This window comes from Neomonachus schauinslandi, chromosome 2 (assembly GCF_002201575.2).
Source record: "Neomonachus schauinslandi chromosome 2, ASM220157v2, whole genome shotgun sequence".
Classification (NCBI taxonomy): Eukaryota; Metazoa; Chordata; class Mammalia; order Carnivora; family Phocidae; genus Neomonachus; species Neomonachus schauinslandi.
The window spans coordinates 38,422,026-38,493,948 of NC_058404.1; the positions used below are offsets into that span (position 1 = coordinate 38,422,026).

The window sequence follows — 71,923 nt, forward strand, 5'->3', positions numbered from 1 at the left end:
TCTCTTTCCTCCTATTTTGTAGCAAGAGGGGGTCCATTCAGAAAACTTCCCTTCCAAGCATTTTTTAAATATGAGGTGGGTTTTAAGCTCAGTCAATTCTGAGTTCCTCCTTCTTCTGGAGGAAATCCAAGTCCTAGAGGACTTTGTATAGCGTTTTGATTTGTGGGAAGGAGAACTGGGTTCCTGTTCTGGCATCCTCCTGGGTCTAGCTTGCACTGCCTAGTCTTTGGGCATCTTGTGCTGCTATTCAGTAAGGCGTGGCAAGACCCACCTGGTCCTTTTGAACATCCTGCTGCCAGCAATGTAGAAGTCTGCATGGCCAGCCATAGGTCCTTCCATTCTGCAACCTCCTCATTCCCATCCCAGGCTTCTTCCATGTCACTGGATCTCTTGGCACTTCCACATAGGGTGCTCTGATTTCCCCAGACTACAGAACAGGATATTTGGAGGCACCATCTCTGGCCCACCAGCCTTGGCTCTCTCATCTGCCACCTGTATGGCACCTGTGTTGCTCTGGTTCCCAGTTCTATGCTGAAAGAGGGACTTTTGGCCTAAAGCTTGAGAAGCATTGAGCAAGGTACCCTGCCCTAGCATTCTGGTTGTGTCCACTATCCTTACTCCCAGGTTCTTCCTGAAAGAATATAGACATATGAATGTATGGGGAGGGGTGTAGACATGACACTAATATGACTTACTGTTTTTCTATTCCTATTTCACCCAGGTTCTTCTTCTCAAGTATCAACAGTTGGATTGTAATTTCCCTCTCATTTCCTGGGGCGAAAATGAGTGAGTGAATGAACTGTTTCACCACCTAGCCTTAGTGGTCAGGGGTCAGGGGCTACAGGGAAAACCCCAAGTTAAAGACAAAGTACACAGAAAAATATTTCAAAAATACTACCTTTTACACAATGTATGAAAGCTGTTTTGTCTACTCCCCTAGACTGATAGTTCAAGAGTTGAGATTGTTCTATCTGTTTGAGGATGTTCCCAACTGCAAATATTGAATATGTAGGAAAAAAACTCCTAGGGGATCTTACTGAATCAGTAAAGAAACATCAACTTTAGAGACAAACACTAGTAGACATGTAATGTAAAACAGGGTCAGACGATAGAATGGAATAGAAAATCCAGAAATAGCCACACACACACACACACACACATACACACACCCATATAAACAACTGATTTTTGACACAGCTACAAAGGCAATGAAGTGAAGAAAGGAGAGTCTTTTCAACAAATGGTGCTAGAATAACTGGACATTCATATCAGGAGAAAAAATGAGCTTAAATCCATACCTGTGGTAGGCAGAATAATGCCCTCCCCAAGATCTGTCCACATCCTAATGCCCCCAGGCCCAAGGATATGTTAAGAGAGTGAAAATGCAAGCCACAGAATAGGAAAAAGAAAGATTGCAAATCATATATCTGATATAGGACTTTTCTCTAGATTACATAAAAAACTCTCAAATTTCAATAATAGGAAAACAAACACAAGCAAATTGCAAAAGACTTGAACAGATACTTCAAAGAAGATATAGGGATGGCAAATAAGTACATGAAAAGATGTTCAAAACCATTAGTCATAGAAAAATGAAATTTATAACCACAAGAAGATACCTCTATACAAGTGCTGGCAAAGAAGTGGAGCAACTCTCATATGCTGCTGGTGGGAATGTAAAATGGTACAACCACTTTGGAAAACAGTTTGGCAGTTTTCTAAAAAGTTAAACACTAGATATTTACCCAAGAGAAATGAAATCATATGTCCATACAAAGACTTGTAGATGAATGTCCAATAGCAGCTTTATCTGTAATAGCCCCAAACAGGAAGCAACTTAAAAGTCCATCAATGGATGGATGAATGAATAAACAAAATCCAGCAACAAAAATGAATGAATTCTTGATAACACAACAACAGATGAATCTCAAAATAATGTCTATGTGAAAGAAGCCAACCCCCCCCAAAATACTGTGTGATTCATTTTATATAACATTCAAGGAAATGTAAACTAATATATAGTAACAGAAAGCAGATGCCTGGGGAAAAGGAGCTGGGTAAGTAAGGTCAGGACAGAGAGATTACAAAGGAGCATAAGGAACATTTTAAGGGCGATGAATGTTCACAATCTTGATTGAGATGATGATTTCATGGTTGTATATATATGTCAGAACTTTCTACATTGTTCACTTCAAATATGTTCCGTTTATTGTATGCTATTTATACTTCCATAAAACTGTTTTTAAAATACAGTAAGAGAAATTTTTAAAAATATATAAAAGGCAGGATGAGACAGTGGTGCAAACAAATTGTATCAGCCAGGCACCAGCAGACAAGGGTAACGTGGGGTTTCTTTGCCTTGCAAAAGTATGCTGAGTTAAGTGAAAGCGCCTGTGGTCAAGGAAAGGAGAACTGCTTGTCCTCTCAGGCCGCCTGAGGGATGTAGACTGGGGTGCTGGATGAAAATCTTTGGGGTAAGAGAAACGGTAACACCTCGGAGAATTGGAGGAGGGATGCTTGATAATAAAGCCCAAGCAGGTTCTTTGTCCTCTCTTTCTCCCGCCCCATTGCCAAAAGGATCCCTAGACGTCTGCTTTCTATTTCCAAATTTGTGTGAGCAGTTTGTTTTGTAGAGTCGGGCAGTGTCCCACGTGTAAGCTAGGACATCCAATCAAGAGTGAAAATAACGCCTTACATCAGTGATCAAAAACTACCTCGACCATCCCTAGGGAAATGACACAACACGGATATGACACAACGGGGAAATCCCGAGTCTTAGACCTCTGCAACCACCGGGAGAGCCCAGCCTCCACAGTTATCCCCCACACCAACCCCCCCTCCCCCAGCCCAGCCTTTTCCTTCCGTGTTGACTCCTCCCGGCGGAGCGAGAGGCGGTATCGGGCCGGGCCCCGCCCCCTAGGCGCGCCTCCACGCAGCAACGCGCAGCCTCACCAGAGTCGCTTTACGGCCGGGGAGAGGGTGGGCCCCGGCCTTGAGGTAGGAGGCCGAGCTGTGGGGCGGGGAAAGAGGCCTTTTTGCGGCAGGACGTAAGTGACGGCGTGGGCGGTGCGACTGCAGCTGGAGGGCAGAGGAGGCGGGTTCGTGTTTCCCGGGCCGAACCGGGCTGTGGGGGGCGCGGGGCCTGGGCCGGGGCTGTAGTTAAAAGCCCGCGGTGACAGTATGGGTGAAGGGGAGTGCGGCGGGGGAGGCCTTGGGCCGCTTTGGCCCGTGGGTGGGGCTGGGGGTCTGGCGGGCTGGAGTCTTGGGTCCAGGCCGGGGCTCTGACCCGTGGTTGGTGTTCCACCCCCCCCCGAACCCGCAGCGCGCGCGTCTTGTCCTCGCCATGAGGCCGCAGCAGGCGCCGGTGTCCGGGAAGGTATTTATTCAGCGAGACTACAGCAGTGGCACACGGTGCCAGTTCCAGACCAAGTTCCCCGCGGAGCTGGAGAACCGGGTACGCAGACTGGCTCCCCGCACCTGCTCTGGGACGAGGGAGGGGGCTCTTCAGGGACGCGAGGGAGTATGGGCCGACACCGGGCTCGCAGAGTGTCTCGTGGCTCTGGGGAGGGGAAGGCAAAGAAGGAGCCTTGGTCAGAAGAGGGCCACTAAGCAAGATACGGTGCTTGGAGGTGGACGAATAAGGCCAAGCCCCCGGTGTGATGACCTTATAGAACTCTGTGGTGCCCAGTGCCGGGAATCTGTACCCAGCCAGCCGTCTTCTTCCTGGCTGTCCCCCCACCCCCACCCCGGGTTATTGCCAGCAGTGATGAGGAACTAATTCCTGAGGTTCCAAGCCACCTAACTCAGCGTGTTGGAAGCTATATCCTCCTACCTCCCCAGGCAGGAGTAATCATTCTCGTGACTGGCGTTTGTGGCCATTGTGCTGGTCGCACTGCTCGGCAGAAAGGGTTTATTAAGTTGCTGTGCCAGGCAGTACAGACAGGCCTTCTTTGAACCTGAAAAATGCAGAGCATTAGATCGGCCTGGACAGGGAAAGATCTCAGAACAAGGCCTTACGCTTGTCATTTCCAGTTACCATCACTGGGAGCCACCTGTGTTTTGTTGGCTTGCATATCAAAATTGGCATCAGGATATAGGTCCCTTAGGCAACCTTGCATACAGAAATGGAAGAATGGGCTGTTTCCTCTTTCTTCAGACTTGGGGGGGGGGTGGGAATCATTGTATTTTATTCTAAAAGTACAATGAAGTGAGCATATGTGTGTGTTTTCTTATACCCGCAAGTGTTTACCCACCCAAAGAAAGATCTTTTGGTCTTGAGCCATGTTACCTTACATTCTGTTTCCTTTTTAGAGATCGGTTTCTGGTTAGATGGAGCAGGTTTTGTGCTCTTTTCACCTTGATGGGGAGGGTGAGGGACTGAGGTGATTAGGTGTGCTGTGGGTGTGGGAGTAAGAAATACTGGTCATGGGATAAGTGGGTGTAGATGAGTCTACTAGAGAAATGTGTAGCAGCCCTTTAAAATCAACTTGTAACAGGTGGGTGGTTCTACCTGATGGCCAAGTTTGAAAAATCAATGTATATCAATTGTAGTGTCCTTCGACTTAATTTATAACTGTGGTCAGGTTAGTGACCTAAGTATGTTTCTTTAAGTGCAAATGAAAGATCAGGTATGCTTTATAAAGATGGTTTGTAGATTAGCTTGTCTGTGAAATGCCACATAAATGCTGCAGTTTATTGTCTCCATGTTGGGTTAACTCAGCTTGACACCGGGTGGACATTTCCACCCTGGTTTGAAGAAGTAGAAATTGAGCAAGTTGCCTGTTGGCTAGAGCTACTGAATGTTATTTTTAAAATAATTTAACATCACAGTTAACATGTTTTACATGTTACGGCTTGTATGAAATGAAGCAAATGTTTTGTTTGTAAGCTTGTTATGGAAACTCTGACTTATACTATTTATGTACTTTCAAATCAGAGTGTAAACTATTCTTTTTACCACACTTACTTGGATGTTACAAGATTCTTTTGTTTAAAGGTTTTAAAGTCAAACTTCCAACTCATAACTGAGCCAAAAATCTGTATGCAGAATCAGACATTAGCCTTCCACTCTGTGTGTGGTAGAGCCTTTATTTTATAGTCTGAATAAAGAGACAGTGTAGTCACAGTACTCCACTGATACTTATAGGAAATTGATGTTTCTAAATTCTGGAGTCCTTTTATTTCTTTGACTTCAGATTATAGCCTAGAACTGCTTGTGACTCTGAGTACTAGATGGAGTGTTATTTGGTGCTGTTCAATTGTGTCTTTGAGGTGTTTTTTTTTTTTTTCCTTTTTTTAAATGTTTGGGTTAAAATACTAGTTTATACTTTAAACTGCTTGGGAGAGCTTTGATTTTTCTTTTAGTGCGTTGAAATCAAATTTCAATTACAGGTTTAAATTTTCCTTGCTTTGTTTGATGGAAAATTGAAAGGTTTCTTTGTTTCTCTACTACTTACCCTAGAAATTGTACTGATTGCTCTGCCACTGGGGCTGATTTTCCTTTTGTGAGAACATCACACTTGGCAATTTAATAGAGGAAGAAACTAATATACAAATGTTTTGTGTTACTTTAAAGCATTAAACACACATTTGTACCCTTTAACCTGGGAGTGAGGACAAATTCTGCCTTTTAACAAGTTTACTTTTTCTATTGCCTCTTAGAATGTAATACTTAGATGCTTAAGTACTTTGTTGCCAGAACAGTTCCTAAAGAAAGCTTTATTCTCACTTTAGCAAAAATAGTCATGTTAGGCACCCTTGGTCTGGGTAGGAGAGAAATGAGTGAACTATAATTGAAGCATTTGTTCCCTTACATACCTTTAAAAATGTGTCTACATCTGGTTGGTAGAAATTACCTTTGACTTGTTACCTTTGACTTATGATCACTTTAAGCTTCAGCTCCATGCTTTCTACCACATAGTTCAGGAAACAAAAATTCTGGGAAAATGAGTCTGATTCCTATTTCCTTCTGATTTTCAATGTTCATTACTCCAAATTTATATTTGGCTCCCACTTCACAAATCTCCCAATTTTGTATAGCTTCAGTATCAGTCTTCAAGTACCCAAGGAAGAACACTGACAGATGTTCTTCCTAGTGAAGTGAGTGAGAGGAAAATGGCCACATTTATTCTGTCGACCCCTTGTATGTTATGTCCTTTGCCTTCACTGCTGGCTAGCATACTTTTTACCCCCTTTCTTAATAGCCTTTCAAAGAAATTATTGACTTTTTAAATTTCATTTTTATTAAACTTTTTAAAAAAAATCTTTCACCTTGGATTTTTTCTTTTTAATGATCTATGATTTACCTCCATCCTATAAAGCATTATAATCTTGGAATAACTTTTTTAAGAATTCATGTTTCTGGTATGACCAGTAATTCTGACCTGAAAGAAACGTTTCTCGGTTGGATCCCATGGTTTTGAATCACACTATGTCTAGAGAAATGTAAATAATTCAAAGAACTTTCCTTATCAGATCATAACATTTTAGGTAGATCAAATGTGCGTGTTTAAAATTATTTAGACTTTTGTGGATTTGCTGATGTGACAAACTGAAGGTGTTAACTTGGGCATAATTAGTAAAGATAACAATTTGTTATAAATATTTGTTCATGGAGTGAACAAAGTCCGTTTTCAGGGAATGAGAACTCTGACATAGATTCCCCAGATGACCATTCTTCAAGTGGTGGCTCAGTGCAGGAATGCTACCCTGGCTCCTAGCACCATCTCCACCCACCCAACCCTTGTCAGAAACTCTGAATATTCTGGGAAATTAAAAGTAGCTCCTTTTGAAAAACAGAAGAGCCGCCACCACTTTAAAGTTCACATTAAAGTTTTTCATGCCATCTGCCCATTGGGTCCTCAATAGTTCTTCCACACAAAGGACAAAAAAATAATTGCAACTGCCTCTAACCTAAAGGATTTTAATAGCTTAAAGGTGATGATCATATCGTTTTACATTTTAAAAAATTATGTTCTTGGAACTGTTTTGTCTCAAACTGTATATTGAAGTTCTTTAACTTTTTTCCAAGTCTGTTTCTATATAAAGACTTCACAAAAGTGGGGTGCCTGGGTGGCTCAGTCAGTTAAGCCTCTGACTCTTGATTTCGGCTCAGGTCATGATTTCAGGGTTGTGAGATCGAGCCCCGTGTCAGGCTCCACGCTGAGCATGGAGCCTGCTTAAGAGTCTCTCTCAAAAGAAAAAAAAGAAAAGCCTTCATAAAAGATAGAATTTATATGTAAGGAATTACTCCTTTCAGGAATAAGGCAGATGTGTGAGAGGAGGCCTAGAGTAAGGACAGATAAATTGTCCTTTTTTGCCAAGAATGGTAGTGTTGCATGAAATACTCTACTAATGGGGTGAAAGTCCTAGGGTAGAGCATTGAGTTTTAAAATCTACAAAGTTAGGGGAAAAAAGTGAAAACAGGAGATTAGAGTGAAAATGGACGACAGTGGTAGTATTAGTGTAAATGTGAGATAATGGTGTCACTGAATAGAAAGGTAATAGGAATGACTTGTGAAGAATTGTGTGATAGTTTGAGATTTTGTCTTGTTTAGTGTGAGCTTTCAGTAGATTCCAGTGTTTAGGGACCCAATTTAAGGTTACTTTCTCTTAAGAGCGAGAGAGGCAAACCGAGAGACAGACTCTTAACTGTAGAGAACAAGCTGATGGTTACCAGAGGGGAGGTGGATTGGGGGGGAAGAGATGGGTGAAATAGGTGATGGGGATTAAGGAGTGCACTTGTGATGAGCATCGGGTGTTGTATGAAAGTGTTGAATTACTCTTTTGTACACCTGAAACTAATATTACATTGTATGTTCGTTAACTGGAATTTAGATAAAAACATTAAAAAAATAATAAGATTACCTGCTCTTTCCAGATAAAGAGAACGTCTCCTTCCTTTTGTGCCCCAACCATATTTTAAATATGCCTCCACTGTAGTACTTTGTCAATTTATTACATTTATATGTTTACATACCTATTCTGCTTTCATGACTGCCAACTCCTGGAGGACTGAAACAGTTATTCATCTTTCTCTAAGGCCTGTCCTAACATCTGTCTGATGGTAGATGCTCAGTAAATGTGAATATAAGTGAATGGAAAGATGGAAGGATTGTATAATTTTTTTAAAAGATTTATTTATTTGAGAGAGAGAGAGCATGAGCTGGGGGGCGGGGAGGGGAGGAAGGGCAGAGGGAGAGAGAATCCAGCAGACTCCTTGCTGAGCACAGAGCCCAACATGGGGCTCCATCCCATGACCCATGAGATCATAACCTGAGCCGAAACCAAGAGTCAGACACTCAACCAACTGAGCCACCCAGGTACCCCAGGATTGTATAATTTTATTAAGTTACTTGATACTCAGTATAGAGAATAAAGAGATACCATATTGAGTCTTGAAGATACCCAGTGTCCATAAGAGGGATGAGAATAAACAAAGACTATGCAGTTGCAGTAACATAGGTCCCGATTTCATCACCTAAAATGTTTGCCACCTAGTGGATAAGAATGTTGACAAAACAATAGAATAATTTAGTGGTAGCAAGCATCAGTGAGTGGTTGATCTTTTTTTCCAAAACTTAATTTTAATTTCTTTTTTCCGTACAGATTGATAGACAGCAGTTTGAAGAAACAGTTCGAACTCTAAATAACCTTTATGCAGAAGCAGAGAAGCTTGGGGGCCAATCCTATCTTGAAGGCTGTTTGGCTTGTTTAACAGCATACACCATCTTCTTATGCATGGAAACTCATTATGAGAAGGTAAGGCTACCTTTGTTTTCGCAAAATCTCAAAATCATAAAAAAAATGAGTTGTTGACATGTTTACATGGTGACAGTTGCCATAAAACTTAAAGGGGCATGTATAATAATAATAATTCAAATTTTGTTGTTGCTCCTATATCTAGAGCACATGGTAAAGAGTCCTGAGTCTTTCAGAAACTGGTCAAAATTGATCTGTCCACATGAAGGTGACATACCAATGTTCAAATTGGCTTACACTTAAGAAGACTGTGGAAAATCTATATTCTCATTCTGTCTAGCTTTCTGAGAATCCTCTTACTTTTTCCCCCCAGGTCTCTATCTTCAATCTTATCCTGCCACTTCTCTTTCCAGCTGCATGCTAGACCTGGAGTTGCCAGCTTCTCAACTTAGATTTCCAAAAGGCAAACCTCACACCTCCCCATTTTTTTAATAGCGCCCTGCCTTTTTCAGTACCATCTTAAGGTGTAGAGGATGAAGAAGGGGAAAATTTATCAGTTGTCAAAGACTGAAATATCTTCCAGTTTCTCATTCATTAACTTTTCATGATTTCCTCTGCCAGTGTTCTAATATGTGCCCTTACTACCTGTCTCTTAGACTATTGAAATAGTCTGACGAGTTTCATCTCTTCCATTCTTTTATTTTTCCAAACCATCTGCTGCTGCCTTCGTAAAATACTGCATTACTGGGGTGCCTGGGTGGCTCAGTCAGTTGAGCCTCCAGCTCTTGATTTCGGCTCAGGTCATGATCTCTCAGGGTCCTGGGATTGAGCCCCGTGTCGGGCTCTGCACTCAGCACAGTCTGCTTGAGATTCTGTCTCTTTCCTGATCTGTCCCTCTCCCCACTCACATGCACTCTTTCTCTCTCTCTTTAAAATAAATAAAATCTTAAAAAAAAAAAAAAAACAATAACACCAACACTGTATTACTTCCTCTAGCACTCTTACAAAGCCAGAGGCTTTCCCTGGCTTCCCGTTTACTGCCAATGAGTAAAGTTCAAGCCCTTTCTCCAGGTGACCTCCAACTTACCTTTCCAGCTTTGTCTCCCACCCCTTCTTCACTCAGTCTTTCAGCCAAACTCATTCCCTCGCTGGCCCCACACACACCCTCCGAGGTTTTCCTCCACCTACAGTGCCATTCTTCCCATGTTCAAATCTCACCAGTCCTTTAGGTCCTACTGTCATCTCACTTTTCCTTACTCTTCTAATCATAATTCTTTCTCGACTTTGTATTCCCACAACATTTTATTTACGTCTCTTTTCCTGGCACTTACCTCTCTTGACTTTGGAATGTAGCAGTTTGCATTATTTGCCCTTCAAGTATGTGTTCTTCTTGAGATCAAGGACAGTGCCTTAACTATTTTGTGTCCCTCTTTGTGCCCAACACCATGCCCTGGGTGTATTAGGCACTCACTGAATGTGTGTTGAATGAATTTAAGTTAATCACAGTAATGTTTAGCAACTGAAATGCTATAAGGATATCTATGTTACAGATTATACCCCACCTAATAGAAGTGTCTCTGTGGTTGTCTTGGACTCTATATAGTGGAAAGCAGATACAGTTGCAACTGAAGTATTTTTGTGAGTTATTGGCTGAAAATGCTGCCATATGCTTCATTAGCATCCTGACATGAATTGTCTTAGTGTTACTAAAAGGGTGTATTTAAATAACTAAATTAGTAGTTTATATTTTTTTCCATATCATACAGAGAAGCAGCTTTCATTCCTGTTTAACATTCAAAATCAGAAGTTTTAAAGGATCAGTATCAGCTTTCAGTCTGTTTTGTTTTAGCAGCTTTAATAGTACATTTGCTGAGTGAAGGGACAAAGGAGTCATTCATTTGGTAAATATTTATTGAAAGCCTACCATGTGCTAAACAGTGTGCAGGGGATATAACAGAATAGGGCAAACATGATTGCTGACCTTGTGTTTATAATTTAGTGGTAACAACTGATGCAAAGGAAACAAAACCAACTAAATTATAAATGATGATAAGTGCCTTGAAGAAAACAAACTTTCCTGTGATAGAAAATAATAGGAGAGACCTAATTTAGATTGTGTGGTCAGAAAAGGCCTCTGAAGTGATAACCTATAAGCGGCTACATGAAGGATGCAAATCCTGGGACCATTCATTCAGGTAGAGAGATAAGTGTGTGCAAAGGCCCAGAGAGCATGATGTGTCCTGGGAACTGTAAGAAGGTCGGTGTGGAAGGAGAGGAGTGGAGAGAGGGTCCAGAGGTGAGTTTGGAGAGGTGAGGAGCTGTATCATGTAGGAGTATGTAGTCCATGGAAAGATGTTCAGAATTTATTTTCAGTGCAGCGGGGAAGGTACTCAAAGATTTTAAGTGGAAGAGTGATATGATCAGATTTTCATTTTAAAGCAATCTCTTTATTCTAGGGGGGGAAAAAGATATAAAAATGGAAGTAGGGAAACCAGGTGGGATGCTCCAAAGAAATCAGGAAGAGATGATGATAGCTTGGACAGGGAATGGAGCAGTAGAGATGGAAGGAGATGAACAAATTCAAGGAATATGGTGATAGTGGAACCAAGATTTCATGAGAAGCTGAATGTAGGAGGGGATAAGGCTGAATTCATATGGATAGAAACTAGGCCATCTGGGGATGGTCATTTAAAGAAGTATAGGATACTACCAGTTTAAGGTAGAATTATATCCTCTAGAGAATTTTGTTCATGCTTAGTGGAGTATTAGAAAATTGAGTTGTCATTTCCTTATAGCTTTTACATTTGTTGATAAGATTTTAATTAACTTTTATTTATCCATGTGCACTTGCTGAAATAGATACCTCCTTCTAATGTCAGTTGTAAAAAGAAATTGATAATTGGTTGCCAGCCAAGTCAATTACATTAATTATGGGATCATGGACAAATTAATCTCTCTGAGTTCTCTCAACTATAAAATACATTAGAATTAATGTGTTTCCTCACATATGGTAGATGCCTGATAAATAGTGTTCTCTTAAGAAATTTAAAAATTAAGTTATATTTGTATATATATTAAAATTAAAAATTAAGTTATATTTGTATATATATGTAAACACATTAGTGTTTACATATATATACACACACGTGTTTTAATTAGATATTTGTGAACAGTTTTTTTCAGGTATAGTCATCTTTTTTAGCAGCTGCTAACTTATTTAGCTGCTTAAAACATTTAGCAGCTTTTAATTAAAATCCCTTTGACTATTGGGGCACCTGGCTGGCTCAGTTGGTAGAGCATGCAACTTGTGATATCAGGGTTGTAAGTTCAAGTCCCAACTTGGGCGTGGAGCCTACAATCAGTCATCATCCCTTTGATTATTAATCTTGAAAGGCAGTTCTCTGTATCAGAAATAGAGTGGAAATTGATCCTAATATATGTTTTAACTTGGATTCATAGGCAATGTAGAAGGTACTACTTTGTAAGTCTTACCAAGGTTTCTTTCTTTTTATGGAGTATTATAAAGCAAGTAAAGACCAAATAAAATTAGGGATGCCTGGGTGGCGCAGTTGGTTAAGCATCTGCCTTCGGCTCAGGTCATGATCTTGGGGTCCTGGGATCAAGCCCACATCAGGCTCCCTGCTCAGTGGGAAGCCTGCTGCTCCCTCTCCCTCCCACCCCACTCATGTGCACTCTCTTGCTCTGCATTCTCTCAAATAAATAAATAAATAAAATCTTTAAAAAAAAAAAAAAAGACCAAATAAAATTAGTCAAGAAACCAAAATTTAAGGTGTGGCCACGTTTTTTAAGTAGGTAATTTTATTTTAGAAACTGGACATGAATAACTAGATTGTGCCAAGTGAATAACTGGAATGGTCATAATTAAGACATGTACTTATACTTTAAACACTAAAATTTTCAGTCTACAAACAGTAAGCCAAATATAATAGTGCTTACACTTTGTCATGTGGGTTAAATTTTTTGAAATTGTAAATAAGCCTTTTAAAACTCATTAGAACAATCATGCTTTTTTTTTTTCCTATAATGTGCTATTTATTGATTTAAAATGAAGATAAAGACTTCAGTGTTATTTCTCTATTGTTGCTGCCCATTATAATTAGGGAACAAATGGGCTTGTAGAAGCTTCTCCGCTCAGTAGCTGTCTGTCTTGTTCAAAACATCCCTTCTGCTTATGTGCTTTAATCTGCAAAAGGAACAAATTAGAAGCAACTTAGATATTTTCTGAAAATACTAAGATCCTGCTGTTCTCGCTTAGCCTCACTTAGGATATTTTTTCTTGAACGTCTGTATTTTTTCTTAAGGGTCTCTCCAGTTTAATATTCTCAAGGAGGATAATAGTCTTTACTGAGGTTTGATTGTGTTTAGCTTTGTAAATATTATACAGATTGAGGCTTTGTTGAGGGTTTGAGGATAACAGATAATTTTGTTCAATATTATAGTTTGTTTTGACACTGATTTCCAAAAATAATAAACTATGACTAAAATGTCAACATAAAGTTTTTTGGGAGTAAGAATGCTGCTTTGTCCTGCCTGGGATGCATTATGAGTTTACTCATGTTAATGCTTTCTTGTTGCTAAAGAGACTAAGAGTTTAAGAGCATCTTATTTAAGACAGTCCTGCCTTCACCAGAGTGGTATAAGAGGATTTGGAGCTTATGCAAAAAGAAAACCTTGTTTTCTTTCTGAACTGATACCTAAGTGCACATGAATGTTATTAAAGCTTAAATAAAAACCTTGCACAACAAAGTTATGCTTAAATCAAATAAAGGCATGCTATTTCTTTGCTGGTAACCTGTACCCAAGGAGAGAGGAAGGAAAGCTGTTCTGAAGGAGTCCTTTCTTTGAAACCAGTCGTGCAAGCACTTTTCTGACTGTCCCCCCTAGTGGAAATGGACTGGAGTGAGGGTAGACCGACTCTCCAATTTCCAGTTCTGGCAGGTGAGCTGAGAAAGAAATTGGAGAGAAGACTGAGGGTCCTGAGTTGGGCACCTTTATGGGCTACTTCCTTCTATTTGTTATTTTAGCATGATTGACAAACTCTGATAGAAAGATAGTACCTAAGATTTCTTTTTTGCTCATAAAGACCAAGAATCACTCGAGTTCTTTGAGAATTGAAAATAGGAGAATGATACTTGTATTATTTCAGGTAATTAGATGAAAAAAATGTTTTCTTTAGAAGTGGTATTCTTAATTAACTACCTAAAGAACCCTGCAGATTGCTCTTTTAATAACATCATGCTCTTTTAGAACTTATAGTATTCCTAAAGTATGCAACTTGAATTTTAGTATTCCCAAATTATAGTATTCCCAAAGATGCAACTTGAATAAACTTATTTAAATTTTATTTTCCTTCAGTAAGAAAATTCAAAAGATACAAATAATGCAATTCACCTTAAGAGTGAAAAAAAAAAAGAAAATTCATTATGCAAACTACCTAGTGTTTTAAATTCTAAATGAGCTTATACTACAGCACCTAAATTGTAGCATCCTAATTTTGTTAGTTTGCCCTGGTACATTATAGACCCCCACTTAATTTGTTTCTTAATCTCTAACCTTATTCTCATACAGTTCTTTTTTTCCCCTTACGTTGTGATCACATTTATCCAAGACTATAGCATATGCTGGTCGTATGAATTTAAGAAAATATATAGTAATTAAAGAACTGGATCAAAGCCTTTTTGAACACTAGAGCCAAAAAAGGGTTATGACTTTGAATCTGAAATAAAACATGTAACTCTCTGATTTTGTATATAGCTATTAAGCTTTATTTTCTTCTAGCTTATCTGTCTCAAAATTGACCTTATTAAAGCTAGAGATTCGGCAATTTCCAGAAGTTCCTTTGTATCCTATCTGGCTTTTGTCTGCATTTGCTTTGACTTTTACAACCTTAGTGCTAAACTTATAAACCAAAGTTCCCATCAAGGACACAAGAGCAAACTACAGAGTAGCATTATATGCAGTGGTGGAAAGGATGTAAGACACTTGTCATCAGAAACTCCTTGGCAGCTGTCACATGCCTTACAAAGGAAATAAACTCAGTTTTAAACTAACTGGGCTATTTCTTGTTAATGGGCCAACTTTGTATCATTACTTAAAGTTGACAGACATTCAAAGGAGAGAAGCAGCAGTTCTTAAGTGTTAAAGGGAATGGCCAAGAGCTACTTTGGTGTCACATTAACATTTGATGAGTGGGAAAGAGAAAAGTACAACCAATTTTTGTGTACAGAATCACCTACTTATTTCTGTATATCCAGGATTGAGACGACAGCAGGTAAGGAGGGGCTGGTGCTCATGCTTTTGTATGCATTGGTACTTAAGTGACTTGCAGAGTCCATCAGGCTGTGCTGTATGTCATACACAACTGGTGTGTGCCAAATACTCACAGCTGTATCCCTTCATATGGATATCCATTTCTTGTTTTAAAAGCTAATTCCACTGCCTGAGTATTTTGAGATCCAGCTGATACTTAATGGGAAATCTGATGATATTTGTTAAAAGCTATGGTGTTTCTTTCTGTCAGGTTCTGAAGAAAGTGTCCAAATACATTCAAGAGCAGAATGAGAAGATATATGCTCCCCAAGGCCTCCTCCTGACAGATCCCATTGAGAGAGGACTTCGAGTTGTATCTTTTTTGTCCAGATCATAAGGTCTAAATATCTATAAAAAGAAAATTTTGATGGTACAACTAGAGAGAATTTAACTCCCTTCTCTTGTATTTGCCCTGGGAATCTTTTTTTTTTTTTTAATTTTATTTATTTATTTGACAGAGACAGCTAAAGCAGGAACACAAGCAGGGGTAGTGGGAGAGGGAGAAGCAGGCCTTCCGCCAAGCAGGGAGCCCGATGTAGGGCTTGATCCCAAGACCTGGGATCATGACCTGAGCCGAAGGCAGACGCTTAACGACTGAGCCACCCAGGCGCCCCTGCCCTGGGAATCTTCTGTGTGAATTGCATACCTACCACAAGCTCCTATCTCCCAACATTTTTCTTAAAGCACATCTCCTTCCTTTGCGTTGTGCAGGTCTCCAGATTGTTTAATATTCTGGTTACTGTCTTTCTTGGTGGTTCTGAGGGCATCTTGTAGTAATAATGAGGGTGGCATGAGTAATGCATTTCAGCTGCAGAAACTCTGAACCTAAAGCCTCTTTGAAATGCATAAACTCATAATGTGTGGTGAGACTTGTCATCCAAATGAATTGCAGTTCCATGGGTTCATCTGACTGGTTGAAATCAGTTACAGCTGCCAGATGTATAATTTCATTACCTTTGACATACTGTGCATATTTTTAGAGGCAGTAAGCTTTGAAACTCACTAAGTGAATTTGGTAAATAGAATTGCAAAAAAAACTAATTTAGCTTGATAACTGGAGTAATGAGTAAAATAAATTTTTTTTAAAAACCTAGGTCAGATAATCCCAGGCCTTCCGGCTGATAATAATTTCAGCAGTTTTATTATACTCTGCAGCAGTGGTTCTTAAACTTTTAGAGGTCATAAACCCTCTCCCAGGAAAAAGTTTGCACATAATTACAGGGCATTTTAAACCCTTGAATTCATTACCTTCTTCAATTCTCAGCTAACAACCCCCTAGTTCTACAATATAGCATCTTTTTCAGAATTTTTTTTTTCCAAAAAATAAATAATGTTTTGGGGGGGGGAGGGGAATTACAGGTAGATTACTACAGGCAATTATATTTCTTAAAGTTTTTTGCAAGGTGGAGAGAGCATCATGTTTAACTTAAGTAGGAGAAATTCTTAATAAAAAAATGAGCAAAAGGAAATTGAAAGCAAAGTGTGTGTGGATCGTACACATCATCTTGCCACAGTCCCCTCTTACGTGTTCCATTCTCCAGTGTGTTTTCTTAACAGCTATGCTGTTTAGATTGAAATCACCATTTATGAAGACAGAGGCATGAGCAGTGGAAGATAAACCATAGAATTAAAGGTAAGAAAAAATTACATGGTTTATATGTAGTTTTTATCATATGTAGCACGGGTGAATTTTCTTCCCTGCATGGTAAATAAATCGTTAGGTAACGGCATATTCTCTGTATTGGCTTGAGATTTAAAATGTGTATTTAACCCAAAGTTCTATTCAGTGATCTAGAATTTTTTTTTTTTTTAAGATTTTTATTTATTTATTCATGAGAGACAGAGAGAGAGGCAGAGGGAGAAGCAGGCCCCCAAGGAGCAGAGAGCCCGATGCAGGACTTGATCCCAGGACCCTGGGATCATGACCTGAGCCGAAGGCAGACGCTTAACCATCTGAGCCACCCAGGTGCCCCGTCAGTGATCTAGAATTTAATCCTGATTTTTCCCCTCTGTATTGTTTTCAGACTGTTTTGTTGTTACTTTGTTTTGGCAGATGTTTTTTCAGGGGAGGAGGTCTTGTTTTAATATTTCAGAGCAATCTTAGGCATTTTGCATATAAAAATCATTTTGGATTTTGCATATAAAAATCATTTCAGCGATTGCCCTGCCTGTATGATGAATGGCTTTAATAACGAAAGAAACATTTCAGAGTGGAGGGGGAGATTTTGAATATTTCATTTATTTAAGTGGCTTCATTGCCCTGTAGAAGAAAACTTACCCTGGTGGTTAAAACCATAAATTTAATTCTTTTGTTTAGAACATTTATGTTCTTCTATATCCACATAATGACCTTGAAGAAGTGAGAAACAAATAGTTAATACTGATAGTGTAGACGCAGAATCATGTGGAAACCATAGTCCATTAGCACAGGCTTCTAAGTAACAGAAAATCGTACTGCACTGTTTCTGCCGATTCCAGTCATTTACACTTTCTACCGAGAGTGTTCTGCTGCTGTACTTTCCTACGTGACTGTTTGCAGGTATTTGTCACTGACAGGCAGCACAGACACAGATTCTGCCAAAGCAGACCTCCTCCTCCTTCCCGGGGCAACAGTAATAATAACTGCCATTTTGAGGACACCTGCTCTGTGCCAGGTGTTCTACAAATGGTATGTCTCATTCTTACAAAAAGTGTGCGGAGTATTTCCTCCATTTTAGAGATGAGCAAACTGAGGTACAAACAGATGAAATGGTGTTCTCAAAGTCATACAGTTTAACACATTTTGGGATACGAACCCAAGTTGGATGGACCACAAACCCCGTTTTGTGGACCACAAACCCATACTTCCTATAAGTACTTGCAGCAGCAGCAAACATGGGGAGAGGGAAGAGTTCATCAGATTCAGATTATTCTAAGTGTTTATCATCCCCTTTTCTTTTTCAAGACTTTCTTAAAAGATACATTTTGTCTGCCCCGTACAATTTATCAAATCCTATAAACCAACATTCCAAAGCTGCTGTCTTGTAGCACTAGTGAAAGTGTCACCTGAATTCTTTGACTTTGAAAGCCAAAAATCTAAATCATGATATCCTCTGCCATGTGTTTTCTTTTCTTTAAAAAGGTCTTGTTTGGGGGGCGCCTGGGTGGCTCAGATGGTTAAGCGTCTGCCTTCGGCTCAGGTCATGATCCCAGGGTCCTGGGATCGAGTCCCGCATCGGGCTCTCTGCTCCTTGGGAGCCTGCTTCTCCCTCTGCCTCTCTCTCTCTCTGTCTCTCATGAATAAATAAATAAAAGTCTTTAAAAAAAAAAAAAAAAAAAGGTCTTGTTTGGGAACACTTAGTGTTACTTGGTCATGTACAGTTTCCCAAACTGACACTTCTCAGTGGAGCAACCAGGAGCCTTAATGTGTGGTTTTGTTATGTGCCATTGCAATAAGTTTGTTTTATCAATTGCAGCTGCGTTGACTTGGCACAACCCATTTGTCATGACTCATTTTGCAGCTATTATTGCTAACTGTAATGTTTTTCTGAGGTGGTGTGGGGTTTTGAGCAAATACACACCAGAGACTAATCTATCAATAGTCAGGTAACTGTGAAATTTTGAAATGGGAAAGATTTACATTAAGAACTTCTGGATAGTTTCATGAATGCAAATATTTCTGTTCAATTTAGAGCTGTGTGTTCCTCAGGCACAGGATCTAGTGTGGGCGGAAGTCTTGGAGGAGGGGGAGAAACTGTAAGAATAATTAATTCAGCTCTGTGGTTTTTCTTAAGTCTCTAAGGTTTCTGCAGGTTGAACTATTACATGAGAGTTAATGATTTAACCAAAAATACACAAATCATGCAGATGGCCTTTATTAAAAATGTTTAAAATAGCTCTATTAAAGACTGATGGTGTTTTCTCTTTGGATTGTCTTTTTTATTTAAAAATTGGAACATGTCATTACCCGGTCACAATAAATGAGTGCTGAGGAAAATAGCCAACTTTTGTGGGTGCTCATTATGTGCCTGCACTGTTCTAAATGCTTAGTACTGATCATCACAGCGGCCCAACAAGGTACGTACTGTTATCGCAGTTTTCTCAGATGAGGAGAGTCAGGCGCAGAGAACCCAAGTTACTTGTCTAAGGCTGAAGACTAGTAGGTAGCAGTCGAGGTGGCCTGGCCCCAGATTCGCCACTTCAGCCTGTGCTGTGCTACCTGCCTCTTGTGACAGGATCGTTCAGAGACTGAAATATCCAGGGCTTGCATTTCTAGACTGTTGAGCTATGTCCTCACTTGTCAGTTAGTACAGATCCAAGTATTCTATTAGAACTAGCCCACTTATGAGGAGCTCCTATGAGCTGGTGTAGGAGAGATGTTGTAGAGGTTATTTTAGCATCCCTTTCTAAAACTTCTTTTTGCATCTAACTGCAGATCCCACCTCCAGCTGGGACCCTCATCTATCCACTGGCCAATTGCAGAGTGTCCCCTACCTCCTCTCCAGAGCATCATTCCTTTGTATCTGCTGCCAGAGCCACGGTGCCATTTACTCCAAGGACTAACTTTCTAAAATTCCACACCTGGAGTGACCTCTAGTCGCTCAGCATCCACTTTGTGTCTCCAAATTGTGTAGGACTCTGTAATCTTTTGATTAGTTTCTGAGAAAACACAATGATGCATTTCACTTCTTTTATTCAGAGCCATTAATAAAATAGGCCGTTGGTTAGCCCAACACAAAGTTTCTTTCTTATCTGCCACCAGTACCAGTGGTTCTCTTCATTCCTTGGGCCAGCTTCCCAGGTGGCTCTCGACTTCCAAGTCATATCTCAGCCAGTATTCAGTCTTATCTCCCCGAAATTCATAAAATGCTATTCTCCAGGATTTTGGTGAAAGGTAGGCTGTGTCTGTGGTTTTGCTAATGCATCTCCCAGATTTCGAAGAACTACCAGTTTTGCCATGACTAAAATCTTAAAGATCTGTTTCTGTTCAGTTTCTCAAACTGAAACTCATTGGAAAAATAATGTATAATGTTATTTGTTTTATGATAGCAATTATTCCTAATTAAAGCAGTATTTAATGCAATTTCCAGTTATTTTTCTTTGGAGAATTTTGTTATTATTGCATTACCTTGAATGTTGGGAAGATGTAGTATGTGTTGCGTGTTCATTACAAAAATAAGTAAGCACAATAAAGTGGATGCTAAACCATCAAACACATAAATGTCCCTGCTGTGTCCCTGAATGTGTAATCAAGTATAATAAATATTTTAATTATAGTTTTGTTATAAATATAACTTATGAGAAAAAAATTTGATAGGAATAATACTGTATATTGCTAATTTTTAACTGTCCCTACTGGCAAATCTTATGATTCATAGACTTTCCTCATATACAGTATTCAGTGCACAGAAGTCTTATGATTGGTTCAAGTACAGTAAGTTCAGTGATTTCCAACTAAAACTTTCAAGTCTGAGTCAGTGTTTCTAGTTCTTTTGGCTGTATGTTCTTAGTATCCGGGTTTCTTATGCCCTTCCTTCATCTTTGGGGTTTGAGAGCACTGTTTTTGGGAGAAAGTTCAGAAATATATTAGGAAAGAATGAAACAGTTAAAAGTTTTACTTTCAGAGATACTGTAGGTGCTAATACTGGATTTAATCTTTCAGATTTAGTTTCTTTTATGGATCTGTTATTCAGTAAATCTCATTGGTCTGTGTAATATTTTATTTGTATAAAATTCCTTTGTTACTTTAGAGCCTGTAATAGTGTGTCTGTCTGCCTTTTAAACCTGTTGCAATAACTTTGCTGAAATAAGAACACATTAGTAAAACTTTTCTTAAACAAATGGTCTCTGTATCATATTTGGTGTGGTTTGGTAAAGTGATATGGCATTAAATTTCGCAGATAAACAACACTACTAGAATCGGTGCGGCTTAATATTTTCCAACAAACATCTTACACTCATCACACTTTCCAGTTTTTTACATGCTTTATCTCGTAAGAGGCAGATATGTTAGCTAAATAGATAAAAACCAAGAAATCATCCCTGAGAGTCAAAAATGTATTCAATTAAAGAAATAAAAGATTAGGATGTTTCATTAGGAATAAAATACCAGTTATTGTTACTACCTTGGATCATCTGATGACTCTTTTTTAAGATGAAGTGCATTAGTAGAGAATAACCACTTATAAAATATAGTCCATGTTCTGACTTTTGTGAGATTATTTTTCTTTATAAAATTTTCAGGGACGCCTGGGTGGCTCAGACGGTTAACCGTCTGCCTTCGGCTCAGGTCATGATCCCGGGGTCCTGGGATCAAGCCCCACATCGGGCTCCCTGCTCAACAGGGAGCCTGCTTCTCCCTCTCCCTCTGCTACTCCCCCTGCTTGTGCTCTCTCTGTCAAATAAAAAAAAAATCTTTTTAAAAAAAAAAATTTCAGCTTCTCTTTCCTACCCTATTTACACTGACAGTAAATGGTACTCATACAGAAGGTCATAAGACCCTGCGTGGCTCCTAGCATAAAGACATGGTTTCTCAAGAGTAACATGCTTTGTTTTTCGGGAGGTCAGAGTATTAGTGCTATATATGATTTATACACTGAACTCCCCTTCCCCTTGCCATGTGTCTCCTTCCCCACCCTAATCCTTCTAATTCCATGAGGGCAGAGGTTGTTTCTAGTTACCCTTGCATCTATCCCTAACCCAAGCATCATCCTTGCAGGGGACACATCAACTTAACACTCATATTTGCTAAGTGAGTAAGATACAGGCTGACGGGTCACTAGCAGAGTTACTTCACTACATCTTGATTAGTAAGGTGTTTAACTTCGTAAGATAGTGACTTGTATACTCCCCCTTGTAAAGTTCTAAGACTGGAAAGATATCTGTGGCTTAAACTCCATTAGAATAGACTTTTGCACAGAGATAACTACTCTTGAGGATTCCGGTGACCTTTTTCCTGTACATAGGAATTCCCAGGGTAAGGAAAGGAATTACATTTAAAAAAAAAATCTAAAGTACATAGATGTGTAAATAACGAGTAAGCCTCCAACTCATCCTTTGTCCTTTTTTTATTCTGTAGATCACTGACATTGCCAATAAGTGATCCCCATCCTCATCCGTGCTTGGTTGGAGGATAAACCAATAAATATAAGCATTACACAGTGACCCACTTTAATCTGCAAATGTGTAAGGTGTGAAGGATTTTATTCTTCTCCCACCAAAGCTATAGTGAGTGGTTTTACAACAGTACTCCACAGTACTCAAAACTTGGAAAATGTACAAGATAGCAAATATGTACAGTGAATTGTGAATGCCAAAATGTAGGTTCTGTGCCCCCTAAGTTCGAGGATAGTTTGCTTCAAAATGAATAAACATAGAATTACATGACTATAAAAAAGGCTATAGCTCTTCTTGTCTTACATCCCAAGTTCTTATATATTTCAAATGGTGCAGATGTGAGGTTCTGTGAAATTCTGCCTACAAGCCCTGTAGAAATTGAATGCCTACTTTTAAAAAAAAAAAAAAACCTCCACTTTGCAAAAAGAAATAATTTTATGAATTCAGGCACAATCAAAGATTTTGGTTAAGGGTCATTGTCAAAATGAGTTTATGCCAGCAGAATTTTCTGATTTTTTAAAAAGAGCATCTGAGCAATATAAGTGTTTATTGACCTTGTAAGAACTTAACTTTGTGCTGTCACTTTTTTTATGTGAAATCTTTAACCATCAGAACCATAAAGGATCTTGCCTTTGAAGAATTTATTTCTTTTGTTTCAGCTACAAAGATTTAAAAAAAAAAAAAAAGTGGCGGGTCACCTGGGTGGCTCAGGCAGTTAAGTGTATGACTCTTGGTTTCGGCTCAGGTTGCGATCTCAGGGGTCATGAAATCAAGCCTCATGTCAGGCTCTGCACACAGCGGGGAGTCTGCTTGAGGCTCTCCTTCCTCTGCCCCTCCCACTCATGCTCGCTGTCTCTCTAAAATAAAATAAATCTTTAAAAAAAGGGGGGGGAGGCTAAAAATCAGTTCATTGGCTGCCAAATCTGTCGTTCTTGATCTTAATGTTTTTGTTCTTATATATTATATTTTCTTACCTCATATTTTCACAGACCTATTGCCAGGAAATGAACATAATAATTTGTATTCAAAATGTTTTGGCAATTAGTCTTCTGGGAACAACCAAATGCCAAACAACATAACTGTAGAAGCTCAGATTCTGTGATATACAAGGACTCAGAAACAGATGTAATGTGACCTTTTCTTCCCAATTAAAGGATTGCTGGGCCCATTTGCATATCTTTGTGCATCTCATACAACGCACAAATATTTTATTTAGTCCAATTCCTAATTTCTTAGATGTTTGAAGGATTATGTGCTTGAAAAAGCAACATTATTATAGATGTGACTATCTACTTTTAAAATGAGTGATGCTTCAGTTAAACAATTAGGAAAGGAAAGGCCTAACAGCATGTTGTGGGCATTTTTAATATTGCAGAAAAAGATCTTCACTTAACGTCTAATGATATGGAGGGACTACATCAAGATGGGAAAAATCACCTTTTTAAGTAACCAGAATTCCCAACAGGAACCATATTGACAGAAACTTTACCAACCCCTGATGGCAAGAGCTACACATTAAAAATAATCAGATCCTTGATAGAGACTCTGAGAAAACTCTGAGGGGGAAAGAAAGTTGCTTGTGTACATTGATTTCTATTCCCAAGTACTATGTAGGTTTTGAAGTGACCACAATTTTTCTACTTATCAAGGTAATGTGCAGTGTCAGGATAATACTGCAGCTGCATATTAACTCTATGTAACAGTTAAAGGCAGAAAGTAAAAATCCCTCTGGGACTGGAGGAAGAATTTAGGGTAAAATTTGGTCTAATCAATTCATTCTACAGACAGGCTTATTAAGAACTTAAAAAATTATTTGCCTAAGTCCTAATAAGGTTTTTTTATGGAACTTGCATGCTGATTCTAGAAAAAGTGAAGAGACCTGCCCTACAACTAGCAAAATAGATGAAGTTGTAATGCTTAACATGGGGCATTGGTATGAGGATTAGCTCACGGAATAATGGAACAGAATAGAGACTGAGATATGCAGACTTAGGCTTGTCCAGTTGCCTGTCCTCTTGCCCCTCCAGAGCCTTTCTCCTCCATGTGCAACTTTAGGTTCTAGAAAACTGATCTCTGCAGACGGCCTCCACCAGGTTCCCTTGGCCTGTGGCTTCCAGTAGGATTCAGCCAATGGGAGAAATGACTGAGCAGGAAATCTGAGCATGGTACACTGATTCATGGGAGCGGCCTAGCTGGCCATCTGCTTAGAGACCTGGGAGGACAAAAGTGAAAGGCTGGTGAAGAGTAGAGGAATGCTCTGTGGAAGAACCTCCAGGAACAGACTCCAGAGTGTAAAGAAATCCATATGCCATGTGAATGCCCATGAGATAGCACCCCCTGCAGAGAGGGTCTCACTGTGGAAAGTTCTCTGATGTCAGTCAGCCTCTTCCCAGCCCCCCTGATGCTTGCTCATTGGGACCATGTCAAATGGTCATGGCAGCAAGGATGGAGGCTACACGTGACTCAACAGCATCGACTTCCGCTCATTATGATGGATCTGGCTACTGCCACTGCCCAGTGCCCAAATGGCCAACAGAGGCCACTGCTAAGCCCCCAAGGTGGCACTATTCTCCAGAGGGGGTTTTGATGAGAACAAACTGGACATTTTAATTACTGAACGGGCACTGTGTTTTGTGACTTATAAAGATCATGGGACTTTTTTTTTTCAACCGAAGAGTGACAAAAATAATCATGGACCTTCCTCAGTTTTCATCCAGGATGGGGAAGAACTATACCCACCCAACAAATCAATGTAAAGGGACAAAATAAATTGGAGACAAAAATAAAGTTGCTTTACGATTACATTCCATGAGTTCTCCTAACTGTTACACATACACACAATTTGTATATTATTATCATATCATTTTTGGATACATGCATCTATGGTAAAATACGTCCATCTGCCTGGGAACAATGAACACTAAGTTGACTGTAGCTGGTGGTTACCTGTAGAGAGGGAGGAAAGAGGATGGGGTCAGAAAGAGGAGCACAGAGCTTAGATTGAATTTGTAATATTAAATGGCTTTTTATTTTCTATACATTTTCAAATTTAAAAAATTTTATTACAAAAACAAGCACCTATATATGTCCATACTATATCTAAGTATTATACACACCAGTTAGCATCTTCAATGTCATTATGGGCTTTGATAATTTGGACACGCCCCCTCGGATTTCACTCAGGTCTCTATTTGCAATTTCCTCTAAGGGTTCAGGCCTATTTGTCTCGTTGGTTTCACTATCAAGAAGCACTAACCTCTGAGTTCTGCTACTTCTAAATATACCAAAAAAGTGAAAAATATGGACAAAGGGCTTATAGATATGTGAGTAGCCCTTTTAAAATAAATGAATTAAACTTCTAGCCTAGAAGCAGCATAGAGCCAAGGGTAAAGTTCAGGGTCCAGCTGAATTTCTCATGTAAACATGTTGAAGATGAGAGAAAGAGAAGCTAACTAGGAAACTTATGATCTCACTTCCCCATAAACAGGGATAAGTCCAAAGTCACTTCAGCCTTCCCAGAGCTCCACGGGTCACATCCAAAGCTTACTGACCCTAACAAGTTGGCAACGCATAGAATGATAATGATAACGCTCACAGCAAGATCAGCAAGTGGCCCAAAGCTTCTGGTTCTTGTCTCCAAAAATATCAACAGTTAACACAATTTCATGACCAGATTTCAGTATTTCCAGCTGAAAACATTTTCATAACTAAACTGGACATAACAGAAACTGACAATTTCGTGGGGTTTATCACTGTGGGATATTCTAAAGGTAGAATTATTACATTATCTGCTCTAGCTAATTTAGTAGTAAAATACCCAGATAATGTTCTGGGACATGGAACCCAGTTAAAAATTATCTATTCTCCAGTCTTCTCATAGAGGATGAATACTAAACTCAATTAAAATGATTAGCTCACCAAAAAGAAACCTGTAAGAAGTGTTTAAATGAAAAAACCTAGACAAAATGCCAGAAGCTTTTAAGATGTGACAGATTTTTAAATTTCACATTTTTATATTAATCCAGGCCTCTTATTCCTTATTATTTTAAGCACTGACATCTCGAGAGATGTTTAATTTATACATGCTCCATATAAAAAATAAGAGAATGGTAATAATGACAATATAATTCCATCTCTGTAACTTGAACCAGAAAGTTTGGAACTTAAAGTTTTAAAATAAATCTTCATTTATCTTGTCATCTCAGGGAAAATGATGCCCATATACAGATGAGTCTCAATTGTATTCTAAGAGTTGTCCCTACACAGAAAAATTACTTCAATAAACTTTACTCTGAAGTGGAATGACCCATTTTGTTAGTTATATGAAGTTCTCAACACGGTGCCATGTCTATGATCCATTAACACCAAAAAAGGTAAGGCATTAAAATGAAAACCAGTGAATGGAATTTTGATATAGGGTGGACTCGATCAAGACTACCCTCTAAGCCTCTTCCTATGACCATAATCAAACCTTTACCTGTGGCTACATACTTAAAAACAAGAAAGAGCACTGTCCCAAACTGTAAGTACTTAGAAATACTGAGTTTGGCCTGGTTTTCATTTAGACCTAAAGACAATTCCCTAAATTACATGGACCCTAATAAACATGACCTGCCAGCACTTAGATGCCCCTGACATAAAGTCACATGAATTTTTTGATGGAAAGACCACATTTCTCTTTGCTGACTCATCCAGAAAATAATTAAGAAAACAGTTTTCTGTAACCTGCTAAATGGCCATAGTTTTTCAGAAGATAAATTACATTTTTTAGAAAAGGAAAAGGCGTGATCAATACAGTTTTTGTTTCTCTTCACAGTGTTGCCCACTCATCTCTCCTGGAATTCATTCACGCTTCCTGTCACATGTCACCTCCTCAGGGAAGCCGCTATAGGCTGAATGACTGCATCCCCTCAAAATTCATATATTAAAATCCTAGAGCCCTAGTCCCTGTTCAAAGCCCTCATGAATGAGATCAGTGCCCTTATACAAGCAGCCCAGAAAGCTCCTTTGCCCCTTCTACCACGTGAGCTTACAACGAAAAGACAGCCTTCTAGGAAGTGGGTGCTCACCAGACACTGACTCTGTCGGCACCACGATCTGGGACATCTCAGTCTCCATAACTGTGAAATATAAGTTTCTGCTGTTTAGAAGCCACAGAGTCTGTGGTATTTTATTATAGCAGCCCAAATGGACTAAGACAGATGCCTACTGCAACCTTCTAAAATGTCCCCACCTGCAACATTCTGTTACCCAGCTTTATTTTATACCACCTGACAAATAATTATTTGTTTATTGTCTATCTCCCATCAGAGTCTGTGTTTTCTATTCACTGCTTTTTCTTTAGCACTTAGACAGAGCCTAGATGCTCAAGACATATTTGTTGAATGAAGAAATAAATGCACGCATGAATGATGGGCGCTGTGATGGATTTGAGGGTTACTTTCGGGGAATGCACAACCTAATGGAAGGAACAGACACATAAAATGTGCAATATAGCATGATAATTGTTATACCAGAAGAGTATAAGGCATATGGGTGACCTAAAGAAGGGGTGGATAGATTAGGGATGCTGTCACAGAGGAAGAGTTACTTCAGCTGGGTCTTGAAGGATGCAGAAGAGTTCATTGGGTAAGGAGAAATAAAGAAAAGCCTAGAAAGAGGGAATAGCATGTGCAAAGGAGACAAAATCCCTCATGTCCTTGAGTAGTTCAAAAGGAGTGGAGCAAAGAGGGTGTAAGGGAGGAAGATCTATACTACAAGAAAATCAGCAGCACTGTTCTCCAAGAGAGTGACTAAAATCACACCAGTGCCTGCTAGCCTCCCTGCTTCTCTCCAGGGAATCTTCATTGTCCTGCACCTCCAGCGCAGGTGTCTAGGCCTAAGAGCAACGAGTTGCTAGCCTACGGGTGTTCTGCTCACTCTCTTCTAAGGAAAATGTCAAGAGTGCAAAATAGCAGAATAGAAAACCCAGAAATAAACCCACAACTATATGGTCAATTGATCTTCTACAAAGCAGGAAAGAACATGCAATGGGAAAAAGAAATCTCTTCAACAAATGGTGTTGGGAAAACTGGACAGCCACATGTCAAAGAATGAAACTGACCACTTTCTGTCACCACACACAAAAATAAATTTAAAATGGATGCAAGACCTAAATGTGAGACATGAAACCATCAAAATCCTAGAAGAGAGCACAGACACAATAACTTCTTTGACATCGGCCACAGCAACTTCTTTCAAGATAGGTCTCCTAAGGCAAGGGAAACAAAAGCAAAAATAAAATACTGGGACTATATAAAAATAAAAAGCTTCTACACAGCAAAGGGAACAATCAACAAAACTAAAAGGAAACCTACGGAGTAGAAGATATTTGCAAATGACATATCCAATAAAGTGCTAGTATACAAAATAGAGAGAGAACTGAGACAACTCAACACCCAAAAAGCCCCAGATAATCCAATTTAAAAATGGGCAGAAGACATGAACAGACTTTTTCCAAAAAAGACACACAGAGGCCAACAGACACTAAAAAGATGCTCATCATCACTTACCGTCTGGGAAATGCAAATCAAAACTACAATGAGATATCACCCCACACCTTTCAGAATGGCTAAGATCAACAACACAAGAAACAACAGGTTTTGATGAGGATGTGGAGAAAAAGGAACCCTCATGCACTGTTGGTGGGAATGCAAACTGCTGCAGCCACTGTGGAAAACAGCATGGAGTTTCCTCAGAAAGTTAAAAATAGAACTACCCTACAGTCCAGCAATCACACTGCCAGGGCTTTACCCAAAGAATATAAGAACACAAATCCAAAGGGATACATGCATCCCTATGTTTATAGCAGCATTATTTACAATAGCCAAGATATGGAAGCAGTCCAAGTGTCCATCAATTGATGAATGGATCAAGAAGATATGATATATATATATCACATCTGAATACTATTCAGCCATAGAAAAGAATGACATATTGCCATTTACAACAACATGAATGGAGCTAGAGAGTATTATGCTAAGTGAAATAAGTCAGTCAGGAAATGACAAATACCATATAATTTCACTCATAGGCAGAATATAAGAAACAAAACAAACGAACAAAGGGGAAAGAGAGAGAGAGAGAAACCAAGAAACAGACTTAAACCGTAGAGAACAAACCAATGGTTTACCAGAGGGCAGATGAGTGGGGGGATGGGTGAAATAGGTGATGGGGATTCAGGAGTATGCTTGGTGTGATGAGCACAGGATGATGTATGGAAGTGTAGAATCACTATATTGTGCACCTGAAACTAATATAACACTGTATCTTAACTATCTGGAATTTAAATAAAAACTTTTTTAAAAGAGTGTAAAATAGGGACACTGAAATGAAAGGTCATCATCTTACGCTTTGCTTGAGGAGTCAGCAGCCTCTGACCAGGATCAGCACCTCTGCTGCCTTAGGGACAAAGTTGAGGCAGGGGGGTCAGGAGGGAGATGGCCTCTACCGGTCTTTGCTCAGGCTTGGGAAGCTTGTGTTCAAGCTGAAATTTGGAGCCACATGATCTCTTTCCTGGGTCCACTCTCCCTCCAGAAGATTAGTACCCATCCATAGCAATCTGCCTCTTCTTTGATATTCTGAGGCTGATTCTATAGTCATGAAAAAAACATCCTCCCATTAACCACGAGGAAACAAAGCACAGAGGTGAAAGTAGGAGTTATGTGTCTGTGCCAGAAACGAGGAATACATTAGGACCAAACTAAAGGAAGAGAGTCACACCATGTTGCTACAGGGGAGGGCACAGACAAGACGGAGAACATGGCACTGACGGTTTGTGCATGCTTGAACTATATTGTAAATTGTTTATTACCAATCATATAATTTGCTGTTACCTGTTAAAACTCTTGAAACCGTGATCTCAAAAGTTAGAAAAGAAGAACTTAGAAGAGATTTGAAAAGCGTCTATCTTTGCTGGAAACATTTCTGTGTTAATTTAATGTGCTTGAAATCAAAAAGCGTACAGGATGAGGAAAGAAATCTGAGGGGGGGGGGAGGAATTCAGATTACCCTGAATTGCCCAGATCTTACATTTGCCAGGGAGATCCAAAGCAGACCCTGGCCTCCGGAGTTTTCCAGCATCTGCCCATACAAGCACATATGGGGTTTTACCATTGGCTAGAAAAACACTTGTAAGTTCACCCATCAATAGCTTTCCTTGAGCGGCTAAGGAAACATCCTAACAGCACTTCTCTGTACTCTTCCTTAATAATGCAAGTTGCCTAAAAATGCTTACCTTCCTATCCTTAGTCCAAGTTGTCATTCATTCAGAACAACTGGGAGTTCAACTTCACTTAATATACTCCCCAAAACATAAGGCTCTGCTTCTCAGGGCAAGGAGACCAAGAATGTGATGGAATTTAGAGGAAGGAAACAGCGAGGAACAGCTGTTGACCAAATGAACAAGGGCAGGGATGATATGAGAACAATAATGATAGTATGACCTTGTATTTCAAAAGCACCTTTCGGCAAAAGGCTCGAAGTACTGTGTAGATTATGCAGATTTTGTCTCTTAATCCTCGGTGATCGAAAAAAAATTAGATTCATTCTTATTAACGTGTATTTCCATAGCTACCCACAAATATTTTGGCTGTTTCTATTTGCTGTGTCTGTAAGTGCAATTAATTTCTTCATTGAGCAGTATCGGGAAATCCCATTAACTTCTCAGCTTCTTCAGTTGCACAGGGTGATGTTTTCCGTAACGTCGGGCAGTAGCTTTTCTCTTCTTTTGCCATGTTTCTGGCTTCACTGTACTTTGTTGTACTTGTCTGAGTCCAGGTTAGCATGTGTGTCTTGCCCTTTCAATCATCAGAACTTGCCTACAAACTCTGCCCCGCAGTTCCATTCACCACCATCAAACTTGCACCCTCCTGATATCATAACCTCTGTGATTCTCTTCTATGTGACTGTTTTAATGAATGGCATTCCATTTACATGGCTGTGTAGTCATTTTTTTAAAATTTCTTGACAACAGGTACACATCAACCTGATTTTTCTCTTCATTCTCCATAATGTAACTTAAGACACGTCTTTTCTCCCACCTTCCTGAACTTGACAGTGCCATGTGACCAACAGCTTCATCACAGGTTTCTCCCCAGGTAGTTCTATATATTCTGTCTGGACATCTCCTTAAATCCTCCTTTTTTACGTAGTAGAAGTCTTTCTCTAAAAATTCGTTTTAGTCTAATGTGGTTTCGTCTGATGCATATTAGTTGGAATCAAAGATCTTAGAAGTGAAAGAGGGCCCCTCGATTTTTTATCTATCCCTCTGCCTTTAAGAAGATACATACTGCTTTCACGAACAGGTGGCCCCACTGAAGTCCAGAGAAGGGACTTGTTTATGGCCACACCTCTATTAAGGAAGCAGAAGCTGGACCCCTGCTCCCCAGTTGAGGAACAGTGGGAGACTGGAAAAGGCAGTTGGCCCTGGAGAAGGGAAGTCTCTGAGTCGGTAAAGTAATCAATTGGTACCTGGATGGAGAAGTTACCAGTGCTTGGACTCAAATCTATAACACTTAAGGAATATTAATAACAACCACTGAAGAGCTATGTAGGAATGAAAATTACGGAAGAATGGAATTATGCTCAACAACTAATGTTCCAATCATCTAATGTTCCGATAATCTAATGCTGCACAACAAACTACCCCAAAACTTAGGGGTTTCAAACAATATTTTGCTCACAAATCTGCAATCCAGGCAGAGCTCTGCAGGGACAACTCATCTCCACTCCCTCCAGGTTAGCTGGGATTGCTCACAGTCTGAGAGTTAGAATCATCTGAAGGCCTACTCAACTCAGACATGTGGAGGACAGAATATGGGGCTGCCAGGGCTCCATCCAGAGACATCACTCTGTACCTCCATGTGACTTCTCCATATGGACCTTTCAGCATGGCAGCGGCAGGATAGTCAAACTTCTTACATAGAAGCTCATTGCTCCCAAGGGATGTAGCTCAAGAAAGAGAGTCAGGTGGAAGCCTTTTATGAAGTCATACAGCATCACTTCTGCCACATTCTCCTGGGCAAGGCGATTACAAAGTGCCGTTGAAAACCGACCTCTGTGCTCTGGGGCCAAAGTATGTACCACGAAGACAGATTTTACACATAGTAATAAACTTTGCCAGGCAAAAGAGGCTGCAGCAGGCTAATGCCTCCAGGACTGCAAACCCACCCACAGTAAAAGGCTGAGGGGTTTTATAAGAAAAAACAGGATCTGGGTGGTTTCAGTAGGAAACTGGTACTTGCTGCCAGCCGCGTTCGTTATGTCTTCAAGCTGGTCTCATGACTAGCGCTGGCCATCCCTGCCTTGTTACTACATATACACTGAGATCATCGAGATGTCAATATTGACACCGCATTCTTGGAACAAAGGATTCTACAGAAAAATAAGTGAAAGGGAGGAGGAGGCTCCAAGAATTAGGAAGAGAAACGTCTGTTTAGTTTGATGTCAAGCCTTGCTGAAGCACTAGTGTGTCCATCTTGATTTCCAGCCCTCTTTATGTTTCTATAGCGGTTTCAGAATGTCTTCCCAGAGGCAAGGATATAGACACCCCCTCTCTCGATGGATGAGTGTCAACATCATATTGCAAGAAGAGTACATGGGATGAGATCTATATCAGAGCAGCTGTCTTTGGAAAACACAATCTGCCACAACTGAAAACCACGGGATTACCAAACCATTGAAACAGCCCTTGAAAAGGCCATCCGTTTGTCACTAACAAAACTCATTCTGCAAGATGAGCTCAAACGTAATTGTCCCATCCTTTTGGAATTCCTCTTCGATGTCCCCCAGCTTCCATAGCCCTTCGTAAATATGCCCACTCTGCCATCAGGATGTTCTATTTTCAAAACATGATTGTAATCAGGCAGGTACTATCAACCTGTCAATTAGCCAAACTTCTTTTTCAAATCAATCAGTATAGCATAGGAAACATCACAATTTAAAAGAGTCTTCAGACTGATGGGGAAGTGACCCCTCAGGGGAGCCACAAGTGGTACTTTGCATAGAAAACAGAGCAGAGAGAAAACATCAGCAATTCTGAGAAAAACTGACATCAAAGAAAAAAAATATATATATATATACACATATATACGTATGTATTTGTCCTACATTAAAGGTAGAAGGTATAGCAGTACAGTAAACGTCAAAACAACCTTGAGAATGAAGCAGCTGGGATGGAAGCATAGCCTAAAGCAGTGTTCTCCAACCTCACCTGCATCAGAATCACTTGGAGAGCCTGTCGAAACACCCCCAGAGCTGCTGACCCAGCAGGTCTGGGTCGGGCCTGAGAATCTGCATTTCTCACGAGTTCCGGGACGCCGCTGTTTGTGGTCTGGCACCACGCTTTAAGAACCACTAGCCTAAAGGTTTTTAGACCTGGAAGTAGTGGCCACAGCTGAAGCCCTGGCAAGGATGAAGGAACCAGAAGCGCCACAAGAGTGGTGGGCGGGGAAGATGACCCACGGGACGGAAGTGGCCTGATTTTAACAGACCCCATTTCTCCTGTTGGTCCCCCTGCAGGCCCGAGCACGCTCCGGCCATTGCACCGCGAGCCCGTTCCCCGCCCAAGGCTGACTCCGCCGCGCCGCTGCAGCCGCGGTAGCGACGCGCCCCCTCCCGACCGTCCCGGGTAATGTCATCCGAGAACGCACCCTCAGGCGGCCGGCCGAGGTGGGCGGGGCTAACCTCCCTTCGTGAGGCTGTTGGGAGAACGGACCTCGGAGATCCGAGTCCCCGCCCCCGAGCCGTGATTGGTCAACGCCGCCCGAGCGCGGTGACGTGAGGCCGGGGCGGAAAGTTTGTTTGAAGAGCGCGAGAGCTGGCAAGTCCAGGGTCTGCTACGTCCGGGAAAGGCCTTAAGATTGTTCTGCTGCCAGGTGCTCCTTGGGAAACGGGGGCTGCTTCCTCACGACTTTTCGGTACTAGCTGCGTGTTACGTCGGAGTGCCTCTCTGCCTCCCTGGTGCTCAGGTGAGCGTCCGAGTGGAACCTCTGGTAGTGTGTGTGTTGGGGGAGGGGATTAATGTGCTCCTGGCCCCCAGACAGGAGAGGAGCGGGAGGAGTATGCTCTGTTTCCCCAGTGCTCCGAGGACAGCCTCTCGTTCCCACCACCCACCTTCTTAGCATTTGGGATCACTGGTCTGATGGTGCTGGGCCTCGTGGCTCTGGCTGATTAGTTCTCGCAACAAGTTAAAAGTACCTAATGTGAGTTAAGCACAGGTAATTATGTCCCAGTACTTACGAGTGCCGGGAACAAAGCAGATGCGTGATTCCTATTTGAACTGAAGTGAACACAGCCCCTAAGGAAAGGACTCTACCAGGAAGACAGGTATTACGTGGCGTGACAGATGCTCAGTCGAGGGGTATGGGGAAACACTTTTAAGGGGTGACCTCTTTGAAAAACTGATATCTGACCCACGTTTTGAAGGAAGAGGCAAAGAATTGAAAAGAATCAAAGCCTGTGAATTGACTGGCGACTGCTAGTGAGCCTCTACAACACCCGCGGTAGATAGACAGTTGCCTATTCTTGCAAATAAATGGAAACCACACTGCAGGGTATTGGTTCTTTTATTTTCATTAGGTACCGGTTTCAGAGAACATGACGGAGGAACTGGACCTCACAGGACAGGACTCTGATGTGGGTAGTGAAGAGGTGGTCCTAACTCCTGCAGAGCTCATTGAAAGACTGGAGCGGGTAAGCATTAATAATAGTGGTTATTTCACAGAGTCATTGTGAGGGGTAAATGAGATAATATATGTAGAATGCTTGCTTAGCATATTAGACCCACGATAAGCACTCAGTGTTAACTATGAGGAGTAATAATCCTTACAACAACCCAATGAGGCAAGTATTACTGCCCAACATGAACCAAGTCTCTTTGACTCCAAAATATCTGCTCTTAATGTACTACACCTGCTGCCTTATTCTTGCCTTCTCTCTTTAACAGCCCCTTTCTGGAATTCTCTGTTTGTTACTCTAGTATTCTTCATTCTGTCCTACCATGCATGTCATCATGAGTGACAAAAGGAAGATAATTTTAAAATTATATCTTATATGATAATTCTTACTGTATGAGTAATTCTTCATTTGTATTTATAACACAGACCTTTCTGAAAAGCTGGTGAAAACTGGCCCTTTTTCCCAGAATAATGTATGTATACACACACATCCAGAAATTTTGCATGTAATTTCGGGAGATTCACAGACACCCTGAAATCTGCCCACCTAGTTTAAGAGCCTCTGCTTTATTAGGAAAGGATTCATGAAACAAAAGTCCTAAAGCACAAAGCATAAAGGAAAAAGTGGATACATTCAACTACGTTAAACTTGAGAACTTTTGTTTTTACACCTTGATGACAGTAAAAAGACATGCTGCAAAACTGGGAGAAAATATTTGCAATATTAGTATCCACACTATATAAACCAACTTTACAAACTACCCAGTAGAAAAAAATGAAGTCTTTTTTTTTTTTTTTTTTTTTTTTTAAGGTTTTATCCATTTGACAGAGAGAGACACAGTGAGAGAGGGAACACAAGCAGGGGGAGAGGGAGAGGGAGAAGCAGGCCTCCCGCCGAGCAGGGAGCCCGATGCGGGGCTCGATCCCAGGACCCCGGGATCATGACCCGAGCCGAAGGCAGACGCCCAACAACTGAGGTGTCTGCCTTCGGCTCGGGTCATGATCCCGAGCCGAAGGCAGGCGCCCAAAAAAATGAAGTCTTAACAGGCATCTCCCAGAAGTGGAAACCAGGATGGCTTACTGGCCATCATATGGAAAAGATGTTCAATCTTTTTAGTAATCAGGAACATAAAAATTTAAATCCCAAGGAGATACCACTTCATACCCATCAGATAGGCAAAAATGAAAAAGGTGAACAATATAAAGCAACATATAAATAAAACAACATAAAGGATTGTGGAGCCATTTGCACACTTGTTTACTCTGGTGAATTGGTATACTTTGAAAAATAATTTTGTTATTGTCTTATCAAGTTGAAGGCACACGTATCTTGTGTCCCAGGCTTTCTACTCCCAGTTACATACCCTAGAAAAAACTTCCAGGAGGCATGCACAAAATGTTCATAGTATTGCTTGCAACAGTTAAAAACCAAAAGTGACCCAAATATTTGTCAACAATAAAATAAAAATTACAATCTATACACACAATGAGAAAAAAAAACAGCAATAAAATGAATGAAAGATAGCTCCTGCAACAACATGGATGACTGTCAAGAGCATGGTGTAGAACAATAAAAAATAAGTTTCTGGGCGCCTGGGTGGCTCAGTTGGTTAAGCGACTGCCTTCGGCTCAGGTCATGATCCTGGAGTCCTGGGATCGAGTCCCACATCGGGCTCCCTGCTCGGCAGGGAGTCTGCTTCTCCCTCTGACCCTCCTTCCTCTCATGATCTCTGTCTCTCATTCTCTCTGTCTCAAATAAATAAATAAAATCTTAAAAAAAAAAAAAAAAAATAATAAGTTTCTGAAGAAACCACTTATGCTAAGCTCAAGCACTTGCAAAACTGTTCGAGGCAGAGCTCATGGCACATGCTGGTATGCTGCAGTGCGTCACAATGTTGACATCTGTCCTCTGGGACAGGGGGAGCCCCCAGACTGGTTGCCTCTCGTGGCCATGAGGGGCTCCTTGGAAGGCAGCACAGCCTCAGCTTGGCAGTGGGTGAGCAGGAGTTACATCTCGAGCCTGAAGCTCTGTTGCAGTGCCCTGAGTGCAGCCGAAGAGTTGGTCCATAGCCTGGACAGCTTCTGTGGCCGGAGCATAGCCTGAGGAGCCACCTGACAGGGCCCCTGATAATCACAGCTCCAGGAGCAGATAGAGGATACTCATGAATGCCTGTTAAAAAAATGATTTAAGGGGCGCCTGGGTGGCTCAGTCGTTAAGCGTCTGCCTTCGGCTCAGGTCATGGTCCCAGGGTCCTGGGATCGAGCCCCACATCGGGCTCCCTGCTCCGCGGGAAGCCTGCTTCTCCTTCTCCTACTCCCCCTGCTTGTGTTACCTCTCTCGCTGTGTGTCTCTCTGTCAAATAAATAAAATCTTTAAAAAAGAAATTTTTTTAAATGATTTAAAAGTTATTACCTACAGTGCAAAGTTTCTCACTTTAATAATTGTATTCGTTTGCTAAGGCTGTATAATGAAGCATCACAGACTGGGTGGATTAAACAACAGACATGTATTTTCTCAACTCTGGATGCTGGAAGTCTGAAATCAAGGTGCTAGCACCGTAGGTTTCTTCTGAGGCTTCTCTCTTGGGCTTGTAGATGGCCATGTTCTCCCTTGTCTTCACATGGTCTTCCATGTGTGTCTGTGTTCAAATTTCCTCCTCTTAGAAGGACACCAGTCTGGGGTGCCTGGGTGGCTCAGTCGTTAAGCATCTGCCTTCGGCTCAGGTCGTGATCCCAGGGTCCTGGGATGGAGCCCCGATTCGGCGGGCTCCCTGCTCAGCGGGAAGCCTGCTTCTCCCTCTCCCACTCCCCTTGCTTGTGTTCCCTCTCTCACTGTGTCTCTCTCTGTCAAACAAATAAAATCTTTAATTAAAAAAAAAAAGGAAGAAGAAGGAGGACACCAGTCATTGAATTAGAGCCCACCTAATGATCTCCTTTTAACTTAATTACCTCTTTAAAGACCCTGTTTCCAAATGCAGGCACATGTTGAGGTGCTAGGAATTAGGACTTCAACATACAAATTGGGAGTAGAGAGGAACACAGTTTAGCCCATAACAATGAACAGATTGTCATTAAAAATTTGGATCAGGAATCAGATGTAGCTATTTCAAGCATAGAACCTGATTATTTAAAAAAAAAAAAAAAAACCATGGATTTAAATGCAAGTTTCTCACTAAATATTTTGAAAACATTTTGTTTGAAAGTTTTATAATAATATAAATTTTTCCTAATGTTTTAAAATTTTTACCAAAATAATTTCATAATGTCAATGAGAGATCCCCCTCAAATCTACCCCATTTTACCCCAGTGTACCCAACAAGTGCTATCATTTTCTTTGAAATCACTGGGAATCATTATGTAGAAATACAAACAAATGTAGTGAGACTATAGAAAATTAAATACTAACATCAGGCTAATGATTACCTTTGAAGAAGGAGGAAGACACAGGGACTTTTAAAATAATGATAGGACTTGTTAAGTTATGTGTACACAGGGATTTATCTCTCTATTCATGTTATATGTAATAAATATTTCTGTACCTATTCAGTATTTAATAAGATCAGTTAAAAAGAAAAACTCCTGCTTTGTAAGTCCTCTATGACAGTTCAGTCTTTTCTCATTTGTAATGCTCCTTGAAAATACAGAATTTTCTTTCTCGTTAACTTTTACAGCACTAATATAGGAGCTTGAGCCCGTGGAAAAAAAATTTATGATAGTAGCAATACCTACTATTTAATAATATGTCTTCATGGTGATAATTGGAGACACAGAGACTCAAGGATGTTGAAAGGAATAAAGTGAGCCTGATTGCCATGTAATTCTGAGCTTTGCTTGAAACTAACTGTAATTGAAAGACAAGATTAGTTTTCGTCAGTCACCTGTGGATATTTCAGTTCTCTAAGCCTTGGTAATTTCTGAAATGTACCAAATATCTGGGCCTGAGTCATAAATTAAGGATTTAACCTCTTGTTCCAAAACTATTTAATAGTTGATCCTTTTATATTATGATCCTTTATACTCTTAGGCAGTTAGTAAATAATCTGTGTTTTCTCATTAATAAGATAAGGATAATTGTATCCATTCCTCTCATATTATAATAATGAATGAAAAAATATTTGTAAAGTACTCTAAGCTTCCCAAATGAGATGTGTAGATATAGGTTACTTCATCTCTCAAAATAGAAGGGTGCTGGTGCCCCCCTCGTGGGAAATGGCCCGTGAAGTCGTAGGAACGTGTTGATGCTATTTGGTGAAAGGTACTGTTTGAACACCAGGTGGTGTTGCTCTCACTAGTAGGCATCATACTGGCAACATTTTTTTTTTTTTTTAAATAAATGGTATTAGGGAACTGCAGAGGCAAACTGACAAAATTTTTGAAGTGAACAGTGATTTTTTTTGCAATTTTGGTTAAATATAAAATTGTAAGCACAGCCTTCCCACTAAAAGAAATAGAAAAGCCATCATAAACATAGCTTGTTTACAAAGCATTTCCAGTATTTCCAACTCATAGGCAAATAATTTTCTTTGCCGGAAATAGCTGTGATTTTCACGGGATATGTACGAACTCACAGGGTTATTTTGCTCCATTGTGAATGATACTGATATATATATATTTGGCGGGGGACATTGTGTTTTAGGCCTGGATGAATGAAAAGTTTGCCCCTGAGCTGCTGGAAAGCAAGTCTGAGATTGTAGAGTGTGTCATGGAACAGCTAGATCACATGGTAAGAGTTGCTTATCTCGGGATTACAAAGGAGGAGAACTTTAAAAGGGTTTTGTCAGCATAGTGAGAGGTTGAAGTATGATACCAAATCTGTTTTGTTTGGCCCAGCCTAATGGTTTTTTTTTAATATTGAATTAGTTACCTGCGTTTATAAAGCATGAGCATTCCTATGACTATCTGCACATCAGCTTCCCCTGAAAAGTCTAAAACCCTGTCAATACTGGGCCCATGTTTCTATTAGAGAACAGCTGACCAGAGCAGGGTAAGGGCCACCCCCTTTCATGTGCTCTGTTCCCCACAGTCCCTACCTACCCACCTTTCTCAGATAGCTTGCCTGCCTAGCCCCCATAGACGCTTGAGTTTGTGGCCTTTGGCTTAGATGGGCTGGGCTTAAGTCATTATTACCCTCAGAGTAGCTTTACAACATTGGTATTTTGCAGTTTCTCAATTGGTGATTTAACACTGCCCTTAGACATGTCTTCTGTCTGCTATATTATCTCCTTTACAATTGGGCTGGAGTTCTTCTAGGCCCTTCCCACTCACCATATTCAGATTCTATTCAGATGGTTGTTTTCTAAAAGTAAATGAGTATTGTTTGAACTTTTTATAATGAGGCTGTAGTTTTTTGGTTCTCCTTTGACCTAAGTGTAGTCTTCGAATGCTCAACATTGCCGGTGATGGTGGTCCCTGTGCAGCTGTGCAGACTGAACGAGAAACGTCCTTCTTCTGAATACCATGTTTTTTATATACTTCATTTTCTCTTTTAATAGGAAGAAAATCTCAGGAGAGCCAAGAAGGGGGATCTGAAGGTCAGTATCCATCGAATGGAGATGGAGAGGATCCGCTATGTCCTTAGCAGCTACTTGCGGTGTCGGCTCATGAAGGTTTGACACGGAGATACCTATAGTTAGCGTTAAGGCAATGCAGTGTGTAATATGGACTGAGCGTCTTGGGGAGACATCGGGCTGGGGCCTGGGAGAATCCAGGGCCTGAAGATGCTGCAAAGCCCCAATATCAGGGTAGCTAAAGAATAAGGAGGGCAAGAGATTATTCTGGAGAAGCCTAGATGGAACATACATTGCACACCTCCGGGGACATATTTGTAGTCTTTGTCTGCTGTGTGAAAGGTGCCCCTGGAATTACAGCACAGCGGTGCCGCAGAGTTGTTTGCGTTGGTTGACTAGGGAATACTGACCAGAGGCAAATAGTTTCAGAAATTATTTTGCAGCCATTGTGTAGCCAGTGTCAAATTGACCGTGGTAACTTGACATTCAGCCATAGTTATGAGGCCATCTAACTTATGAAAATGAAATTACAAAATGTTCTTGTTTTATATGATGTTTATTTTAACTCGGAAAGTTCTTATTTCTTTGAAGTATCTTCTCATTTGGTTCCTCTTGTTCCCTTAGTTATTACAAAATGAATACATCCTCTCCTACATGAGAGTGCGCTCAAACATCTCAACCCTTTGTTTCCATTTGCTCTCCTGGTTCTGACAAACCAAATTTATCCTTAAATCATACCACCTGCAGCTGAGTACAATATTCCATTTGTAGTTTGGCCACTTTTGTGAAAAACAGGATGATCACTTCCCTTATTCTGGATATTAAACTGTAGTAATGCCACCCAGTATCACATTAGTGTATTTCACAGACACATCACACTGTTCATTCTGCACTTGCCATGAACTCTAACCTCTGAAGTTTTTGAGTTACCATTTTCCCATCTTGTCACTATCCTATATTTGAATGGTTTGATTTTTCGACCCCTAAGTGTGGGACTTGATACTTAACCCCTCTTATGCTTCACCTTATTAAAGTGGGCCGTTTCCCTGTTCCCTGGATCCTGATCTTGTCATTTAATATATTAGCTGTCTCTAACATTTGATATCGTCACCTTACGTCAAGTTTGACAAGTATGTCATCAAAGGTCTTATCTGATTCATTAGTAGGACTGGGCCAATGACAGGAGAGTCCACCAGAGACTTCCCTACAAGTCAACATCTCTGTCTGTTGAATCAGTGTCGTTTCTTCAGCTACTTCTGAGTCTATACTGATCTATACTCTCACAGCCCGGCTTTACACTTTGCCCCCAAGGATGTCATAACAGTGGTGTCATGTGTTTTGACAAAATGGAGATTAAAAAAAAAATATGCCTCTCCACCCCACCCTCAACTACCAGGCCACTTTTTTTTTTTTTTTTTAAGTTGGATAAATCCTCTTCATGTTAACCACTTAATTTTGAGTTCACAAACCAACTCTTAAATGATCTGTTCTAATATAATGCCACATACCCATGTGAAGGCCATTAATCTGTATTTGAAGGTTCCCCACCTTCTTTGTATTTTTGGAAGTTGGGAAATCGGCCCGCCTCCGCTATTTCTCACTTCTGTGAGCGCAGTGATTCTGAGACTGTGAGACTGCTTGTGACGGAGGGCGGTTGGCGTGCGCCAGCGCAGAGCGCTTCATGCTCCGAAACACCGCACAGACGTTCATTTATCCTGGAATGTAATTGGTCCAGGCCAAAAGACATGAACTCCTTTAAGCAGATAAGGGCTCCTCTGTCTTGGCCTGGGTCCTCGTCCCACTGTCATTTCCCTACTTACATTTCCTTCCACAGAGAGCCGTAACAGCACTGACTCTGAGTGGTGGCCTGATCCCTATGCAGTTCCTGACCACTTATCTTCATGTAGCTTTTAGCGTTTTATTTTTTTTTCTGTTTTGTTTGTGTTTTTTCCTGGTAGTTCTTAGCATTTTTTCCTAGCCTTGCCTCCCTGTGGACTTCATCCTTGCTGGTTATATTCTTACAATTAAGAGTCACTGTCGTCGGGCAGCTGGGTGGCTCAGTTGGTTAAGCGTCTGCCAGGGTCCCAGGGTTCTGGGATTGAGCCCCGCATCACGCTCCTTGCTCTACTAGGAGTCTGCTTGTCCCTCTCCCCCTCCCTGCCCCTCCCCCTCGTCATGCTCTCTTTCTCTCTCAAATAAATAAATAATTTTTTTAAAAAGTCACCATTCTCTCTGTTTGTGTATTCTATATGTGTCTTCCCAGCTTTTGTACATGCTTCATCTCATAGAACAACCTGTGCAGTTGCCTAGAAATGTTAAATGATATCCCCTTCTCTCCCTCATTAATGTCATTTACAGTTACATTTTCATATTTTCTTTTATGAAAGCCTCTCATCCTTTTTAAGTGGTCTTCCTTTTTAGAGCCCTTATCTTTGCTCTGCATTCTTTGAAACCTGCCTCCTTGAAATCTTGGAAGTCTAGAAAGGGTCTTGACTGTGAAGGCTTGCCATTTTTGAAGTCAATTCTAGGTTAACCTCAACCTATTTCAGAAAATTAGTATATTTGACTCTCGAATCCTGACACATTTACACAATGCTTTTTATTTATCCTCAGATAGAGAAGTTTTTCCCTCATATCCTTGAAAAGGAGAAAACACTCCACGAGGGGGAGCTGTCTAGCCTTTCTCCAGAGGAGCTGGTCTTTGCCAAACAGTGAGTAAGCAGGACGCGTGGGGACTGCTTTCTTTCCGTGGCTTGTGAGCATGAGTTTTGGTGGTTGTCTCCATGAAGCTGATGGCTGGACCACTGTTGTGTGTCTGACAGCCTGGCGGCTCCTGCCAGGAGGGTAGTCACAGCGATTTGAGTTCCTCTCTTTCAGGTACATGGCTAACACAGAGACCTACCTCAAGAATGTTGCCTTAAAGCATATGCCTCCTAACTTACAGACGGTGGACCTCCTGAGGTCAGGTGAGCAGAGCACTCTCTTTTCAGACCTATCGTCAGGTGCCCTAGAATAAGATCTTCATCTTTACTGTCTAGCCTGGAAAAATAAATATGTAGATAAGCAAAAAAGAGAAGAGAGGATGTCGTTTGGTTTAAAAACAAACAAACAAAAAATCATTGCAGCTCCTGGGTGGCTCAGTTGGTTAAGTGTCTGACTTCCGCTCAGGTCATGATCTCAGAGTCCTGGGATCGAGCCCTGTGTTGGGCTCTGCACTCAGCAGAGAGTCTGCTTGTCCCTCTGCCCACTCCCAATCCCTACTGCTCGTGCTCGCTCTCAAATAAATAACATCTTTTTAAAAAAATCATTAAAAGCAGGTGTAAGGGTAGCCTTTTCAGCGTTACTTTTGTGGTCTTTAGCTTAGGTTGAAATTCTTATGACTGTCATTAAAAATGCAAACTCGTTCACATACGCAGTCATTCATTCCTTCAGCCGGTATCTACTGTGCATCCACACCGGGCTAGGCCCTTCTGAGCACTGAGGAGCAAAGGGGTCTGCTCTCAAGGGGCTAGCACGCTTTTCCTCACGGATTCCAGTCCATGCAGGGACCATCTAGCTACCCAGAAGGAGTCAAACAGGAGGCTAGAGACCTTCAGTGACTCCCAGTCACTTCCCGGCCACCTGGAGGAAGGGCCCCCAATATTTTCGTTGTGTGGGGCATCTCATGGAAAGAGGGGCAGGGCTAAGAGCAGGAGGAGAAAGAGAAGGCAGCGGGGGTGACACAGCCAAAGCCACCTTTGTGCTCGCCTGGCACAGTCCCCTTAACATCCTGCTGAGCCGAGGGAAGGGAATTACGGTAGTCACTCTCAACCTCGGATGAGCCAGCTGGGGACCCCCTGACATCCAGGTCAAAGTCCATACCCCTCAGTCGTTCATAGTGTGCCCTAATCCCAGCAGGACCTCATCAGGCAAAATTGCCAGACCAAATCAAACGGTTCTCCGGGGGACCGGGATCCACCTTGTTCACAGCCTAAATGTAATGCGCTGAGGCCACAAGTTCAAGTACAATTGAGCCCTGGGAATTGATCTCCCACCTAGCCTGTGCTGGGGGCCACCCTGTGACCCCCATGGCAGGTGGAAGAGTTAGGGCAGGACAGATGAGGACATGGTTCCCCAGGTGTGTCAGTCAGCTCAGGCTGCTGTAATGAAGTACCACAGACTAGAGCAAACATTTCTTCTCTGGAGGCCAGAAGTCTATGATCGAGCTGCTAGCAGGGTTGGTTTCCTCTGGGGCCTCTCCCATGGTTGCCCATCTGTGCTCGTGCACCCCTCGTGTCTCTTCCTCTTCTTTATAAGGACACCAGTCCGATTGGACTGGGCCCTACCCTGACGGTCTCATTTCAACTTAATTACCTCCTTAAAGGCCCTATTTCCAAATACATTTCCATCCTGAAGTACTGGGGTTAGGGTGTCAACATATGCATTTGTGGGGAAGGCAGGGGCAGGTGCAGCCGATAACACCAGGAGCAAGGTAAACCCATAGCAGATTTGTGGAACTCTGAGCTGGTCATTTTGGTGAACCTGCCTGAGGGAAACAAAAGGCCCGGTCCATGTCCAGTTCCGCCACTTTTTGTCTACATCTTGGAAAAAGAGGAGTGAAGCCAGGACCGCATCCCTAATCATTGCCCAGTGCTCTCGTACCTAGTTGATTAAAGCAACCATGAATCTAACTGAATTCTACTAGATGCTGGCCAACACCTCCTAAAACACATGTCACTTGTCCCAGATCCCTTCCAAGGACTAGAGCCAGGTCCCTGGAATTGGAAACTTGTAGAGGGGATCAACCTGCCTCAGTGAAATCAATCTTGCTTGGTTAGCCCAGGTGCTCTGAGTCCCCTTCAGACCTCTGGAGCATTGTAGACCCTGCGGGCAGAGTGGGGGAAGGCATGAAATCAGTCTTGCTTGGTTAGCCCAGGTGCTCTGAGTCCCCTTCAGGCCTCTGGAGCATTGTAGACCCTGCGGGCAGAGTGGGGGAAGGCATGAACCCAAGCTGGGTTTCCTGGAATAAGTAGCTGCCCAGCCAGGTCAACTGGCCCTGTGAAGTTGGAGTGTCTGTGGCAGGCCCCAGACCCTGAAGCGGCCCAAGGGACCCCCTTAGACCTTTGGAGCCAGTTATCCTGAACCCCCACCTGTGGATGAGGAAATCAAGGGCAATATGAATGCTGAGCTAGGCTTCTAGAACTGAGAGTTATCCAGTAGGTTCTCAGAACCTGCAGTTGATGGAGTCCTCTGGGTACACATGGAGCTCCAAGAAATGAAGAGCTGTCGAGCAGCCCAGCCTGGGGCCCCTCCTTACGTGCAGTGTTGGCTGGTGGTAGAAGAGGCAGCAACGTCTCACCCCGGAATCAACCAGGGAAGGACCGCTTACAGTGAAAACCTATATTCCGTCATCTGGCACTCAAGACTATCCCCATGTGACCCAATCTTTCTAATGCTCTCTCCTACTACTACTATGTATAAAAATATTTTCTCACTAGATTTATACACTCTTGTCCTCCCGAAACTGCGTGCATATTTCTGCCTTGGCCCTTGCTGTTAGCTCCCAGCCTCACTTCCCTCGTTGAGTCTGCATTGACGTCTTCCTCCCCACTTGCCTGAGGGACTGTGCTACCAGTGTGAGGCTTTATCAAATGCTGCCGGTAGCCCTTTTCAGAGTGACTGTCACGCTTCCTTGTATCTTCCACAATGTGCACATTTTACATACTTGGCGTCTGTTGAATGAGCCATTGCTTTGTGAGGCCCTGGATGGGAAGCGTGCTGTTTCTGTAAGGAGCCAGATCTCTCCTCAAGTCACCCTCCCCACAAAATGCTGTCACATCAGGGGTCCCTTAGTGCTCGCTACAGTGAATCCCAGCAGCTTTCCCAGATTGGTCTTGTTGGCTGAGCATTTTCTGACTGCATTATCGTTTCTCTGGCAGTTCCCAAACCAGATCTAGATTCATACGTGTTTCTGAGAGTGAAAGAACGACAGGAAAACATCTTGGTAGAACCAGAAACAGATGAGCAAAGGTGAGCAACATGTGACCTTGACAGTGGGAAATCTGCCTCCACTGGGGGCACCAGCTCAGCTCTGCAGACATTATTTCCTCTTTTTCAGGGACTATGTGATTGACTTGGAGGAAGGCTCGCAGCACTTGATCCGATACAAAACCATTGCACCCCTGGTTGCTTCTGGAGCAGTTCAGCTGATATAAAATCAAAAGTAAATACACAATGACAGCATGGAACCCTAAAGATAATGTGTAAGATCTCCTTACCGCTTTGTGCCTGCAGACGGCAGACTTTCCCGGCAGTGCTGTGGGTCACCTGGGCATTGAGGAGCTCAAGGCACGATTCCTAACTTGCCACACGTCCTCACTGCCATCCTAGCCACAGTCAGCAGATGGAGCCATCGCTCTGCTGATTCCGCGTGCTGGCCGCTCTGGCCGAGCCCTCTGAGACGCTCACTTTGTGCGCCTTTTTCCTTCGTGGTATTTCTTGAGCTAAGGGAAGTGAGGCAACCACAGTTCATAAACAAGCCTCGCTGCCTATGATTAGGGGGCAGTAGTTAGCCCTGACCTGAGGGTGACCGGACAGCTCTTTCACCTCCCCAGTAAGAAGAGGATAAATGCAGTAGAATAACAGAAGATGAAATATCTTCTAGATTATCTCACTGGATTGTGTGAACTAACCTTCTGGAACCTCTTGATACTGGACTTAAAACCAATTTCTGCCCTGGTGGGTACTGAGAATCACAACTAAACCAAGAAACCATTACTGAGTTTCAGTTTTGTGCCAAAAGGAGCCTCCGGCCAGTTCTCAGTTTGTAGCCTAATGAAGTATGTACTCCCTGCTGCTAACCTGCAGCCTTCCCCGAATCTCGGGCAGTTTTGCCAAGCCAACCTCCAGGCCATCTGGCCATTCTTGGCCAGGAATCTGCTAACAGCAACATTAACTATCCTATCTTGTGACCTTAGTAACAGCGTTTCTGTTTTTAGCTCTACTTTCTCAAGGGAAGCGGATGAAATTAACATGAGCAGAGAGTATCACAGTGATACCTGAAGGAAGGATGTAGAGACAGTGGAGCGGTAGAGCTCTATGCCGTCACCAGCTCCCACCATGTACGTGCCAGGCTGCACAGAAGACTTAAAGGTCTCTACAAAACCACAGAGTGCATTGCTCCATTTCCTAGGCCACCACTTTAAAGGAAGAGGGGTTTAAATCAGTTGTTTTAAGATAAAGGGGAAGTTCAATTTCAAAACCAAGTAGGAAAGGAAATGAAGTGGCTTAGTGTGACACTGACTTCACTTTTCCAGTTTGTGGTATTTTGCTCCATTGATAAGAACTCATCACGAAAGCATGAGAGATGGTTTTTCAAATAATTGCGTCATACTTCGCGTAAGCTTGTTGCTAGCAAGATGGCTCTTCCTGAGAAGTGCTGGCAGGTCCGGATCTGGGTTTTTCCAGCCACAGCAATCATGATTCAGCTGTGACCTTACAAGGTCAGCTGTTTTTACTCTGTGCTCAGGCTCCAGCAAGCAATGTGACTTTGGTGCCGTCAAACTTCCTTGTGTGAGGGCGCCTGGGTGGCTCAGTTGGTTAAGCGACTGCCTTCGGCTCAGGCCATGATCCTGGAGTCCCTGGATCGAGTCCCGCATCGGGCTCCCTGCTCGGCAGGGAGTCTGCTTCTCCCTCTGACCCTCCCCCCTCTCATGTGCTCTCTCTCATTCTCTCTCTCTCAAATAAATAAATAAAATCTTTAAAAAAAAAAAAAAAAACTTCCTTGTGTGAGGTACACAAGTTAACCATAGAGCTTTCAGAGTAAACTGTTAAGCATGCACATTGTTTATCCATTCTTAATATAACGTTCTTTAATTTTTCTTGGGAAGCTAAAATTCCAAACATTTGAAATTCTTCTAGAATTGATTTTTTTATATATTGTGGTAAAAGACACATAACATAAAATCTACCATCTTGACCGTTTCTAAGTGTACGGCTCAGTGTATTAAAGAGATTCACATTGTGCAGCCCACACCACCATCCAACTCCATAACTTTTCATCTTGTAAACCTGGAACTCTTCACCTCTTTGACAATAGCTCCCCTTTATCTCCCCTCCCCGCCAGCCCCTGAAAGCCACCATTGTACTTTCAGTCTTTATGGTTTTGACTACTCTTAAGTACCTCATATAAGTGGAATCAGAGTATTTCTCTTTTTGCGACCGGCTTATTTCACTTAGCATAGCGTCCTTGAAGTTCATCCATGTTGTACGTATTATGTGTCAGAATTTCTTCCCTTTTTTTTTTTTAAGATTTCATTTATTTGAGAGAGAGCACGAGCAGGGGGAAAGGCAGAGGGAGAGAGAAAGGGAGAAGCCAACTCTCAGCTGAGCAGGGAGCCCAACATGGGGCTTGATCCCAGGCCTCTGGGATCATGAGCTGAGCTGAAGGCAGACACTTAATCGACTGAGCCACCCAGGCGCCCCAGAATTTCTTTCCATTTTAAGGCGAATAATATCCCATTGTATATGTATAGATCACATTTGCTTATTCATTCATCTATCACTGAACAGGGTGTGTTCAACATGGGTTGCTCCACGTTTCAGCTATTAAGAATAATACTATAGGGGGGCGCCTGGGTGGCTCAGTTGGTTAAGCGACTGCTTTCGGCTCAGGTCATGATCCTGGAGTCCCGGGATCGAGTCCCGCATCGGGTTCCCTGCTCGGCGGGGAGTCTGCTTCTCCCTCTGACCCTCCCCCCTCTCATGTGCTCTCTCTCTCTCTCTCATTCTCTCTGTCTCAAATAAATAAATAAAATCTTTTAAAAAAAAAATAAATAATACTATAGGGGCACCTGGGTGGCTCAGTTGGTTAAATGTCTGCCTTGGGATCCAGCCCTGCGTCGGGTTCCCTGCTCAGCAGTGAGCGTGCTTCTCCCTCTCTTTGACCTTCCCCTCACTCATGCGCTCGCTCGCTCGGTCTCTCTCTCAAATAAATAATAAATAAATAAAAGAATAATACCATCAACATGGAAGTACAAATATCTCTTTGAGACCCTGCTTTCAATTCTGTAAACCCAGAAGTGGAATTGGATCCTATGGTAATTCTGTTTAACATTTTGGAACCATTCTAGTGTTTTCCGTGGCCACTGTACCATTTCACATTCCCCGCCAACAGTGCAGAAGTGTTCCAGTCTCCAGTTTCTCTACATCATCCCACTGTTTTCTATTTTTGTTTTATAATGACCATCCAAATGTGTGTGAGGTGGCATCTCATAGTTTTGATTTGCATTTCTCTAATTATTGGTGATGTTGAGCATCTTTCCATGTGTTTACTCGCCTTTCCTCTATCTTCTTTGGAGAAATGTCTGTTCAAGTTCTTCACCCATTTTTTAATCAGGTTGCTGGTTTTTTTGTTGTTGAGTTGTCAGAGTTCTCTATACATTCTGGTTATTAACCCCTTATCAGATTTATGATTTGCAAACATTTTCTCCCATTCTGTGGGTTGCCTTTTTACTCTGGATAGTGTCTTTTGATGTACACAACTTACAAATTTTCGTGACGTCCAGTCTGTCATTTTTTTTCTTTTGTTATCTGCGCCTTTGGTGTCATAGCCAACAAATCATCATGAAATCCACTGTCATGAAGCTTTTGTTCTATGTTTTCTTCTCAGTTTTATTGTTTTATGTCTTACATTCAGGTCCTTGATTTATTTTGAGTTAAATTTTATATATGGTGTTAGGTAAGGGTTCAACTTTTTTTTTTTGCATGTGGATATCCAGTCCCCCCTCACACGCACACACACACACACACACACACACCATTTGTTGAAAAGACTGTCCTTTTCCCATTGAATGGTCTTGGTACCCTTGTCAAAAATCATTTGACCATTTATGTGAGGGCTTGTTTCTGGGCGCTGTACTCTGTTCCATTGGTCTATATGTCTGGCTTTATGCCAATACCACACTATTTTGATTACTGTAACTTCATAGTAAGTGCATCATCAAGAAAGTATGAATCCTTCAGTTTTGTTTTTTCAAGACTGTTCTGGTTATTCAAGATTTTCCTGAGTTTACATGTGGGTTTTAGGATATATTTTTTCTATTTTTGCAAAAAATATCATTGGGATTTTGATAGAGATTGCACTGAATCTGTAGATCACTTTAGGTAGTATTGACATTTTAACAATATTAAGTCTCCTATTCCATGAGCATAGAGTGTGTGTTCATTTACTTAGGTCTTTAATTTCTTACAGCAATACTGTGTAGTTTTCATTGTACAAAGCTTTCACCTCCTTGGTTAATTCCTAAGTGTTTTATTTTTTATGATGCTATTGTAAATGGAACCATCTTTATAACTTTTCATTGTTCATGTATAGAAATGTAACTAATTTTTGTGTGTTTGTATCCTGCTACTTTGCTGAATTTATGTATTCTAACAGCTTGTGAAGTCTAAGGTTTTCTACTTTTAAGATCATATCATCTGCAAGCAGAGATAATTTCACTTCTTCCTTTCCAATTTGGCTACCTTTATTTCTTTTTCTTGCCTAATTGCTCTGACCAGAACTTCCAGTACTGTGTTAAATACAAGCGGTGGAAGTGGACATCTTGTCAAGTTCCTGATCTTAGAGGAGAAGTTTTCAGCCTTTCACCATTGAATGTGGTGTTTGCTGTGGCTTTTATTATGTGGAGGTAGTTTACTTCTCTTCCTATTTTGTTGACTGTTTTTATCGTGAAAGGGTGTTGAATTTTGTCAAATGCTTTTTCTGCATTAACTGAGATGATCTTGTGATTTTTTTCCTTCATTTTTATTGATATGGCCTATTACACTGACCAAGTTTCATATATTGACCCATCCTTGCATCCCAGAAATAAATCCCACTTGGTCATTGTGCCCTTTTTGCATCAGTGCTCATAAGGGGTATTGGTCTGCACTTTTCTTGTAGTGTCTTTGTCTGGCTCTGGTATCAGGGTTATACTGGCATTGAATGAGTGAAGAAGTGTTCTCTCCTCTTACATATTTTGGAAAAATTTGAGAAGGATTGGTATCACTTCTTCTTTAATTGTTTGGTAGGATTCACCAGTGAAGCCATCAAGTTCAGGGCTTTTTTTTTGGATGGAATATTTTTGATTATATATTCAGTCACCTTACTCGTTATAAATCTCTTCAGATTCTCTATTTCTTTGTGATTTAGTCTTGGTAGCATTCTGTGTTTCTAAGCATGTGTCCATTTCTTTTGGGTTAACCAATTTTGGTTCATGTACTTTCTTACAATCCTTTTTATCTCTCTGGAATCAGTAGTAATGTCCCCACTTTTATTTCTGATTTTGGTAATCTGTGTCTTCTTTTTTTCAGTCCATCTAGGCAAAGGTTTGTCAATTTTGTTGATCTTTTTGAAGAACCAACTTTTGGCTTTATTGATTTCCTCTGTTGTTTTTCTATTCTATATTTCATTTATCTCTTCTCCAATCCTTACTATTTCCTTCCTTTTTGCATGTTTGGGATTAGTTCTTCTTTTCCTAGTTTCCAAAGTTGTAAAGTTAGGTTGTTGATTTGAGATTTTTCTTGTTTTTTAGTGTAAAACATTTATGGCTATAAATTTTCCCATTAGCTCTGCTCTTGCTACATCTCATAATGTATGAGATGTATGTATGTCGTGTTCTCATTTTCATTTGCATCTGTTTGCTAATTTCCTTTGTGAATTTCTTCTTTGAGCCAGTGGTGGTTAAGAAGTGTATTGTTTAACTTAAACAATTTTGTGAATTTTTCATCTTTTTATGGATGTCTAACTATCCTGCTGTGATCAGAGAAAATGCTTTGTATGGTATCTATCTTTTTAAATCTATTGAGACTTAATTTGTGGCCTAAAATGTGGTCTATTCTGGAAAATATTCCATGTGCACTTGAGAAGGTGTACGCTGCTGTTTGGTAGAGTGTTCTGTATATGTCTGTTAGATCCAGTTGCTTTTATTGTGTTAAGTCCCCTGTTTCCTTACTTAACTTCTGTTTCTTCTGTTCATTGTTGTGAGGGGGCTTTTGAAGTCTTCAACGGTTATTGTAAAACTGTCTATTTCTCCCTTCAGTTCTATCAGTTTTTGCTTCATATATTTTTGATGGTCTGTCATTAGATGCATAAATGTTAATAATTATTATATCTTCTTGCTGTTTTAAACCTTTTATTAATATATAATGTTCTTCTTTGTCTCTTCTAACCTTTTTTGATTTAAAGTCTGTTTTGTCTGATATTAGCATAGCCTCCTGTGTTCTCTTGGATACTATTTACTTGGAATATCTTTTTCCATCCTTATCCTTTCAACCTGTTTGTGTCCTTGAACCTCAAGTGGGCTTCTTATGGACAGCATATAGTTGGGTTATGTGTTTTTGTCCATTCTGCCAATCTGTTGATTGAAGAGTTTATGTACAAATTTAAAGTAATTACTGATTAGGAGAGACTTAGTTCTGTAATTGCACTGTTTGTTTTTTATATGCCCTATAGCCATTTTGTTCTTTATTTCCTGCATTTCTGTTCTTCCTTTGTGTTTAGTTGATTTTTTTTTTTTTTTGCAGTAAATGTTTAAATTCCTTTATTATTTCCTTTTGTGTATACTCTATAGCTACTTTGTGGTCACCATGTGGATTATACTTAATATCCCAAAGTTATAACACTCTAATTTTAATTCATAGCAGCTTAACTTCAGTAACATAAAAACTTCGCTTATTTGCAGCTCTGCCCCACCCCTTTCAGTTATTGGTGTCACAGGATTACATCTGTGTACATTGTGTTCCTAAAAATATAAACTCATTATTCATCTAAATTCATTAGTCTCCTAAATTATGTAGAAAGCACAATTTGTAGTTACAAACCAAAGTTACAGTGATACTAGCTTTGACACTATAAAATTGAGGGTTTTTTCTTAAAATACATGTCTCTAAATCATGTAGAAAACAAAAGGTACAGGTGCAATAATATTAGCTTTTATAATTGCCCTTTTGTTTACCTTTATTAGATTTTTATCTTTCCATATGGTTTTGATTTACTGACTAGTGGCATTTCATTTCACCTTGCTGACTCCCTTGAGCATTTCTTGTGGGGCAGGTCTAGTGGTCACGGACTCCCTTAGCTATTATTTATCTGGGAGTGTCATAATTTCTTCCTCACTTTTGGAGAACAGTTTTGTTGCATAGTTTTTTTGTTGACAGTTTTTTTCTTTTAGCACTTTGGATATATTGACCCACCATCTTCTGGCTTCCAAACTTCTGATAAAAAATCTACTTATAATCCTATTGAAGATCCCTTGTTATGTGATGATTTCCTTCTCTGTAGCAGCTCTCAAGATTCTCTGTCTTTGGCTTTTGAAAGTTTGATTATAATGAGTCTTAGTGTGGGTCTCTTTGAATTCACCTTGCTTGAAGTTTGTTGACCTTCTTGGATATTTATATTCATGTCTTTCATCAAATTTGGGAAGTTTTCAGCCATTATTTCTTCAAATGTGTTCTCTCTGTCCATTTCTGTCTCTCTTTTCTTTCTGGGACTCCCATGATGCATACATTGGTCCTCTCAATGGTGTCATGTCCCACAGGTCCCTTAGGTTTTGTTTGCTTTTCTTCAATTTTTTTTTTTTTGTCTGTTCTTTGGCCTCAATAATTTCCATTGGCGTGTCTTCAATTCACTGAATCTTCTGCTGTTCAAATCTGCCTTTAAATTTGCCAGTAAATTTTTCATTTCAGTTATTGAATTTTTTCAGCTCCAGAGTTTCTTTTTGGTTTCTTTTTAAGTTTTCTCTATCTTCGATATTTCCATTCTGTTCATACATCATTTTCTTGGCTTTCTACACATCTTCTTTTAGTTCTTTGAGCACCTTTAAGACAGTTTTTAAAGTCTTTGTCTAGATTACTATTAGATCTTTTTCAGGAACGGTTTCTATTGATTTATTTTTTCCTTTGAGTAGGTCATAATTTCCTGTTTCTTTGTATACCTTGTGATTTTGCATTGAACACTGGACCTTTGAAACTAATGATGGGGTAACAGTAAATCAGACCCTCCCTTTTCCAGGGTTTGCTGTTTTCTTGTTATTGTTTGTGTTTATTGGTTTTGGTTTTTTGTTTGTTGTAGGTTTGCTCAGTGCCAAGGTGTGGCCTGAGGTATAAACTTCATGTCTTCTCAGGTCTTTTCTGAGCCTTTCCCTGGGCATGCACAGCCACTTTCTAATTTTCCCTGCATATGCAATTATTTTTGAATGTCCTAGTCTTTAAGTCTGGCTCCTGAATAGGGAAAAAATGAAAAACAAATAGGAAAAGAAAAGGTACCAGCCCTTTAAATACCTTGTAAGTCCATCTCAACCAGAGGGAAAGAGGATTGCAACAATGAGGGGAGGTCCAGTAATGGCTGCCTGCCTCTTTGCACCTCTGCGATCAGCAGCACCAATCAGCAATCAGAGCACAGAACCCCATGTATTTAGAGGATTGGGTCCTTTTTACCCACCCTATCTCCCACAAGCAGAGTGCAAGCTGCTCCAGGAACATTTGTACAACCACCTGCCACATAGCTAGGAGTGAAGGATGGGTAGCTGGTACAGAGCTAAGAGCTGAAACTGACCAAAATTAACTGTGATTTACCATCCAAGAGTTCCCCTAGAAGTTGTAAGCCTTCAACAGACCCCAGAGTTCCAAAATAGTTACAAAAGAGATTCTGCCAGTGTAATTGTCTCGGCAGAGAGACAGATTCCTGGTGCTTCCTACTCTACTATCTTCCCAGGATCCTCTGAGAATTTTTTTTTTAAGATTTTATTTATTTATTTGACAGAGACACAGTGAGAGAGGGAACACAAGCCGGGGAGTGGGAGGGGGAGAAGCAGGCTTCCCGTGGAGCAGGGAGCCCAGTGCAGGGCTCGATCCCAGGACCCTGGGATCATGACCTGAGCCGAAGGCTGACGCTTAACGAGTGAGCCACCCAGGCGCCCCAATTTTTTTTTTAATGTATCTAATAAACCAGCTCTGAAAATCCTCTCACTTGTCAAAACAACTTCATTTTTAAAAAAACCAAAATCAGTATCCTTTATTTACAGCTTGATTTCAAATAATGTAGCTGTTTCGAAAAACTTGAACATCCCTTCCCTGGCTGAAAAACAATTACTGAGTGTTGTGAAAATTAATAAAGGAAAACCTCACTGAAGTGGAGGCCAGAAGAGAGAGCAGTACTGTGCAACATCAATTATAAACACCAACAGAAGAGTTCCCAACAGGAAAGAATCATCAATTCCAAGTCCCAGTAGGGAAAGATGTACATTGCATCTCCCACAAAGACCTCTACTACCCCTGCAACTCACCCAATGGGAAACTGTCATCACCCTGGACTCTTACTTTTTTCCAAGAGACTTTCATTCAAAACAACACCCCCCAGCTTTCTCATTCTCCATAATATAACATGCCTCTCCTTACTTTGTTGGGCATGCCTATGGTTACTAGCTTGCATATTCCTAAATTGCAACTTTCTGTTATTCCCGAGTAAGCCCATTTTTGCTGGTAAAATAACTGTTTTAGTTTTTTAAGATTAACAGGGTATTCAAAGGAATGTACTACAGTTTCTGAAGGCAATAATGTTGATCAAGTATTTACTATGAGTCATACTATATTCTATGCCTTCAGTAGGATAAATTTGTAAATCTTCACAGCAACTTTTTTTTTTTCACAGCAACCTTATTTGCTTACAAATTCTTCTAACTTGTTAAGGAAAACTATTCAAAATAGTTTCACACAATTACCTAAACTTTGCTTTTTGTCCCAGTTCTATTAGGTTCTATGAGAATGAAAGTAAATGACTATTGCTGAGTGAAATAAGTCAATCAGAGAAAGACATGTATCATATGACCTCACTGATATGAGGAATTCTTAATCTCAGGAAACAAACTGAAGGTTGCTGGAGTGGTGGGGGGTGGGAGGGATGGGGTGGCTGGGTGATAGACATTGGGGAGGGTGTGTGCTATGGTGAGCGCTGTGAATTGTGCAAGACTGTTGAATCACAGACCTGTACCTCTGAAACAAATAATACAATATATGTTAAAAAAAAAAAAAAAAGGAAGATGATAGGAGGGGAAGAATGAAGGGGGGGAAATCGGAGGGGGAGACAAACCATGAGAGAGGATGGACTCTGAAAAACAAACTGAGGGTTCTAGAGGGGAGGGGGGTGGGAGGATGGGTTAGCTTGGTGATGGGTATTGAGGAGGGCACATTCTGCATGGAGCACTGGGTGTTATACACAATGAATCATGGAACACTACATCAAAAACTAATGATGTATGGTGATTAACATAACAATAAAAATTAAAAAAAAAATAAATGACTATTTCTGCCCCCAAGGAATTACAATGAATCCTAAGAGAACCACCTAAGTGTAAATCTGAAAATATGAGATTGTTTGACTCAGGAAAAAGATTGTCTTAAGAGCCAGGACTATGAAGTTTGAAAGGAAATTATCTGCTTGGGTTCAAAGCCTTGTGTATGAGAGGATGTTTTAAGCCTCATAAGTGGGGATTCCTTGGGACCCAAAGTTGTTCCCAGCTCAAATGTAAATTTTTTTAAACTTCAAGTTGCAGCTCCTGTTATCTCTGAAGCTGCAATTTTCCTCAAGTATAATTCTGACCATTTCATTGTCTCTCTTAAAAAGCTTCAGTGGCTACCCACTGCCTACAGAAAAGGAAGGGAGTAAAGGAAATTAATATTTTTGTCCTGTGTCCAGGACAATGTACAAACTGCCCTCCACAGATGACCTTGTTTAATCCTTATACATTGCCTCCCAGCTTCCTGGTTAAATCACCCTTTCCCTTCCCCTAAATCATTTCTAATCTTTTTATACTTACAGCTTTACTATTTTCTGATCATTAAAATCACACCAAAATTCTTTGGAGAACTGAGGAAGGTATAAATACTTTTATATTAGGAACACTGGAACAAACAAGATGTTTTAAGCATGACGGCAATCTAATTTCCTGAATAGATCATGAAAATAACATAAGGAAAAATGGCATATGCCTCATCTAACTTCATTTGTTAACAAAGCCGGCATGTGTGCACCCACTTGGCTGTGTTTGCAGGCATGGCTGCCCTCAACCTCCAGACGTGGCAGCTGGCCTTCAGTCTCAGTGAGACTGCAATAAGAGATCATCAACTTTGCCATCTCCTTGTATCTAAAGCTTTCGGACCTGCAATCAACAATATCACATGTCTCCACTTGATTGAACTCAGTCATGAGTAATAGACTGCCAACAATGGTGTGTCGACAGTTTAATAAACAAAACAAGAGAGATACTAACGGCCATATCATCAGTCTCTTTCTCTTGGTTCCACAACTTTTAGTTCTGTATCAAACTTGGTCCCAGAAAGCACTTACCCTGGGCTAATGGGAATGTATTAGTTCCTTGATTTTAGCAGAGAAATAGCTGTGTGAATAACATCTCCATGTCTTCCAAAAATTATAGTCAAAGACAGTCTCAATTATGTTCCTTCTGTTGTCTTACAGGATCCATGTAAGAAATTTTTCTCAAAATTTAGTACAAGTAAAAATTTGTCTCTTCAAACTTCTATGATTCATTGTATCAGACAGAGGAGTCCTACTGGTCCCCATTTTTAGGCTTCCTACCAGGGAGCTCAGAGCCAGTTACTGTGTCCATTGCCTCACCATGGCTTCCCATCATGTTGCCCTGAGTCTTTCCTTAAATAGTTTCTGATCTTTTTATACCTACAATTTTACTGTTTTGTCTAAATTTAAAAAGCTATGTCAAATCTTGAGGAGAATTAAGGATAAATAAGTACATAGTAGTAACTTGGACATATATTAGCAACCTAGTGTTTCCAGTTTTTAAAACGCGTAGGAATGAGCGTTTCATGGAATATGAATTCCTAGGTGAACAAAAACAAAAGTTGTAATGAAGGCAAGAGTCGCAGTGTCCTGTCATGCTAGAATTTTACAGAGTGACTAGATCATATAAATGACACAATAAAAATAGCAGTATGCTGTGTGCTTCATCTAAAATTCAATAGTAAAAAAAGGTGTGAAGTTTAAAAAATTAAAATTAAAAAAAATAGTAGTATGCCAAGTACAACTCCTCTCAGTTTGGTAAACAAACATAAGGTCAGACACTGTGGTGCATAACCTGCATGTAACCCGTGCTTCAGAGGAAGAAATCGTATCACTCAGGGAGACCAACAAGAACACAATCACAGAATAATATGTTTTTGCAAAAGTAGGAATGGGCAAGAAGTGGTACAAAAGAACACAGGAAGGACTCCAAGGACAAGAAATCACAAAAGCTTCCTGGAAAGGGGGGCTAAGCCAAGACTTGAAACACTAGAGCAGTTAGCCAGGCCAAGGAGGGAAGAGGAGATGGCTATTTTGGGTAGAAATACCATGAGCAGGGCACAAAGCCATAGGGCATATACAGCACTGTGGGCACTCCAAGAAGCTGGGCAGGGTAATAGGATAAGAGTGGGTTGTGGGAGGAGGACAGCTTCCCATCTTTTAGGGTCCCATAGGAGACCCCTGGGAGCTTCTGGAGGACTTGAAGCTATGGTCTGAAATGATTAGAATTATATTTTAAAATCTGATTTGCATTTAGAAAGATGCTTCTGGTGACTATGGAGAATGGAGGCCACATCACAGGGTTAGAAATCAGTGGCTATGCTGGCAGTCCAAGTGAGAAGAAATAAGGACCCCATAGCACATAAAGGTGGGGATGGCATGGCAATGGGCAGGCAGCTCTGCTTCGTATAATGGCAGACTAAGTAATTTGGGTCAATTCACACTGAAGACATTTAAAAATTGGATAATATAAAAACATTTTTCTGAAGACATCAAATTGCTAATGAGGTAGTGAAGAATTGTTGCACCAAGATCTAGGAGAAAACAGAACTCCAGAGAAGTGAGTTCAGCATTTGGCCAGGCCAGGTGTTAGCCAAGAGACTGAATAGCACTGCCAAAAGCCAAACAGCCAAATGCAGTGATCCTAAATCTGAGGTCCACAGACCGTTCAATTCAGGGGGTCTATGACCTTGGTTAAGAAAAAAATTACATCTTTCTTTTCCTTAACCACTAAATGAAGCGTAGACTTTTCTTCTGTTACTAATCTAGGCTGCAAGCCATAGTAATAGTCACAGTATTTGTGACTTTGTCATCAACAGAAATCAAATGTTTTCATCAACATTTACAGTTGTTGCAGATACCTCAAAATGTCATTTACGTTCATCACTATGCTAAATTACAGTTGGTATTAGACCTGCTGCAAGAACTTGCTATTTAATACATTAATAGAGATGCACATGTATTATCACAAATTTTTAATCAGTGTTTTGATAACTTTATTTCAATATAATAAGTTCCCTTTGTAATCCTATTTGTTTTATGATTTTAGGGGCACCTGGGTGGCTCAGTCGGTTAGGTGTCTGACTTTTGATCTCAGCTCAGGTCTTGATCTCAGGGTCATGGCCTTGGGCCCTGTGTTGAGCTCCACACCTACTTAAAAAACTTAAAAACAAGACAAACCAAAACATTGTTCCAAGGAGTCCGTAGCCATCAGATTGTCAAAGGACAAAAAAGGTTAAGCACCTCTTGCCTAGTGGAACCAGTGGCACAAAAGTTAGAGTTCAGTGCCTGCGAAGATTGAGAGTTCTGGTAAACCATCCTCCTTTGGGATCAGGGTTCAGGGAGTAAAAGAGAATTAGAAGTAAACCAAGCCCTCACACACAGATTTTAGGTCAGCTTTGAATCATGTGGATGGTCCTGAAAATTTCAAACTTGTAAATTGGATTAAAGCAATCCAATTTATGCTGGTGAACAGAACAAAAATCATCTCTGAGGAAAGAGATCATCCTAGGTCTCAAATGATTTCTATAATTTTTCAAATGCAATGTCTAACATAAAATTAACTAGGCATATAAAGAGAAAAGATAATGTGTGTGAGAATCAATAGAAGCAACAGATAACAAAGTCAGGTATTCCAAATGGTGGAATTAATAGGCACAGACTATAAAACAGCCATATTCGTGGGGATAAAAGATGAACTCCAAAATTTCAGGGAGGAACTAGAAGCAGTACAAAATAACATTGCAGATTTGAAAAAAAAAGGGGGTGGTTAGCAATGAGCATGTCTAAAGAAGGAAATGACCATTTAGATTGGAGGTGAGTGGAAATTACAGTAGAAGAGAGAGAAGTCTAGAATGACATCCAATCTGGGTAACTGTGAAAACAAAAATTACATTAATTGGGATAGGAAAATATAGAAAAATCTTGTTAGTTGGAAGTAGAGTGAAGGAAATGATGATGTCATGGACGTATGGAGGTTAATGTATTCATGGGATATGAAAGTGGAAATTCCTGCAGAAATATGACTGGCTGCAGCTCAGACAGGAGGTCTGGCATGGAATATAACATGGAAGTCATCAGTACTTGGGTGAAGTTGAAGTCCTAGGAGCAGATGAGATAACCAAAGGACAAGTGTAGACTACAGGGTGTGAAGAGAGTGCCATAGATCAGGGATTCGGGTTACAAGTGATGAAACTCAACCTGAGTTAACTTCAGGAAAAGGAATTTCCTGGCTCCTGTAACCGAAAATGGCAGCTGGCCTCCACCAACTAGGTCTACAGATTCCAACCCTACGTTGAGAAGGATATGTGTGCGTGTGTGTGTGTGTGTGTGTGTGTACCAGTCTCTATCTTTTCTCCTGCGTCTCCGTGTCTTTTGACCTTATTCTCTCCTGCAGATGGGGTTTCTCCTGAGCAGGAAATAGAGTGCAGGCAGCTTCATGGTTACTCCACTCCAGCGTAGTGAATTCACATGTTCAAGTCCCACCCCTCCAAGGTGATGCTGTTTGAAAGTGGGGTCTTTGAGATGTAATAAGGTTAGATGAGGTCATGAGGGTGAGCTTCAATGATGGGATTAGTGTCCTTATAAGAAGAGGAGGAGATCAGAGATACCTCCCTTTCCACCATGGGAGGACACTGCAAGGAGCAAGGAGGTAACCAACTACAAGCCAAGAAGTAGGCTCTCACTAGAATCCATCCATGCTGGCATCTTGATCTCAGACTTCCAGCCTCCAGACCTATGAGAAATAGTCTGTTTTTTAAGCCACCCAGTTTATGGTATTCATTTTGGCAGCCTGAACTAAAACAGCATACAAAAAAGTTCCATGGAATTTCCATCCTGGGAGTCTCTGAGAAAGATGTAGCTGTGTCCTCTGTCAATGGGAAATTGGGACTTCCTTGCTGCTTGTGATTCACAGCCAATCAAGATGCTTTAGACTCCAGTGACCTTTAAAATGAAACTGCTTAAAAATAAACTATTGGGACTACATCAAAATAAAAAATTTCTGCACAGCAAAGGAAATAATCAAAACTAAAAGACAACCTACTGAATGGGAGAAGATATTTACAAATGATATCTCCAACAAAGGGTTAGTATTCAAAATGTATAAAGAACTTGTACAAAGCAACACCAAAAAACCCCCAAATAATCTAATTTAAAAATGGTCAGAAGACATGAACAGATATTTTTCCAACAAAGACATAAATGCAAATCAAAAGCACAATGAGATATGACCTCACATCTGTTAGAAAGGCTAAAATCAGGGGCCCCTAGTTGGCTCAGTTGTTAGGCATCTGCCTTCGGCTCGGGTCATGATTCCGGGGTCCTGGGATCGAGCCCCATGTCAGGCTCCATGCTCGGAGGGAAGCCTGTTTCTCCCTCTCCCACTCCCCCTGCTTGTGTTCCCTCTCCCGCTGTGTGTCTCTCTGTCAAATAAATAAATAAAATCTTATTTTTTTAAAAAAAAGAAAGGCTAAAATCAGAACCACAAGAAACAACAAGTGTTGGCAAGGATGTGGAGAAAAAGGAATCCTCATGCACTGTTGGTGGGAATGCAAATTGCTGCAGCCACTGTGGAAAACAGTGTGGAGGTTCCTCAAAAAATTAAAAATAGAACTACCATGGGCGCCTGGGTGGCTCAGTCGTTAAGCGTCTGCCTTCGGCTCAGGTCATGATCCCAGGGTCCTGGGATCGAGTCCCACGTCGGGCTCCCTGCTCAGCGGGAAGCCTGCTTCTCCCTCTCCCACTCCCCCTGCTTGTGTTCCTGTTCTCGCTGTCTCTCTCTGTCATATAAATAAATAAAATCTTAAAAAAAAAAAAACAGACTTAACTACAGAGAACAAACTGATGTTTACCAGAGGGTCAGTGGATGGCGGATGGGTGAAACAGGTGAAGGGGATTAAGAGCACACTTATCTTGATGAGCACTAAACAATATAGAATTGTTGAATCACTATATTGTACACCTGAAACTAATATAACACTATGTGCTAATTAAACTAGTATTAAAATTTTTTTTAAATGAAACTGCTTAAGTTTCGTGAATTAAACAGAACAGACAGGAATCTGGACATGATAAACAATGATGAAGCCATCGATTTGTATGTGGTAATTAGAGGCATAAACTAGATCTGATGACTGATTTGATCTTGGTTTTTAAGGGATAAATTAGTTTTATGGGATAAAGAAAGCAGGAAGAAATGGCTGGGAAATTATTTAATTGAAAGGAAGAAGGAAGGAATTAAGCAGCTTTTTTTAAAAAAATGAATGTTAAAAGACCAAAATTCGCTAGTATTATGATTAGCAGGAGGAAAACAATGGAAAAGAAATGGAGACTCATAAAAATCAAGCCGCTTTTCTAAAGTATAAGTTGGCACACTCAGGAACATATAAAGAACAAAAGAATCAGAAAAATGACAAGTGACAAAGACAGAATTTTTTACCAAGAGGAAAGAGACCTATATGGTATCATGAAGAAAAGGCTTTTTGTCATAACACTGGATTGGTCTACCAAAGAAGTTTGTAGAAGCTAAGATCTTGGAGATGCAAAAAAAGTCATAAATACTTTTCTGTTCCTGAAAGCTTTCAACACTTGCTTGCCTAAAGCTTGCAAAGGCTTGGACCAGAAAATCTCCCAAGTTCCCTGACAGTTTTCAGTCTGCCAGCACCCCAGCAGTCTTCTGAAGATTTATGCCCAGACCCACACATGCCTCTTTCAGAAAATTAACACTAAACCCTTACATTTGCAAGGTGCTTCTTGTTTATCAAAATGTTTTCACAAGGAACAGGTTACCATGAAATGATGCTGGGATTTGGAGTCAAAACTAGGCTCAAGTCCTGAATCTGCATTTTTTTTTAAGATCTTATTTATTTATTTGACAGAATGAGAGGGCACAAGCAGGGGTAGTGGCAGAGGGAGAGGGAGAAGCAGGCTTCCTGCTGAGGAGGGAGCCCAACAAGGGGCTCGATCCCGGGCCCCTGGGATCATGACCTGAGCCTAAGGCAGACGCTTAACCAACCAAGCCACCCAGGTGTCCCCAGACTCTGCATTTTTATCAACTCAGGAACCTTGGAGAAATCACTTCCTTATATGTAAAATAGGGAGAATAGTAACACCAACATAACAGGGTTGTCAGAAGGAAAAAGTAAGATGAGCTGTGAAAAGGTTTTAGAAAACTCTTAAATATTAATACATATATAAATTGTTCATTTATTGCTGTCTTCTTCTACAGTACATTGATGTAGGCAGAGATCCCTATCTCATTTGTAGACTATCATGGCTGTTCATAATTACCAATAAGTGATTTGGCCAAGACTGGAACCTAGCACTTCTGATGCAGAAAACCAGTTATCTTTCCTTGACCCCACATCACCTGTCCAACAGAAATATGTTCTAGCCTTGTGCTCTTCAGATGGTAGTCACTACAGAAAACACTGCCCCAGCTCCCCAGTTTCCGTGTTCTGTGTTAAGTAGTAAGGTTGCTTATCTTGTGGTAGATCTTTTCCACTTCTAACTTTGGTTCAATATGTTCTTCCAACTCAATGTTTTTTTGTGGGTGAAGGTTTTTAAAATCTTTAAGACTTTTGCATGCCTGCATGCACATGTGTGTTTCTGTGTTTACCAGATTTGGGAAATTGAGGTGTACAGGATAAATACACACAATCCTGATAGAAGGAGGTCTGAATAATAGCCAGAAACTCATCTTTCAGTCCACATTAGCTTTGAAAGCAATGCTAGGATCTCGTTGAACTAGATGCTTGGCATTAGACAATGAGGATGGAGAAAAACCAACTCTTATGCAATGTAGGTCAATTGAAAACCTAGAGCTTATTGAAAAGGACCAAGAGCAAGAGGAAAAGAAGAGAAATATAGAAAAACACGGTCGAGCTATTTCTGTTCCTCCCAAATAACCTCACACTTAAAATAACAGAAAAGTGGATTTAATAAGTACTAAATACAGCTATAACAGACTGATATTAATGAAGCAAAATAGGGGTACAGATAGAATTATCAATGTAGACTGCAAGGCAAAAAAGATTAAATAGGATAAAGAGGGTTATCATTCGTTGATATAAGATAGACTCACTAAGAAGGTATAATAGTGCTGAGTTTTCATGCACCAAACAAGATAGTATTGCAATAATATAAAGCATACTTATCAGAGAGTATATGAATTTGAGAAAATCACTATCATCATAGAAGATTTGAACACTCATTTCTCAGAATTTGAATTCAAGTGAGGGAATTTTAACAAAAGAAAACACTTTTTTTAAGAAAATTTTGACCAACAAAGAAAATCTCAATAAATTCCCCCAAAATAAAGGTAATAAAGACCACATTTTCTGAATGCTAAAAATTAAACTCCATGTGGTCAGCAACCTTGCCATTCTGTTCACCTTTGTACCTCAGCATCTAACACATCCTTTACCACATTGTAGGGATCCAGAGTATTGGTGCATAAGAAAGAAAGGAAAGGTGACCCATAATATAACTCTAAATCAACATGAAAAATATATCCTCCCCCAGGATCATCCCTTAGAAATTTCAATAACATGAGAATAATTCTCATGGGGGCGCCTGGATGGCTTAGTCCACTAAGTGTCTGCCTTCAGCTCAGGTCATGATTTGAGGGTCCTGGGATCCAGCCCCACTTTGGCAAGCTCCCTGCTCAGCAGGGAGCCCTGCTTCTCCCTCTCCTCCCCCCTCGTGCTCTCTCTCGCTATCTCTGTCGCTATCTCTGTCTCTCTCAAATAAATAAATAAAATCAAAAAAAAAAAAAAAGGTAGCCCATGGCGCCAACCCAAGAACTACTACTTCATTTAAAAATATACAAATTGCTTACTATAAAACTTGACAAGAGATTTGATTATGCATCTCACTGAGAAGAAAATGGAAATGGCAGAAAATATATGAAAAAGATACTACATACCATTTTCATTTAAAAATATAATCAGGGGCGCCTGGGTGGCTCAGTCGGTTAAGTGTCTGACTCTTGATTACAGCTCAGGTCATGATCTCAGGGTCGTGAGATTGAGTCCCACATGGCGTTCTGCTCTGGGTAAGGAACCTGCTTAAGATTCTCTCTCTCCCTCTCCCTCTGCCCCTCCCCATCCCTGTCATTTTCTCTCTCTCTCTAAAATAAATAAATAAATATTTTAAAAAGGAACAATCAAAACAATCGTGAGAGGGGCGCCTGGGTGGCTCAGTCTTTAAGCATCTGCCTTCGGCTCAGGTCATGATCCCAGGGTCCTGGGATCAAGCCCCGCATCAGGCTCCCTGCCCCGAAGGAAGCCTGCTTCTCCCTCTCCTACTCCCCCTGCTTGTGTTCCTTCTCTCGCTATGTCTCTCCCTGTCAAATAAATAAAATCTAAAAAAAAAATCATGAGATACTGTTTTTCACCTATCATATTGGAAAATATTTTAAAGTGTGATCATTCTAGTGATGGTGAAGCTATGGAAATAGGGCAACTCTTGAAGATTATTGGTGAAATTATAAACTTACACAGCCTTTCTGGAAGCAATATGGTGGTACTTATCAAAGTTTTAAATGTGGGTACCCTTTGAACTAACAGTTCTCATTCTAAATATCTGTCATGGAGAAATTCTCACACATGTACACAAACGTATGTATGCAAGAGTTTTTTGGGGGGCTTGTTTTTTTTTTAAAGATTTTATTTATTTATTTGACAGAGACAGAGACAGCGAGAGCAGGAACACACGCAGGGGGAGTGGGAGAGGGAGAAGCAGGCCTCCCGCAGAGCAGGGAGCCCGATGTGGGGCTCGATCCCAGAACCCTGGGAGCATGACCGCAGCCGAAGGCAGACACTTAACTGACAGAGCCACCCAGGCGCCCCAGTATCCAACCGTTTTAGTTGCACTATTTTATTGGCAAAAAATTTGAGAATCACCTACGGGGCGCCTGGGTGGCTCAGTCAGTTAAGCTTCCAACTCTTGGTTTCAGCTCAGGTCATGATCTCAGGGTCATGAGATTGAGCCCCACCTCAGGCTCTGCGCTCAATGCGGAGTCTGCTTCTCTCCCTCTCCCTCTACCCCTCCCCCTGCTTATGCTCGTGCTCTCTCTCTCTAAATTAAATAATCTTTTTAAAATATTTAGAACCACCTAAATGTGTATAGTAGAGTATGGTGGACCCATATGACAGAATACCATGCACCATAGGTGAAAAATAAGCCACATCTATAATATGAAAAGATGTTCACAGCTATATATATATTAAGTGTAAAATACATATTGCCTTTATATATATTCATTCTGAGGCCATTTTTGTAAGAATAAAATCTCCAAACCTCTATATAATTAACAATTTTACCTCCTTGCTGGTTTTCTTCTTTATTTTTTTTTAAGATTTTATTTATTTATTTGAGAGAGCGTGCGCACACGAGCAGGGGGCAGGGGCAGAGGGAGAGGGACAAGCAGACACCCCACTGAGCAGGGAACCGGACATGGGACTCAATCACGGGACCCTGGGATCATGACCTGAGCAGAAGGCAGATGCTTAACTGACTGAGTCACCCAGGCGCCCGTTTTTTTTCCTTTAAATAAACCTTTGATTGATTGAAGTAAAACATACATACAGAAAATTACACAGGGAACTCACCTTTGGTACCACCGCCCAGATCTAGAAGTAGAACCATTATCTAGGAGCCTGGAGTGCGATGAGAGAAAGGTCTAAGCTAGATCCAGATGTGTGAATTAGCATATGAAAGTCATTGAATAATTGTCAGAATTGGATCAGGATCTCGGAGGAAAAGGTCTAAGGTGAAAAATGCAGAGGGCTGAGGACTTGGGGTGCGTTACCGTTGAAGTGACAGAGAGAATACAGTGGTCTGCAGCGGGGAATCGGAGAAGGATGCCGGAGGTAAGAACACAGCCCCTGAGGCAATCTGATCACATCTGGCGCAGGAGCGCCATGCCCGCAGGCCCAGTGGGATTCCTTATGGAGGTACTTTGTGGCCTGTGACCCTGTCGCTCTGGCCACAACTGACTGAACGAGAGATCCAAGCCCCAGGCCCTGTAGGAGCGATATTGGTCAATGAGTGCCTCATCCAGGGACCCTCCTCTCTCTTTGGATGTCTCACACACACACACACACACACACACACACACACACACACACGGCTTACAGAGTAATAAATACATCAACACACAAACAGAAACATAGAAAGAAAGCAGTGGCAAAACGTGATTGGGAAGAAACCGTGAGATGGAGAGATCAGCCCCAAAAGTGGGCAGCAGGTCACTGCACAGGGAAAAGCCCCAAAGCCGACTCTGTTAAGGGAGAGGCCGAGAAAAGTCTGTCTCCCCTGGGGAAAGGAGCCGCAGTGCGTGGGAAACCCTCCCCTCCCTGGAAGCCTGGGTCTGTGTCATTGCCCTGCCCCTCCTCGTCCCCGACCACAGCCACAGATAACCCCAGAGTGACCCCTAGGGCTGTCTGGTCAGGGGTGGAGTGCTGGCGGCCCAGGGCAAAGTGTTTGAGTCACACTTCTTGTCACATCCTTTCACTTCCCCAAGTGGTTCCGACGCGAAAGGCCTTTCGGATTGGCTGCCTCCAGGGGCCCGCGCCCCGCTGCGGCTGGCCGGCTGGGGGTCAGGAGCCCCTAAATACTTCCGGCTGCCGAGAGTGGCCTCAGACTAGGCGAGCTGCCGCGCGCGCCGCTGCCCGGAGCCGCGTGGGGTAAGTGCGCCCGCCTTCAGCAATTGACTGGCTCCCCGTTGGCGCCCAGCCCACAGCCACCGCTTGCCTGTGCTTCCTTTTACCCACTTTCGTCAGACATTTGCGGGCGGGGGACCCCAGGGGCGGAGAAGCGCGCGATGGGGCAGGGAGGAGGGGCAGGCTGGGCTGCAGCGGAGAATGCCAGGTCCTTCTGCCCTGTCCTCAGAACGTCGTTGCCCTCTTGTCGAAGGTCCCAGTGCTACCGGCCCGTCTCCTGTGCACCGCCCCATGCATCTCTGCCTCTGCCACAGCCCGTCCCCGCAGCAGCTCCTGCGGTCTGGCGGAGCCCAGCGGCGGCCCCTGCGGTCCTTACGCTCCTGCCTGGCACGACCTCCTAAACCCCAGGGCCCCAAGAAGCAGGTGGTGTTTGCAGACACGAAGGGGCTCTCGTTGACATCTATGCACCTGTTTGAGGATGCTGTGGGCGGAGACTCTGAGGAAGGCTCGTGTCACCTGTCCAGCTTCCCGCGCCCCGCATCCCCCCCAACCCTCTGCGCCCCGGGCCTCTCGGCCCCTGGGCCGGACTCGGGGTTTCCGGAGGCGCCAGCAGAACCGGAGCGTGTGCCGGGAGCAGAGCGCGGGGCGGGGGGGGCTGCCTGCGAGGCACCGTGCGGGTGCGCACTCTGGCTTTCCAGAAGGCAGTGCAGGTGCGCACGACCTTTGATGCCAGCGACTCGTTCCAAAAAGCGCCCCAGCGTTGGTGGTATAGTGGTGAGCATAGCTACCTTCCCAGAAGCGCCCTGTGTTCACATGGCCGGTCCTTGCAGAAGCGAGACTGACAGCTTCGGCTTCCCAGTGGCGAGGCCACTAGTGTCCCCGGGCCCTGAGGACGCCATCCGGTTCTGCATCTCTTTAGGGTGTGCTCAGCAGCTTTTGGGGAACAACAGTCAAGGACAGAACTGTTGCGTGGTGCCCAGTTCACAGTCCTGCTCATCAGACTGAAATTGAACTCTCTCGAGGGCCAACAGGCTGAGCCCTCTGGGATTACTTTTTCTGCACAGGCAGAGCTTGATTTTCTTACCCAGGTGGTGCGTATTTCCTCTCTCTCCAGGAGCTTCCCGCAGACTGTTTTTGCTCCGGGATTCATAGCGGGGAAACCGGCCTGGGGCAACACGCAGCCACGCCCCCTTCCTCGGGGGGGCCCCAAGCCTTAAATGCGTTGCATTCTTCTTTCTGGGGGGCAGGCTCACTTCCTGACCGAAGGGATGAGATTTCCTTCCTGAAGATGCTCGGTATGGCACCTTTTATCCTTCGCAGGGAAGGAAGCCTTTGGAATGTGGAACAGGAGAAACGTAAATAAAGCTTTTAAATGTAATTCTTTAAAAGGCCTGGCAGAGAGTGTCCCTTAAGGTTGGGCGGGTGTGTGGCAGAGGTCAGGAGGAGCTCTTTACATTGAAGATAGAGATGCAGCCCAGAAATGTTCTCTTTTACTTTCCTCTCTATCCAGAAAGGGCTAGTTTTCTGGTAACTCAAAGTCGTCTTGCCTCTTCAACTTTTGCCAAAAAAAAAAAAGTTTGTTACAGGACTTCATCTTGTATTGTCTACCAACACCTGACCTTTCCCCCTCTTCCAGCAGATAAGAGTCTGGGAAAACTCTATCTACCTCCAAATAAATGTACTTAAAAAACAAACATTTTTAACTGTTTTGCACATTCTTTTAAGTGTAATTTACCTAGACCCAGAAGCCAGACCTTTGTTCCTATTTGCACCCCCCCCCCAACACACACACTTTCCCTGTTGTATTTATCCCCCTGTACTGAAACTGCTTATTGAATTGTTTGCTCCCCTCAGAGCCTGGGAGAGCTGGGGCAGACCCAACCATGTACATTGCTGGCCCATAGGCTGGCCACCCCTGAGACACTCAAGACATATGGTTTGAAATAATGCATGAGTATTCATGCCAGGTATGCCCCCAGCTTCAATTTATAATGTTCTGAGATCCTTAGCCTTTGGAAGATCTTAACCGCTTCTCAGAGACTGTTCATTCTCTCAGATTATCATTCATAGATGACAAATTTTTAACAAAAGTGTTGTTTTTGTTTTTGTTTTTTAATCTTTATTTCCTCTCATCCTTGACTTCTTGGGCTACGTTTGTTTGTGCCAGTGGTAGGCTAATACACGCAATCATAATGGTTGAGCAAGCAACATTCGCTTTATTTATTTTTGTCCCTTAGAGGGCCTGCCCCCGGCTGACTCCCTCTGTGTGTATGACAGCCAGGTGGTTAACAGGGTAAAGATAGAAGGAGCCGAACAAGCAAGCTTCCAGGACAGAGAGGACACAGCTGCAGCTTCCTCGTCTGATAAGGGATGCCACAGTACCACCACTGTTTCCTCCCCGCCCCCCACTCCAGGCTTCCAGTCTTGACTCATTAAGAGATGATCGGGAATAGGGTGGGTGGTCCCCACTGGGTAAGCTGTCCGGATTGGGAGTCGGTCTCTGAAATTAAAGCTGGTAAGAACAGAAAAAAATGAGCAGTCAGCTATAAAGGTGACTTATTCCCAGAATGTGTTGTAATATAGTTCTCATGAAACCAGGGTTTTCTGAAATCTCATTGATGAGCTTCTAAGAAAATACAGTTGAGGTCAGGGCCCACCACTGGAGAAGGGAAGTCTTGGAAGACCACATAGGTCAGGTCTAACAGTTTAGAGGGGCTGAGGAATCTAGACTTAGGATATTATACTCCTGCAACCACAGAGACAACCAGCAGGATTGAAAAGAGATGCTGCTTGTTAGTCATCTTTGAGTTTCACATGTTTCAGTGCCAGATCACAAAGTTGAGGCCCTGACCTCAACTGTATTTTCTTAAAAGCTCATCAATGAGATTTCAGAAAACTATTGAATTAATATTTGATATTTTTATAAAGCCTTATCTTATAAACAGCATAACAGTGTTTAATTGTGACTTTTGGAAATACACACATGTACTATATGCCACAGTTATGTAATCCTGTAATTCTTTTTTTTTCTTTTTTATAGTGATAATCTCAGAAAAACAAAAGTGGCCCAGACTCTTGACCTCTCAAATGTCCAGACTAAGATAAACTGGTTTAATTTATGACAACCTTTCCTATGCAGGTAATTTTTCCATTCAGTGACCCCTTTTACTGTCTTTCCCAAACATACCCTGTATTGTCTACCAAATTTCATGCATTAAGTACTAGTTCATTCATGATTTTATTAAATACATGCATACTTTGTCAAGTTTCTGGTAGTCATCGTGTAGTTTTGAGTCATTCAACAAACATTTACTGAGCAACTACACTGTGCCAGACATCATATTAAGTACTGGGGCTAGAAAGATGAATAAAACAAAATTCACAGTCCATTGAAGGGAGCCATACATACAGATGATTGATAAAAATAATTCTAGAGGCACCAGGAAGTGTGAGAAACACATGGAGGGGGGAAAAAAAAAAAGGAAAAAAAGAAGAAGAAAACACACACACACACACACACACACAGAGAATGAGCACCTAGGAAGAAATCAGAGAAAATGTCTTCTTGGAGCTGACCTC

The 71,923-nt window shown here is 41.4% G+C and overlaps 2 protein-coding genes across 3 annotated transcripts; both read left to right on the forward strand.

The window, feature by feature from the left end:
- Positions 1–3,008: 3,008 nt before the first annotated feature.
- Positions 3,009–20,222, forward strand: GOLGA7 (golgin A7). The gene is made up of 6 exons (XM_021681533.1): positions 3,009–3,098; positions 3,323–3,454; positions 8,608–8,760; positions 15,242–15,343; positions 16,601–16,663; positions 19,445–20,222. The coding sequence occupies exons 2-5, from the start codon at positions 3,344–3,346 to the stop codon at positions 16,646–16,648; spliced, it is 414 nt and encodes a 137-aa protein (XP_021537208.1). The 5' UTR covers positions 3,009–3,098; positions 3,323–3,343; the 3' UTR covers positions 16,649–16,663; positions 19,445–20,222.
- Positions 20,223–34,746: 14,524 nt separating this feature from the next.
- On the forward strand, positions 34,747–47,409 carry GINS4 (GINS complex subunit 4). Of its 2 annotated transcripts, XM_021681535.1 has the most exons (8): positions 34,747–34,857; positions 39,478–39,564; positions 40,334–40,447; positions 42,962–43,059; positions 43,226–43,314; positions 46,267–46,357; positions 46,446–46,550; positions 47,326–47,409. In XM_021681535.1, the coding sequence occupies exons 1-7, from the start codon at positions 34,762–34,764 to the stop codon at positions 46,540–46,542; spliced, it is 672 nt and encodes a 223-aa protein (XP_021537210.1). In that variant the 5' UTR covers positions 34,747–34,761; the 3' UTR covers positions 46,543–46,550; positions 47,326–47,409. The 2 variants fall into 2 exon arrangements, with proteins under 2 accessions (XP_021537210.1, XP_021537209.1); XM_021681534.1 differs by lacking the exon at positions 47,326–47,409 and having other exon boundaries at positions 34,762–34,857; positions 46,446–46,564.
- The last annotated feature ends 24,514 nt before the right edge of the window (positions 47,410–71,923 follow it).

Coding starts and splice junctions, on each gene's coding strand:
- GOLGA7 (XM_021681533.1), top strand. CDS start 3,344: ATGAGGCCGCAGCAGGCGCCGGTGTCCGGGAAGGTATTTATTCAGCGA. Junction 8,761..15,241: donor TGGAAACTCATTATGAGAAG/GTAAGGCTACCT, acceptor TCTTTCTGTCAG/GTTCTGAAGAAAGTGTCCAA. Junction 15,344..16,600: donor TTGAGAGAGGACTTCGAGTT/GTATCTTTTTTG, acceptor TATGCTGTTTAG/ATTGAAATCACCATTTATGA.
- GINS4 (XM_021681535.1), top strand. CDS start 34,762: ATGACGGAGGAACTGGACCTCACAGGACAGGACTCTGATGTGGGTAGT. Junction 39,565..40,333: donor TGGAACAGCTAGATCACATG/GTAAGAGTTGCT, acceptor CTCTTTTAATAG/GAAGAAAATCTCAGGAGAGC. Junction 43,315..46,266: donor GGTGGACCTCCTGAGGTCAG/GTGAGCAGAGCA, acceptor TTTCTCTGGCAG/TTCCCAAACCAGATCTAGAT.